We start from the raw sequence: 72,089 nt of genomic DNA on the forward strand, positions 1-72,089 counted from the left end.
TATACCACAATCTGTGTTAATTTAACTTACACGTATTGTACACTTCCTAACTGCTGCGTGCCATGAACTGCATCTTTCTAGTTTTTTGGTAACGATGTATGCTGTCAATTTATACTTGCTTATTTCTTGCTTATTTGTTACTCATGTCTCGAGCTTACGTTTTGGCACCTTTCGCCCTTTTACTTGTTGTACATGTCTTTGATAGCCCCCCTTACTCAATGCCCTAATAAAGGGCCTGTAAGGTACCTGTAAATAAATAAATACTCCTGATATTACGTAGCAAATCAACAAACTGCTGCTCCATATTGGCAGCAAGAAACTCTAATAGCATAGAAATTACTTTGCTCTACACTTTATTTTTTCAGCAGCCCAAGTGCTTAGTATAAAGAAAGCGGCATACAAAAACAGTCGGCACTGCCACCGCACGTTGATAAGTATCAATATAGGCTCCATGTCTGCATATTCTAATCCAGCTTAGCCTTGAACACGGCAGCTGCTACATGCAAACAGATTTTGCATAAGTGATGCATAGGTGATAATACATATAAAGTGAGTTTTCAATTTATTTGAACCACTGAAGTCAGACTCGCCTTTATTATTTCTCGTTCTTGTTTGTTCACGTGTACTTCGTGAAATAAACCCAATTACTAGGTCTAAAAAGTTTTTAAAATATATACTTTTGAGTTTTATATACGCCTGAGTGTCAGTGCTGCAGAGCAGGCAATAAAACACAAAACTAGAAACTGCACCCACTACAAGCCTTTGCCATCATTGAGCATCTCCCAGTGTGAAAAAAATGTCAGGTACTTCAAGATAAGTTTTCTTACATCTTAAATCTTTCGCTATCACACATAAGAAAATTGACCACAAGTGATCGGCATTTTATATTGTTGATTTAGCATATTAAATCTAGTTGAGTTTGTATTGGTGTACCATGCACTTTGTGGTAGTTATTCCAGCCCCTCAACTTTCAGAATCAATTGGAATTCTCCCGTTTTGATAATAAAGAGATTTTCGACAGACCTTTGTGCGAACAATTGTGCGTGTGTTGTTGGAAACACGCTTGCGAACATGACAAAAGTGGGTGCCCCTCGGAAATATGCTACGGTAACATCAAAGTTATGTAATGAAAAGAACCTTTGCAACTCAAATGTTCAATTGAAGTGCCAGCTTCGCAAGTTCACAATGTTGAGCAGTAATAATTGCCAGAAATTTATGCCAGCTATTTATAAAGAGTGGTCGCTAGGAGTCAGAGAAAGTTTATTCTAAAAAAATATGTCCGAAGGTAGGCCGCTTACGGAATGTGTGGAGATGGCCTTCTCATTCAGTTTCCGGCATCTTTGGTTTTGCTTGTACTGCTATATCAGACACAGGGTCGCATCTCCCGTGCAATTAGCCGTTCCTATGACGTCGTCGGCACACGCGGATATGTGTGCATTAGCGCTGCAAAACACACGCACCGCTCCAAACTTCCTCGCAACCACTCCTGAATTGGGTGAAGATGAGCTTACAGCTCCAGACTGACAGCTCAGCATCAAGTTTAATGGCGATAATGTTTTGCGCCACCTTGAGACATCCGCCGCTGTTCGTTGGTTTTTTTTACGGCCTCAGGGTGTCTCAACACCCCAAGTGCGTAGCTGCCAACCTTCGTGCACAATCTCATAGCTACTCTGGTTACTTAGGAAGTCCACACTTTTTCTAGAGAGCGGTGTTGCCGGTGCCGGCTGCAGAGCTTCTTCTAACGCCTGAAAGGCCACCGGAGCACATGTTGGCCCTGAATACGGAGCAGTGAGAACCGTTTTAGAACTGTGTGCGATACTGTTCTTTTTCGTATACTATGTACAAACCACGAAGAAATATGCTTTGATGCATATTCGTATGGGTGTATATGGATGCATATGCCAACCTATGAGGAGTGAGCTGTCTTAGGGAAAGAGGTTACGTCAGACGCAATAGCAAAGTTCGTTTGAGAAAGAGAAAAAAGTTTTATTTGAGCAAACTCGTTGCGTGCACAAGGTGGGCGACCTGCCTACTCCAGGTTACGCGCGCCTCCGCCATCTCCCGCGCCCATTGAACCATGCTGCCCTGATTTTTTAGGGCCCCGTTTTGATAACTTGGCCATGCCGTTTATAGGGGGATTATTCACATCAGAGGCATCCTTCTATATTAAAAGGCTGGAAACTTTTAGTGCGAAAAGAATTTCACTGAGTAAAGTGTACGAGTTCACTTGTGTCTCACTAAATCCAAGCAATGCTTCATCACATGCCGTGAGCAACGACGCAGCACCTATATTTCGACTTCGCTTGTCTGTTAAAACATTTTGTACCTTTATTATTTTTATATTCTTCCAGAGTCACTCACCTTACCCTGGACCCAAGCTAATGTGGGGAGGGTTTCGAACTGCTCCCATGCCAAGCGCTGCGTGGTTACGCCGTGTCCGGGGAAAAGGAGATCCTGGGAGTTGAGCAAAAGCCCGGGTGATTTGACCTTGTAGGACCCCCAGCAAAGGCAACACACACCTTTCGACCTGGATTCACTTAACGGCGCCCTTGGGCTCACCCACACAGGGGAAATCGGCAGTTCTTTTTTTCTCTATCTCTCCACATCCTCGTCTTGCCTTTTTTATTTTTCCTGACAACTTCTCCCTTCTGTTCAGTTCCAATTTTGCGGCGGCAAGAGTTAACCCAGAGCAAATAGCCTATTTTGGTATGGGCGCATTGGGTTCTAGCAGTGTTGTATGGCTGATGCCTGCAAGCTTTGCGCATCCGCAAACTTGGAGCGTCCCCTCGTCGGCCTCCCTGCTTGGTAGCCGCCAACGCTGCAGAACAACATACAATTAGCATGCAAAAACATTCCCTTCACTTAGTGATCGTGCCTCCTCAAAGCGGGCACGCACCGAAGACATCAATTTTTCCAACCGGCCAAGACAAATCTTCCCTCACTTTCACGTTACACTCGGCGAGAAAAGAAACAAGCATGCCAGAACTATATCCCCCTTCGTTGTTGCTAGGTGCTTAACCGAAACTCTAGGTGCCGGGTACAAGGTTGCCAGAATAGCCAGCGAAGACCTAATCCTTGAGGTATGACAGAAAGACTATTCGAAAAGCTGAACTCTCTCACAACTTTTGGCGATACACCAATCGGCATTGCACCGCACAGGTCTACCAACTCGGCTCGCGGGAAGTGTCGTGCGCAGATTTGCTTGACCTGACCGAAGCTGAACTTCTGGAAGGATGAAGAGCCAGAACTTTACCAACGTACAGCGTATTAAGATCAGAAGAGAAAAAAAACAAACACCAACTAAAAACCTAATATTGACCTTTGCCTCGAGCGATCTGCCGGAAGCCACTCAAACCGGGCATACAAAGACATCCGTGAGGTAATACTTTTTTAACTCCCGCTGTTGCTTCCAATGTCGGAGATATGCCCATGGCTCGATAAGCTGTCGGGGCCAGCAAACTTTTGCTCTGTGTGGAGCCGTGGGCCACGCGTCCGACAACTGCAAAGAACCGGCACACTGTGTGAACTGTGATGGGTTTCATGCCGTATACTCACGATCCTGTTCATTTTCGAAAAACAGAAAAATAAATGTAAAAAAAACATCACATTTAAAGAAGTAAGAAGAAGAGGTTCGCCATTTTGTGCCCCGAAATATGCTGATGCGGCGCGTCAGGGGGCACCACCGGACCAGCCCTCGCCACTCCTCCGGCCTGCGCTTAGCGAGCCATTGGCTGTAGCGCCTGCACCCAAGGCGGCAGTAGTTGAGTCTACTCCACCTACTATTGAAGACGGTAGTTTTTTTGGGGAACCTTTGACGCAAAAATTTTGGTGTCTGTCTGTCTGTCTGTACATTTGTCTGTTTGTCCACTTTTAGCGGCACAATAGGTATTTGAAACGGCCGACCTCATCCGTAGCGCCAGCAGTGTTGCTCAGGATTTAGCGTTCATACTTGTGCAATTGTCGATTATAAAGCAATTATTGCGCATGTCTGGGGCGCCACAAGAACACGTATATATTCTGCATGTGCGTCTTTGATAAAAAAGGCATTAATAAGTAATTTTAGGGACCGTAACGCTTATCACGCTGTGCTGACCAGGCAACGCTTGCACGAAAAGGCGTTTCTAATGCTTTGCCAGCACAAGATGGTGGTGGCACCCACCCGTCACCTTACATTATACACCTTATCACCTCTGACACCTCCGAGATGGCCCCGCCGCGGTGGTCAATTGGCTAAGGTGCTCGGCTGCTGACCCGCCGTTTGCGGGATCAAATCCCGGCTGTGGCGGATGCATTTTCGATGGAGGCGGAAATGTTGTAGGCCCGTGTGCTCAGACTTGGGTGCACGTTAAAAAACCCCAGGTGGTCAAACTTTTCCGAGCCTTCAACTACGGCGTCTCCCATAACCATATGGTTGTTTTGAGACGTTAAACTCCACATATCAATCAACCTCTGAGACAGACGCGCACAACCGTCTTACAGCCACGCGCTTCGATTTCCAAGAAAACTGCCAGATGGCGCTCAAGTCTCACGTGTGAAATGACTTGATGTGCTCGTTCATCTCCGCTGCGCAATCGAGGCACTCTAACGCAGCGCCTCCAGAATACTATTCACCGATTTTCTTGCGCACAACATCAAATAAATGTTTTGTTCACTCTCTTCACACGCAAGACTACCGTCTTTCGAAGAAATTTGCAGATTAACGCGCAGATACGACGCTAAATTTTGAAAGGTGACCAGAGACTCCAAGGTACTCAGGTCTCAAGGCCTCACCTCACTAGGCGAGGCCCAAACTTCAAACAACCAGCTCCCATGTACGGGCAACCAGTGCCTCCGCGGAGGCAATCGATACGGCAGTACCCGTAGTCCCGAAAGAGCAGCGCAGCTATCTGGAGCACGCCAAAAGAACTAAAACGCTGATAACACAGCCTGGTGGCAGCCCTGTTACTTCAGCTCAAACTTTCACCTTAAACAAATCACTCCCTTAATGTACACGCCGCACTACTTCACTTTTGAGTATGGAAACAAAAATTATACACTGTAAACCAAATTTTACCCATATAGGTGTTTTATAGTGTCTATAACTCACACCCCTACACCCCACGAAATGGGTGTATCAAGCAGGACTACACCTATTATCGTGGGCGGATTTTCGAATTTACACCCTATGGCACAAACATTTTTTAGGGTGTAAAAGCGAATGTACACCCAAGTGGCCTTAAGGGAGTGAGGGTGTAAAAGCAAAGGTACACCCAAATATTCTTAAGGGCGTAAGGGTGTAATAATGCTGACACTCTAACACCCTTAAAAACAAAAGTAGTGTAAGGGTGTAATTCTCCCAAACAGCAAAAAGGGTGTGGGGTGTTCATGCTGAATAATGCCCCAACACCCATGCGAAAAATACCATGATTCGAGTGTTACCCCTTTCCAGTAGACCCCTGTGGAAGCACGTAAAAGCTTACCCTTTACCATTCATGTGCAGATGTCCTATTGTAGTGGCTCCTGTCACAGTGTTGTAATCCTGGCCCTAGCACAGCTTTTATGGTGCATATATGAAGCACGGCATATAAGGCTCTCACATATAACATGTAATCCTAGCTGATTGTGAAGGCATCACTCAAAATGAGCTGTCACACTTATATAACAGAACGTTCACAAAGTCATGCCATAGTACAAAATGAAATCAAGCTTTATTTTATTAGACACAGAGCACATACAGGCTTCAGAGACAAATTGTACCTTAATCAAAAGCCTTTTTCAATTGTGCAGAACAGAATGCCATTCGCTACAAAAGACCGAAAATAAGACATCAATGGTACGGCATGGAGCTCTAACTACCGATGCATGCATATCAAAGTACAACAGAAGAGCCTTTATTTGCACTTAAAAAAGAAGAACTAATTTTAACACGCTTCAATGCAGCACAAAAGCACAGTGCAGTGAAGCATACAAACAGCAAGAAGAGTAGTGCAATGCAGCATGCCTTATTCCTCCAATATAGTGAAATAATATATCAATGCACACTAATATTGCCTCATTGATATGCCACAGTTTGCATGTGTTGTGGCATGCCTTATGTATGTTATGCAAAGCTAGTGATATTCTAATGAATGTAATGACAAAACAGTCTTAAAATGGCATTTTCATTTCACAATAACCCTTGTGTGTTCAGACATTCATAATATTGGAGAAACAATAATACAGGAGTGAAAACAATAGGCGAAGTTACAATAGCTTAACAGTGTCCTTAGGTAATAACCTTGCAGAAGAATTGATTTAAAGATGTAAAATATCAAGTGCATCACATATGTCTCCCTGAAACAATGTAACATCAAAGAACATAAAATGGACACACAAAAGCAGGGTGAAAGAGTAACCACTTACAGCTAGCAGAGGTGGAGCAGCCAAGCTATCATCTGGAGCAATATTTTGGAGCATCATATCTTGCTTTTCGAGGGAGAAAATTTAAATTTGGAGCAAGTTTCAGGAAAAACAAACGCAGCATTTTTGAGCCTGATATTCAATATTTACAGCATTGATTGATATGTGCAGTTTAGCGTCGCAAAACCACCATATGGTTACGAGAAACGTCGTAGTGAAGGGCTCCGGAAATTTCTACCACCTGGGGTTCTTTAACATGCACCCAAATTTGAGCACACGGGCCTACAGCGTTTCTGCCTCCATCGGAAGTGCAGCCACCGCAGCCGTGATTCGATCCCGCGACCTGGGGGTCAGCAGCCTAGTACCATAGCCCCTAGACCACCGCGGTGGGGCTCTTAATTTACAGTAGTACAACAAATTAGACAGAATCACACAAAAGGAAAAATATATGTAGAACTTATTTGAAATCCGCTAATTCATTCGAAATATACGACAGCGCAGCTATTTCAATAAAAGCACTCTTGAACTGTCCCAAAGTGCAAACAATGCTAAACTCCCTATTTACGAACGCTCCTCGACTCAAATCTCGTCCTTATTTGAACAAGCTGAGCACAGCACCACTGCTTGTCTAAAAATGATGCTGCGTTTCTCGAGAATCGCTGCAGATTATCACTGATATTGGGTGACTTACTCTGCCTAGAGACTGCGCTGGAATCAATTTTCTCAAGTCAATGCGAAGCATTTAGTGAAGGGACGTTCTAAAATACGGGGATAAAACTCACAGTAGTATTTGGCGAGCTTGTCAATCTGTTTGACAGGCGACCCAGAAATTCCAGATATTCGTAAAGGAGGAGCTCAAGGGGGTGGCGAAAAGAAAAAAGTCGCATACGATTTTCCTTATTGTCGCTTAAGGCTGCAAAAACCTCATAAATCACTCTGAAAGACGGCCAGCACTCATACTAGTACTCGTTATTGAATGGCATCTGCTTGGCAGAGTAATATAGGGAAAAAATATTTTGTGCCCTGTGACAGCGAGTATTAGTAGCCACTTCCAAATCATGAAACACTTTTCCGAAAGCGTACTCTGGCAAAAGCGACTTAAAAAGCGTTATGGACGTCATAGAAAAGGGGGGAGAACTTTCTTTTAAACCGTTCTACTCTTTTCTTTTGCTATGAGGTTAGAATATAGTCTATTAAAAGTTATAATTGCGGTTGGCGCATCTGTATTAGATTGATTGATCTGTGGGGTGTAACGTCCCAAAACCACCATATGATTATGAGAGACGCCGTAGTGGAGGGCTCCGGAAATTTCGACCACCTGGGGTTCTTTAACGTGCGCCCAAATCTGAGCACACGGGCCTAGAACATTATGTATTAGATTGGATTATGATGAACCCGCCTCGATGGTTTAGTCGCCAAGGTACTCAGCTGCAGTTTTCATGCAGGCGAAAATCCTGTAGGCCCATTTGCTTAGATTTGGGTGCACAAGAACCCAAGGCGGCCGAAATTTCTGGAGCCCTCCCCTAAGGAGTCCCATAATCAAATGGTGGCTTTAGGACATTAAACTACACACATCAATCAATTGGATGGTGATGCACAAACTTACGTTGAGTAATGGATTTTATGTTTCTTGATAAAATTAACAATACTGAGAAATAATTGAAGCTGGTTGGGCATTTCATGAAGGTTTTGCGCAAAATTAGGAAATTGTATCCAATTGACACAATTGGCGCGGCTGCTGTTCTTTTGAACATGCAAATAGAATACGAAAATAGCATGTAATATTGTGCTACAGGCATTAAACATGTGCTGTAAATAGACATGAATGCCTGAATTGAATAGTCAATTTCGCGAGGAAACAACGACCACACAAAGAAAACACATGGGCAGGACGGGTGCTCACTAGCAGCTGTTTGTAGCATATATTCATAATATAGCATATATTCATACACACAACCTTAAAAAGGTGGCGAGTCGGCATGAAGTACTGATGGAGTTTGTGCCCCTAACAAACTAGCAAAGTTGCACCGGTGCATTGCTGGAAATCATCCTGAGCAGCTGAAAGGCTGTAAAAAGAAGCACGCGTGGCCATTCAGGAAGTCTGCCAATGAAGTGGTTTACAAAATACCCCTATCGTGCAGATTGAGACATGTTAGCCAGACGACGAGGCGCTGCGTCAATGATCGAGTGAGCGAGGGAACATGCCCTTACGGCAAAGAATAACGACGGTGCCCGTTCAAGAGCGCATGTCACTTCATGTGGATTCACACCAAGAGCAATTTCGAAGGGCTTTCACAAAAGAAACGGGGTATCAATTGCGTTAGCAAAACTTCACTCATCATGTATGAGCTGGAAGCACGGTTTCTAGCGATCATGTGTCCTATAGCGTGATTAGGTAGGGGACGACCCAAGTAGGTTGCACATGCGTTGACGAAAAGTGGGTTTATATCAGCCTGTTTCCTCAAGAAATCAACAATTGCAAATTAGTGCCCATCCCGTTTATGTGTTTTCTTTGTTTGTGTGGTCGTCATTTTGGCGCAAAATTGACTAATGTTTAATGCAAACATGCACCAACTATCCCAACAGCGAGTTCTACTAGATATGGACGGCACTGCTGCACATGTAAACAACAATAGCACGTGCAATTGCCTTAGAACTGTGAAAAAAAGCAGCACTATACGGTGCCTTAGAGGAGGCACTTTCAGTATATTTTTTGGTAAATAAAGGCCTAATAAGCATAGGACCTTTTTCTGTGCTCATGACATGCTGTTAGGATGATTTCGTGCCAAACGCCCAGCCGTTTTGGCGACCATCTCAAATGCATTAGAAAAATATTGTGTTGATTAACTGTATTGAAAGCAGTGAAACGGTAGAATATTTCGGAGAGAAAAAATGTTCGGTCACGTGGTTGCCTTTGGAACTTTCAGGAATGTCGTTTGGGTGTTTGTGAAAAAGTTTATTTTAAAGGTACGTTCTATAGCAAACTTGGCCTACATGTTGAATTAAGGTTCTTGTGTAAGGTGTTTGAAGCTCAGTAATATTATTGCAATTATACTGGCACATATGCTTCCAAGAATTAATCCAAAATGTGTTACGTTTGCAATTTTTTTATTGCAATACTGCAGTTTGTATGAATCTCTGAGTAGTGAATATTTACTTCCGCAAGGTATATTTTGAGAAAAAAGATATTTGAGACCTCTCAAGCTGGTAAACATTATGAAAAAAAATCATAAATTTTACAAAATTGTAATTTTTGTCCATATTGAGATGCGATTACACCATGTGGTGGCTCAACTAAAAATTACCTTTAAACATAAATTGAAAGCGAATAAACAGTTATTCTCATATACCATCATTACAATTTTTGTTTTAAGGAAGAAAATATTTTTAGCATTCTCATTGGCGCCTATCTTCCCATTTGGTCATACGACAGCTGCCGCCCTGAAATTCCCTATTTTCATCAATGGGAAAGTTCAAAACTTATTTTCTTCCTTAAAACAAAAATATGTAATGAAAACAATTGGCATATGAAAATACCTTTTTTTCCTTTCGATTTAGGTTTGAAGGTCATATTCATTTGGACCACTTGACAGTGCAAATCGCGTCTCAATACAGACGAAAATGACAATTCTGCGAAATTTGTAATTTTTTGTCGTAATGTTTAGCAGCTTAAGAGGTCTCATAATATTATTTCCTCAAAATATACCTTTTGTGTAGTTAGTATTCATTACTCAGACATTCATAGAAAGTGCAGTATTAAAATAGCAAAAAATGCAAATATAACACATTTTGGCTAAGTTCTTGAAGGCGTGGTAGATGAAGAAAGTGTTTAACAGCGCAAAGAACAAGAAGGGAAAGAAGACACGAGAACAGAGCCCTGAACATACAACCAAAGTTTATTGCAAACCATCTGCAATAAATGGAAAACAGAATCTGCACATAACCACGCACCATAAGCAGAATTGCAGATACATGCACCATACAGCCTACGTTATCAACAACCGGTCATATAAGTGGACCCTAGATAACTAACTTTACAGCAGTTAAGAAAAATTGAGGGTGCGCTAACACAGGGAGCACCAAGTTATTGAATATAGAAGGCCTCACTAATCTCGCGCCCGCGCCGGTTTTTACATTCCGCGTGATCAAACACTTGTCAAGAATTGGCTGACAACAAGACTTATTACAATGGTCTGCCAAGTGACTGGGAAGGAAACCTTCTAAAGAGTTAGCGTGCTCCCTCAACCGATCATTCATGCATCGCCCTGTTCGGCCAATGTCCACAAGTAAATAATATCTTGTAGAAAATCGCTAGAACACATTCAACATGGCACATAGCGTGTTTCTTAGTGCCTGCTTCTTTCTTAGGTCCTTCACTGTTGACCCTGCGACATAGGCCAGCGAGCTTGTCGCGTGCGCAGAGCGCAACTCTTACACTATTTTGTAGCGTTAACTACACAGGCCTCGATGAGCCAATTTCGCGTGACACTGGTCTGCGCATGCGCAATGATACTCCGCCGTCGCCGTGCGCGCCTCGCCGCCGGTGTGTGCGCAATTCGATGCGCTGCGCAGACGATCAGTGGTGTCACACACTGGAGCCGGCACCTTTTTCAGTGACCTTCTTTAGCCTATGAGAAACTTCGTGTACGTAGGGAATAACAACATTGCTAGAATGAGGCTTGTTGAGTTAGCTGTTGCTTTGTGTCTTATCAGGCAATCTTAGTGACGTTAGGAGAGTCTCGGCAATAGAAGTTAGCAGGGGATTAGAAAAGCCTGCTTGTTGAAGGCGGTGAACGTAGAGCGAGAAACTGCACTCTATCTGTCGGTGACAAGAGCCAGTTAGAATTGCCTTTAGGCAGGAAAAAGCGATGCTTCACTTGACTAGCTCAGAATGGGTGGACGTAAAAAGAAGGCTTTTTCTTGAGCAAGGTTCGTAGCGCCAATATTCATGGTCAACCAAAAAAAGAATTTTCAAATCTAGACATTGTAACTTGTCGCCATGAATTGAACTCCGACTTTCGTTCCAGTTGCTTCATTTCACGCTGAAAATGTCAAATATCTCACCAGTGAAGATGTGTGCATTGGCTCAAGTTTAGCACCGGTTCTTTGTTACCTTTTACTCGCGCGGTATGAAAGAAGTCTCATGGCTAACTTCGATCACAAGAGTACAGTTAAAGTGTTCGGCTACGATGACGACTTTTTAGTGTTTTACCGCATCGATAAGTCTGACCCTCGGCGAACGACCGATGAGATATTTGACGTTTTCGGGCGTGAAATGAAGAAACTAGAAATAACGTCAGAGTTTATTTCTGATGACACCCTACAATGTCTACAATTAGAAATGCTTTTTTTGGTTGTTGATCATGTATATTGGCGGTACGAGCCATGCTCAAGAAATAACCTGCTTTTTAGGTCCGCCTATTCAAAGCTAGTCTAGTGAAGCATCGCTTTTTTCTGCCTAAAGGCAATTTTAACTGGCTCTTGTCACCGCCAGATAAAGTGCACTTTCTCGCTCCAAGTTCACAGCCTTCAACAAGCAGGCTTTTCTAATCCTGAGCTAACTTCCATTGCCGAGACTCTCCTAACGTCACTAAGAGTGCCTGATAAGAGGCAAAGCAACAGCTAACTTAACAAGCCTCATTCTAGCAAGACTGTTATTCCCTACGTACACGAAGTTTTCCAAAGGCTAAAGAAGGTCACTGGCAAAATAGGTGTAAGGGTTGTGTTCTGCGCACGCGATAAAATCGCTGGGCTATGTCGCTGGGTCAACAGCGAAGGACCTAAGAAAGAAGCATGCACTAAGAAACACGTTACGTGCCATGTTGAATGTGTTTTAGCGATACTCTACAAGATATTTTTTTTACTTTTGGGCACGGTTACATTGGCCACACAGGGCAATGCATAAATGATCAGTTGAGGGAGCACGCTAACTCTCTAAAATGTTCTCTTCCTAGCCACTTGGCAGACCATTGTAATAGGTCTTGTTGTCAGCCAATTTTGGAAAAGTGTTTGATCATGGGGGGAAATAAAAATCGGCGCGATCACGAGATTAGTGAAGCCTTCCACATTCAACAACTTGTGCTTACTGTGTTAGCGTACCCTCAAATTTTCTTAACTGCTGTGAAATTAGTTATCTGGGGTCCACTTATATTACCGGTTGTTGATAAGGTAGGCTGTATGGTGCATGTATTTGCGATTCTGCTTATGGTGCGTGGTTATGCGCAGATTATGTTTTCTATATATTGCAGTTGGTTTGCAATAAATTTTGGTTGTTTATTCAGGGCTCAGCTCGTCTCTTCTTTCCCTTCTTGTCGTTTGCGCTGTTAAGCACTTTCTTTGTCTACAATACAGCACCAACCAGCCGTATCAAGCACTTTGTTAGTCTTGGAGGCGTATGTGCCAGTTTTTTTTTCATTTGTGGGGTTTAACGTCCCAAAACTGCCATTTGATTATGAGAGACGCCGTAGTGGAGGGCTCCGGAAATTTTGACCATCTGGGGTTCTTTAACGTGCACACAAATCTGAGTACACGGGCCTACAACATTTCCGCCTCCATCGGAAATGCAGCCGCCGCAGCCGGGAATTGAACTCGCGACCTGCGGGTCAGTAGCCGAGTACCTTAGCCACTAGACCACCGCGGCGGGGCGGCGTATGTGCCAGTGAAACTGCACTATTATTACTGCGCTTCAAACACTTTACACATGAACTTGTACTTAACATGTAGACAATTTTTGGTATAGAAGCAAGGAGCAGTACTTTTAAAACAAAATTTTGCACAAAAAAGAATAAAACGACATTCCGGTAAGTTCATAAGGCAACTACGTCACCAGAAAATTTTTCTTTCAGAAATATTTTACTGTTTTACTGTTTTCGATGCAGTAAATCGTTACAATTTTTTCGAATACATTTGAGATGGTCGCTAAAATAGCTGGGATGTCTGGCGTGGAATGACCCATTAGTGAATCAACCTTTTAAGCTGGAGACATCTCGGCCGTCTCCAGTTTATCACACGACTAACATTATGCATTGTACACAGTTTTCTACATGCACTGCTGTTAATCTGATGGCAAACTGATACTCATAATGGAAAAATAAATAGGTATATAGAGCGCATAGCTTGATATGAAGCCTTCCCATCAGAGGAATGTTCTTAAAACGTACAAGATATTTGGTGCACCCTATGAGTAGCGTCCACCACTGCTGCAACCCTTTGAGTGAAGTTGTGAGCCCGGAACAGCTGCTTTCAGGTTGTGATGAAGAAAGAGTGCACTGCATCGTCAGCACCCAGTCCATCGTAGAAGACGTAGTGTGCTTTCCTTTCAACATTCTGCATGTAAGAGATGCACAACATTCAACTAAGCATTTAAAAAATACTGGGAACAATCAGAACCTCATTATGATGTGTCATATAATGAAAAGCTCCAGCTCCCCCACCTTCAGCTTTACCACTATTCACTTTTACATTTACAAGCATCTGTGCATATTACTGTACGAATGCAAGTGCCATGTTTGAGTCTACACCACGGTGGTGGTGAAAAAGTGCTACTCTCTTGAATCATGCACCTACCAAGAAGTTTGAAATATACTGGGATGCTCACATTTCAGCATTTTTACCAAGTTTCCTTGCTTAGCTAGAATACCCTAACCAAGAGGACACTACAATGGGTGATACAAAAAATTATATAAGCCCATTAAGACAGAAAAGTAGCAATATTTATCATTTACTTTGAAGGATCTTTTTGTAGACATGTACTCATCACAAATGTACAATCTACTGTGTGAAACTAGTGTAAAACATCGAGCAAGCCCCAATCTGAAAGGATCAACAGCACTTGTTAAGTGACAACTGCTGCTGGAAACACAGCACTGTGTATTTGTGGAAGCTCATCTCTAAATTTCTTCTCCAGTTACATAAATTTGGTGTACTGGATAATTTTATAATATGTCTTTCACAGGTTACTTATTGGTCAACAAAATGATTACTTTAGCCCTTGAGTAAAATTGACTACTTCAAAAAATCAATAAGACGTGCTAATGCTATTCTTCGAGTGCATGCGTAAGCAGCTAATTCGCAGTTGATTTTTTTTTAATTCATGAAAACAGCCATGCAACAGATAATGTATCACAAGTAAGTTAAATATATGCTCAATAAGCTCTGTGCTGGACTATAAATATGTGTAATTAAAAAAATGCACGACTTATTGGAGAAGTAGCTAACAGGAATATATGCATGGAGGGCTTATTAGTTGGGTCAGTGTGTTTGCATTCGTAAGGATGAAACCTGCATAGACAAAATGCATTAAACAGACAAGAACTGTTAGGTCTGCCTGCTTTCATTTACAGCCACCTGTGTCGCTATCCTCATTTCGTTTTTCGGGAGCGTGTTCCTTAGTGACTAACTATGCCTACACCTTTATCATCTGTGCTGTATCAGCTTAACTGAAAGTTTTTTGTCGGTGTTTGTTGGTACACTTTGGCTAAGCTTTCATATGTAACCACAGTGCCAAAACCCTACACCAAAATATACAGAAATATTCCACTCTACAATATTCTATGTGCCGCACTACAATGGGGCAAAAATGCAAAAAGATGTGTGCAAGTGAGTGTGGCTGTTCAATCCCTTATTAAAACAAATCAATATTTCTATATCCTGATTATCTACGATATACTAGTATAAATATAAACAAATTTAACAAGGCATAAAAAGCGCAAATCGCTGACCAAACAAGGTACATCTAAATTTTTTAGTTAGCTGCACGATTTGTAACAAAACACATGTCACGCCACTGCAAAGCGAAAGCATCAAAGGGGTACTGATACAAATTTTAAGTATTTTCGGATTCTTGCTTTAAATAGCGTATTTACTCGCATTAAAAACGCACCCCTGTCTTCAGTCACTGAAATGTGGATTTTTTTCTCCCGCGTAATAAACGCGCCCTATTCGTCGACTGTAGTCCCGCTAACTGACAACTGGCGCCTCCTTTACCGTTGATCTGCTTCGTTTTATTATTAATATTATTATTATTATGCCATTTCTTTCGCCCACCTCGGCTCGCTCAACCCCCCCCCCCCCATTTCTCACCCGCTGCCGCATGCCGTAAGGTCTATCTGCGCGCGGCACATCCCCCCGTTTTCTTTAACCATGCGCGACAGCAAGGTTCACGAACGCTGCGACTGTTGAGACATCGCAGCTGATAAGCACACAGCGAGCGAAAGTCACGAAGCTACCGGCGCCAAGTAGACGGTCGCTTCCTGCAATGACGAGTATCGTGGGCAAATCGGGAGTAGGCAGGCAGGCAGGCACGCATTTTTTGCACTTCGTTGTTCGCATGCACGAAAGCTTACCTTTTCAGCAATAGCACGAAATCCAAAAGCGTTCTCCATGTAGCTCCCAGCGTACACTCCGTTGATTGCTTGATCGGAAACACTCTGCTTGCGGCGTGCACAAGCTTCAACGAAAGCCGTTGACAGAGGAGACACACTCCGCCGCACCGAAGTTTTTTACTTGCCGACGCGCCACAGATTGCAGTGACTCGTACTGTACCTACTGTAAGCGCGAGTTGAACCGTGCAAGCCGTATAAGTATACATCCTGGACAAAGCAAGTGAATAGTAATACAATAAACCACCGTCAGCCTGCAGCAAACACGCATACGACATGTTACCACCCAATTCAAAGTCGGCCTGTTGACGATGGCGATGCGCAGTTACCCCGAGACCTCAAAACCGAAACCGAAATTCATAGCAGCACCGTTTTATGATATAATTTCCAAGCTATGTCAAGCTTCCAAGATATAGTGTAAATTTTATGCTTGACAACATATTTATTTGCTTGCAGAGCTTCGAAGTCGTTTTTTTTTGCCACTGACGTGTGCAGGTGGCATGGCGTAGCCTTCGTAATGCTCTTTTTTTTCCTAAGGGAGGCGTGATTGTGGCGTTGTTTCGACATTTTGGAGTCAAAATTTGTTATTTGTGCAGCATAGATATAAATGAATAGTTAGGGAAGGGCGGCGGGGAGGTTGTTCTATATTTGACACAACTCCACCCCTTTCTTATGTTCATTTGAGGAGCTTTTTTTATTCGAAATGGGGCAAATCTAGAACCGAAAAAAGCTGCCTTGGCATACACATGCTATCAACGTTTTTCTAGAACAGTGATAAGTATAAAGAATGTTTTAATTTTACTGTTTTAGAGGAAAGGTGAACGTATGTATGAGCCGATTGTGTGTCATTGGTGCTACTTTCGGGTCAGGATTTGACCCATTTCACACAAAAAAATGAAAGCTCCCGATTTGGTTTCTTAAGTATGCAACCACAGGCAAAAATGTACATGCAAATGGGTCAGGCCCCCTTTTTTTTCTCTTTCTATCCCCTTGCATGCATAAATCCTAGCAACACCCCCGCTGTGCTATTAGCTTCTTTTAAATAACACTCTGCCATTCAGCAAAAACCTGGGGACTAGGCTTTTTTTACCGGCAAAGTATGAATGACAATTGCTTTTATTGCTTTTATTTCAAGTCTTAATATGTGTTTGCGCATAGCAATGTGCAATTATCAGTGCATTGTAACGCCACAGTAACAGCTATCAATTACAATGCTGCAACTAGTCAACTATTCTCCATTCTTGTGGCACGAGTACATTGCGCTAGTGTTGTCTACGATCGTTCACGTGTATATTAAGTGACGCGCAAGCGTTGATATCAAGGATATAAAAAAGAACAGTAAGTGCCCACAGAGTGGTGCATACTATTGTAGGAGTTCACCCGTGCCTAGCGGATGTGCGCTAAACTTGTCCTGCGGCGCGGCATGCGTGCAGAACAGCTGCATTAGAGTAAGCTTAACCTGTTATTTGTAAACATGCCTAGTTCCACGGCAATGCGAGTGCTGCAAACATTCATTTCGAGCTCATCCATGTTCATGTATCTAAATATAACTCACTGAATAAATCAGGGACTTGTGTATTGATGCGAAATACTTCAGTGTGAGGAAATATGTGGACCCCCATTGAAAAATTGGCCCCGTGTCTGCATGTTTCTGCAAATGTCGTCGAAACACGATATTCTTGCGTGTGGAGAGAGTGAACAGGACATTTATTTGGTGTTCTGCGCAAGAAAATCGGTCAGTGGTATTCTGCAGGCACTGCGTTTGAGTGCCTCGAGCGTGCAGCGGAGGTGAACGAGCGCATCAAGTCACGTCACACATGAGACATGAGCGTCATCTGGCAGTTTTCTGAAAAAAAACAAAGCGCATGGCTCTGAGATGGGTGTGCGCGCCCATCTCAGAGGTGATAATGTGTAGAACGCAAGGCGACGGTAGGTGCCACCACCGTATCGGCTTAGAAAAGCGTTGGAAACACTCCCCGTTCCGTGCAATAATTGCATGGTCAGCGCAGCGTGATAAGCGCTACGGTCCTTAAAATTAGTATGTATGGTTTTTCTAGTAAAATATGCACATGCAGAATATATGCGTGTTGTTATTGCGCAGACATGCGCAATAATTGCTTTTTAATTGACGATTGCACAAGCATGAACGCCGCTCAATCTTGAGCAACATTGGTGGGCGCTGCGGATGGGGTCGGCCGTTTCAAGTACCAGATGCCGTATAGATTGGACAAACAGAAAAATGTGCAGGCGGACAGACAGACAGACCAAAATTATTGTGTCGAAGGTCCCCAAGAAAGAGTATCGTTTTTAATAAACCAGGAGCTCTGGTACGAAAAACTTAGTGTGATTTCAAATGAGAAAGCGCGCACGATAGCCTGTCGAAAACCATGTGTAATCGTTCCATGTTATGTTTAAGCGCAACCTAATCTCTTTTACCGATGTCCCTGTGAGAAGTAGAAAAGAAGGGACATGAGCGGCAGCAAAATATTTTTAGTAAGAATCCCAAAAACGTAACCCATGAATTAAGTCGTTGAACATGTGAGAAATGTTCTGAATAATGTAAATAGGGGCTGGTATAATAAATATAATACATAGCACAATATATGTTGGCGAATGATACGGGAAATGAAAACAAAGGCCGAAACATCGATATTTTTACCAGAACTTTGGCACGCGGATTGATTGCATCCGTTGAGATGTGATATGTATTGATGCTCTAAACTATATGCATATATGATAGGTATATATGATAGGTTTCCCTGAGTGTATATATACACTCAAGGAAACACCCTTGGGTGTAATTTGCGAACATACACCTATAGTACACCTAAAAATGACAAATGAGTTTACAAAAGGTGGAATTGCAGAAATTACACCCGTGCGGATAAGTTTGGCAGAAATAATAGGTGTAAAATGGGTGATTTATTGAAAAATCCACCCTTAAGGGTGTGAAATGATTTGCAGTGTACACTGGAACGTCAGAGGACTGCTTCAAAACCTCGACGATGTCCAAGAGCACTTACGGAAACACTCACCAAAAGTGCTGTGTGTACAGAAAACTCACTTAAAATTTTTCTATAAAAATTTTCTACAAGCTTACGTCATATTTCGAAAAGACCGAAATGATGCTGTGGCGTCACACGGTGGCGTGACCATTATGGTTAATCAAGAAGTATTGTGTACACATTTACCACTCCAGACATGCCTTCAGATGGTGCTTGTCCAAGCAGTTATTCTATACAAACTCGTCACCTTCTGCACTCTGTACATTCCTCTACACCACCGTCTTGAAAGACGTGAGTTTTAGCCTTTAAAAGACGAACTACTTGAACCAAATCTGCTCCATGGGGACCTGAATGCCCATAGCGGTCTGTGGTGCGATTCTTGCTACCATGCAGGAGGTCGTCTCCTTGAACAGTTTCTCTTTTCTTCCGGTGCCTGTCTGTTGAACAGAAAAGAGCCAACGTACAATAACGTCGTGAAGAGAACTTACTCGTCTAAAGACCTCAGTATTGTATCTCCTTCACTTCTACCCGTTTTAAAATGGAAAGTCATGAATAATCGATATGGAAGGCATCGTTTTCCTTTCGTTTTGAGTACACCAACATTATATGAATGTCCCCCACATGTTACCAAATGGTTGATAAACAAAGCGGACCGGGAACAGTTTCACAACACTATTTGTTTAAGTTTGAATGACATATGTAGGTTAAGCATAGATGAAGCTATGCAGTACTTCGCAGCATTTCTTAGTGACGAAGCATCTAAGTGCATGTCGCAAACATCTGCAATGCCTGGCAAGTGACCTGTCTTATGGTGGGACACCGAGGCCCGTATTCACAAATTAACCTCGGCCTTACCTCGAGTTTCGCTCAAGCTTCTGTATGCTTTACAAGCGTTATAGGAGTATAAAAATGGTAACTAGGTAATATATCACTACAAGTTTGGCCTACTTTGTACATAAAGCTCAAGGAAGGCTTGAAACTGATGAAAAAAAACTCGAGCTAAGGCTGAGGATGGTTTGCGAATACGGGCCTGAGTGTCGGAATGCGTGAAAGGAGCAAAACAGGGCTCAGATGTTGCTTCGGAACTCACTGACAGCCGACATTTTTGATAGCTTTAAGAAAATAGGTCTCAAGGCAGGAGAACCCGTCGGCAGGCCTTAAGAGAAAGCTGAAAAAAGTTTGTATCAGGGATATTCATGTTCACAGGAGGCTAAAATCTGGAACATGGTTGGTAGAATAGCAGGAAGTTAAGTACACTCACTTCATTTCGTAAACACACAGGGTGACAGCTTGGAATTTCAGGTGAACTTCCTCGGCGCACACTTCGAACAGGTGTCCAGCTCGTCACATTATTCCGACGCTTTCCAAAAATACAAAACAAGAAGCAAAAAGCAGATACTAGAACACAAATTTACAAAATACGAGGCATACAACCAAGCTTTCAGCTTGGCTTAGCTCCAAACCTCAATTAACTCCTGCATTAATTCCGCCCTAGGTTTCGACCGTGTACTCTATGAAATGCTGGAAAACCTCCCCACCGAAAAGCAAAAAAAAAACGTTACTTTGCATTTACAATGCTATCTTGTTTTCTGGCAGTATCCCTACTTCTTGGAAAGAGGCTTTCAATATTTTTATTTAGAAACAGGGCAAGGACCCTTCTTTTTTTTTCGAGATCTAGGCCTATGGCACTTACAAGCTGGATTTACAAACTCTTCTAAGCATAATAAGCTGCCGACTTGTACAATTCTTTGAATCAAACCATTAGCTCGACCCATTTCAGTGTGGATTTCGAGAGGGCAGACCAGCCACCAACCACCTTGTCATCATCTGAGTCACTTTTCTTTTTAATGCATATTCTGAATTTCCTTAGTTGCGGGTATTTTCGCATACATAGCGTTTTTGTTGTACTGTTAACCAGCTGGCAACAAAAACACACTTTTCCCTTTTTTATTTCTTCTAATCTAGAACATATATTTTTTTGAAGGAGCAATCATTGTGCGCAGTTTGGTGTGCCGCAATGCATGCTTTCATTTTTTTTTCAAACTGGCAAAAACGATTTCCCGGCGCACATTAAGAATTCACCATTTTCGCGTTGTACAAAGTAGTTGAAAGCCACCTGAACTATTTTTGGAAGCCTAATCTCATGAACACATGGAGTCGTTCACACACTTTAAATGCTTTTTGTCTTGTACCCGCTTCAGCACGGCACATTGCTTCGAAGTATCGTAAGCGTGTATATTTGCTTCAAGCACGCAAGATTCAGCGCAACAAATCTTTTCCGTTGCGATTTTCAAGCGCTAGTGTTGATATTGTTATTCTCCGCAGAATGTACAGAGTGAGGCACTGCTTGTGAAGCGGCGCATTATATTGATTATACGCACTTTGCTTATATCGGCTGTTAGCCAACAGTATAAATGTGATATATAAGCGCATACAATGGTGCCACGTCATCCCCAAAGAGTAAGAGCAGTCACTAGCGAGAGCACCTGAAATAAACTTTGGACTTCACTTCTATACGGTCATAGCCATGCGCCGCTTCAGAATTTATTTTCCCTGTTCGCAGCACTAATAATGGTTCTGAGGATGTGCAATTTTACTACGCCTTTGGGTTAGATTTTGTGATTTTGATATGTAATGAAAAATAAACAAGCGGGCAATTCAAACGCTTTTTTACACACGTGTTGTCAATAAAAGTTTATATTGAAGTCAGTGTTTACTGCTTATCTGGCAACCACACTGCTCACATCGTCGTACAAGGAATCGTCAAACGAATCTGCAGCATGTAGGGGTCCCCTGAGGTTTAAAACAGCCTATGAAGTAACATATACGCAAGCGTTCACACGAAATATGGTATAGTAAAGGTATTCAAAAAGTGAAACCGTAGTCTAATTATATGCAATTCGAGACAGTAAGAACATCCAAACAGCCCAAAAAACTTGCAATGCTAATTAGATGCATGGAAGTTTCAGTCAGTCCGTCGAGATATAACGTCACAAATTAATTATAAGAAACTAGTTTTACAGAAAAGCAGTACTCAGATAATGTTTATTGCCTTAGGGAAAGCTCCTTTCTCATACTTTGACATAAGAGTAAGTATTCTTAATAATAAGGCGCCATTCCCATCTGTCTTTTCTGACGTAAAGTGTAAAAAGCAGCCTTACAAGATTGAGAGCATCAACATATGATATTCAAATGCAAGTCAAGCAGTGGTATTTAAGACTCGCCTTGCTATTGGCTTGCATTCTGTGTGGAACGAAGTTGACACGTAAGGCATGGAGCGAAGCTTCACATACTTTTTTATTGCAATCGTTCTTTTGTTTCTGGCATTCTTGACATTCGGTGCTGAAAGCCAGATGATGGTTCCGCTTCCATCAGTAGTAAGTATACTGACACACTCGGCATCACATCTTCAAACATTGCACACATATAAACATATGTTCAGTCGCGCCATAACGTGTGGGACGTCAATTATTTATTTTCTTCAATTTTAACGTGGTGCTCTGTAATACGTTTTAGTCACTGTTCAGCCAGAATTTGCCTGTGGAGTAAAAAAATACAGAGCCCAGCTGCTTCAATGTAACTCTAAGGGGCTTTTGTGACACGCCTAAACTGGGTATATAGACGACCCTTATAAACAATTTACTAAACATACTGCTTGGTCATCCAACTTTTGTTTAAATATGCTAAGTATCGGGAAGGTAAGGTTATTTTATGCAGATGCAATGTTGCAACCTTAAGAAATGCATTCCTTTTGAAGCTCTTGCTTCCAGCCAGAAAAGAAATTGTGTCACACACAGTATTGCGCGAAAGTTCTCGGCTTGTTAGAACTTGTTAGAATGATGAATAGGAATAGTGTTGCACAATGTGCTGTCACGAAAGGCGCTTAAGGTATCGTACAAATTTGCGTACAAACAAATATGCTTGACCTATTGCAGTGCAGTCAGTCAAGCGCTACGGTCTGTGGGCTGCTTCAAGGCTGGAAGGTTGCACTAGGGCAGCATCAAACAGGCCTTCTGTCTCAATTCCGCGCGTGTTACTGGAGGTTACTTCTTATCGTAAACCTGCCTAGAATACTATCCACAAGTATTATTTATTCATGACACAACCCATATCGACGTAAGCGCGAGTGCTTGTGACACATTAACTCCGATGTGTAAAAGAAACCCAGCAGCTAGCGTGCACATGAGCAGGAAGCAGGACAAAAGACTTAAAGACCCTTCAGGTCATATTAAGTTCAGCTCCTGAGTCTATGTGGTACAAGATAGCACAGATGTTGACGGAAGTAAGATATGAGCGAAATAGTAAATCGGCCTGCATGTAAATTGGGCCCTAAAGATTTCATCCTGCCACGTCCAACTTTCTCACATGCCTCGCACGAATTCGCAGCTTTATAAGCCACCAGTCACCGTATATACAAAACGCCACCCAGAGAGAAAAAGTGATGGTTCCCAATGAGAAGAACCTCGAAACAAGTAACACTGGCACAGGATTTCGACCTCTAGGTGAGCGGTAAATAACAATACCCTCCGGTGGCGAAAGCACTAACTCAGTGTATTTAAACAAAGACAGTAGTGAGAGTGGGCAATAGACACGTGCATCGGTGAGGTGCGGTTGATCGTAAGGTTTCAAGCTCGCGACGCGAACGATGTCGGTGCAGAAAGGAATCGACGAGCTTGAAGACAGTGACTCGATCTCATACGTCTTGTCGGTCCTTTGAGGGCATACACGGTATATTCTGGTATACGAGAACAAAAGCTTTTCATAATGTCTAACATGACATGCTGAAGACCAAGTAAGTTCAAGTGATCCAGTAAGAAAGTGGGCGTTTCTATTGTGGCTGTTAAAAACGAGGACCCATGGTCGTAGAACTGGACGACAATCATTATTTCATCAGGGCCAGCTCCACTTTCTCACCTCGTTCTTCTCTTTTTCTACCTCTGCCACACCTCCCCTTACCGGTCCATGTGCCAATTCTTTATTTTTAACATCCTCCAAGAAGAAGAAAAAGCTTCACACTATTCATGCTGTCGCTTAAACTTGTATAAGGTTCATCCCAGCTAGTCCACCACGTAGTCAGTGGCCAAACGCATGGAGCAGGCTCCGACTACTTTGTTTCTTCCGTGATACAGTTACGTCGTTTGGACAGGTGTGCTTGTGCAGTCACCACGTCAATGACACCACTGTGAGATTAAGCGTTCTGATGCGACGCGCAAATGTAGTGCATGCTTTTATCTCCATCGTTTTCATCTCGGTGTGGCGTGGCTACTGTACTGCAGACTCGAGCTCCATGTAGACCAGCGTTTTCGAGAAAACTCCAGAAGTTCTTGGGTACCTGCAGCTTGGGTACCTGCAGTTTGTTGCTGCGGCTAGACCATGGCGCCTTGCTTTCTCATAGCTGTGCGAGATTATTCTTTATTAGACGCTTGCGTGGCTGGCTTGCCTGGTAGCGGTCTTGCTCCGGCTCCTTTTTCCAGCGTGTCTGCTTACGCAGACTTTTGGTGTGCAGCGACACCATGGACACGAGCTAATGGCGGGGGGGGGGGAAGATGTCGACTCCCTCCTACGCTTCGCTGTGCGTGGCTTTGCCGTGTTTAAGAAAAAGTAAATCATGAGGTTGAGCCGATGCTAGTTGATTGGACCTTTAAGGTCCCCCGGCAGAGGCAACAAACACTTTTTGCACCGGCTTCACGTAGACGGCGACCCTAGGCTGACTCACCCATGAGAAATCAGCACAACCCTTTGCCTGCCTCTTTCTCCCCTGATCTTCGTCTTTTTCTCTCTTGCAATATTTCCTGTCATCTCCTCATTTCTGTTTAATTCCATCTTCCAGGCTGCAAGGCTTAACCTTGTGTGTGTGCCCTCTCAAGGTCACATAGTATTGGGTTATAGGGGCTTTTTCAGCTGGCGCTGGCACGCCTTTTTGAATAGTGCTGCTGCGAACCCATGTTGCGCTCTGTGGTGGGCGACTGGCATAGCTGCTGAACTTAAATGTACTTTATGGTCGCTTTTATATTCCCCAATTTGCCTGATCAAGCTCCAAAAGGGGGCACACAGAAGGAACACTGAATGCCTTCCTAAAGCCGAAAGAAATGTTCCTGCGCTTTTATGTGATTCACTGTGAAACACAAGAGAACGCAAGAAAATTCTCTCCATTTTTCGTATCAAAATGCTTACCAATACGCTTAGTCCAGGTTAGCATGCCACAGGCATTGCTAGTGGTGACATTCTTCTCGAAAAAAAAAGCAAGGCCCAGTAAACAATTTTTAAAAAGTCACCTGTTTTGAAAGCACACCTTTATCTGTCACACTGCACCATGCCCTGATCATTTCCCGAGGCGTAGTGTCTGATAAAGACGTAATCAACCTGACAGAAAGTGAGCTTCTTGATGGCTGGAACAAACAGCTGAACGTATGTTCATAGAAATAAGATCAGGTGTGACAACAAAGAAACACCGACAACGCAGCTCAATCTTACATTTTGCATAAGCACACTCACAGAATAACTCGAAACAGGCTACTTGAAGGTAAGAGTCCGACCCTACATCCCCAACCCCTGAAGTTGTTTTAAGTGCCAACGTTTCGGCCACGGGTCTCAGAGCTGCCGTGGCCGTCAAACCTGTGCAAAGTTTTGTTCGTACAAACACCCTACAGACAAATGTGAAGAAAAGACTCCCCACTGTATAAACTGTGACGGTGGACATCCCGCTTACACTCGCACATGTCCTACATGGAAATATGAAAAAGAAGTACTCACACTGAAAGTAAACGAAAACATCTCGTCAAGGAAGGCGCGCAAGCGTCTTCTAAAGGAGGGCCTTTTGTTTGCGGAGGGGCAGTGGCACCGAAATCTGCGGCGCCCGCACGTACCACACAAAGTGTATGAGCGGCAGCGCCATCCACCACCTCAGCGGAAGAATCACAGGCTCTTCCGCCACCGAAAGGCTTGCAGGCCTCTGTACCTGAGGCCCCAGGGCCTTTTGTTTTGACAGAGAGCCCTAAGACTTCCGTGCCCGCACGCGTGAACCACGAGTGGGCATCCAGCACCTCGTCTGAGGTGATGGACACAACAGCAAGCCCAACTGTCTTTTCGGTGCCGAAGGACAGGCGCGGCTCTTTGTAGCGTGTCAGTAAGTCAAAAATCATCATCATGCGGCCTCACAAGCGCTCGTATCTTAACGCAACACTTCTTTTAGTACACAGAGCACTCATTCAAACTCATAATGGATGCATAAATTATACAATAACACGCCAGAGGACTGCTTAGAAACATCGACGGTATCCAGGAAGTCTTACACAAACATTCACCAAAAGTATCAAGTGTGTCCAGAGACACATTTAAATTCCAGGAACACCGATTCTCTACGTCTTTATGTAATATTCAGAAAGGACTGCAATGACGCTGTAGCATCATCTGGTGGTGCGGCCATGATAGTTGACAAGGGCATAGCAGGTACGCATCTACCACTACAAACATTCTTTGAAGCAATGGCTGTTCCAGTAGTTCTTTTGAACGAACTTGTCACCATGTGCTCTCTTTACACACCTCCACAGTACCGTCTCGAAAACACGAATTCTAGTCCGTGATGTATGACCTACCGGAAACTTACGTGGTTTTTTGGGACTTAAAAGCTCATAATGGTCTATGGGGCAACTCTCGCTGCGATGTACGAAGTAACCTAATCGAACAGTTCCTCTTTTCTTCGGGTGCGTGTCTCTTGAATAGCAAATAGCCAACATAATTTAGCCGTGCCAACAAACCCTACTCCTGAATAGATCTCTGCATTTTGTCCCCATCGCTGGTGCCCCTGCTTCAAAGGAAACTTATCAACAATCCTTTCGGAAGTGACCACTTTCCAATCATTATTAGCACATCGATAGACAAAGGTCCTCTACAGGTTCCCAGGTGACATACAGACAAAGGGGACTAGAAAAAAGATCAGAGAAGCTACTCGCTTGAGTTGGTCGCACATTTGTGAATTATGTATAGATGCAGCTGTAGACTTTTTGACAGCACTTCTTATTGATGCTGTAACAAAGTGTATCCCACAATCTCAGCTGTCCACCAAACCACGCGTTCCTTTTTTGAACAGTGATTGTCGGAATGCTCGAAAAAAGCAAAGTAAGGTATGGAGGCTGATTCCGAACTAACCGAAAGGCGAGAACTTTGAAAATTTTAAGAACGTAAAGTCTCAAGGCAGAAGGAAGCACAGACAGGCTAGAAGAGCGAGTTGGCATAACTTTTTTTCCAGAATCAATTTATATACACAGGAGGCGAAAGTATGGAGCGTGGTAGGCAAGGTAGTGGGACGGCAATCTCACCCACTTCCTCCTGTTAACACACAAGGCGATAGCTTGGAGGAACAGGCGAACTCTGTTGTGGTGCAGTTTGAACAGCTCCGCATCTCACCGTACTATACCAGATCGTCCCAGCTAATACAAAGCAATAATCTAAAGACTGAAACTAGAGCTCAAATCCACAAACCAAGAAGCATATAATAAACCTTTCGTGTTAGTGGGGCTACAGGCATCACTAACCTGCTGATATATTTCTACCTCAGGCTCCGACCGTGTAGTGTATGAATTGTTAAAGCACTTGCCCTCTCAAACTAAAGAAAATCACAGCATATCCACAGAGTGAATCATAATGAGTGGGGCTAAGCGTGCGTGCTTCCGTTCGTCTGCGTGACCATCCATGCGTCCATCCATGCGTCCATTCATCTGTTCATGTGTCCGCCCGCGAGTACGTCTATCCATCTGTCTGTCTGTCTATTTGTGCGTCTATCCGTCAGTACGTCCGCGCGTCTATCCATCCGTCCGTTCGTCTGTTAGTCTGACTGTCTGTCCGTCTATGCGTCCATCTAGTGAACACTGCAAGTACCAACATCTCCCATCTAGCGTCGCCTGTGGCAGAAACTTGCTCAAGAGCGGGTATGTGCAACTGGTGGCTACGTTTTATTACATACATACTTACAAGAGATGCGCTGACCCACGCCTTTAGGAGCTTAGCCACTAAAAGCACTTCTTCACTTTATAATGCCATTTGGCTTTCCGACGAGATCCTCTCTGTCTGGAAAGAAAGCATTGTAATGTCTATGCGAAAGCAAGAAAGAGGACCATATTCCGGTGCGATTTACAGGTTGATTGCATTGACAAGTACCGCCATCTCCCATCTCGCATGTGTTGTGGCACATACCTGCTCTAGTGTATGTAGGTATGTAGTGGTACGTAGCCTCCGGTGGCTACGTACAACTACGTGTGTGCCACTGGTGGCTGCATAGTACTACACACATACATACAAGGAATGAACAGACCTACATCTTAAGAAGTTTCGCCTGTAAAAGCCCTTCTCCGCCTTCATCAGGTCGTTTGGCTTTCCGGCGTAATCCTTTTTCTGAAGAAACTATCGTATTTCCAATTTAAAGCAAGAAAAAGACCAATATTCTGTTGCAAGTTACAGGCGGATTGCATAGACAAGTTGTCTATGTAAACGTTTTGAAAACATATTTAACCACCAATTCCTGCAATTTCTAGAAACAATTTACTGGACCCACACAAGTGCGAATTGTGTGAGGGTAGATCCACTACTGATCATTTGTTACAAATCGAAGCGAAGATCCATGATGCTTTTGTCCATAATCATTTTTTTCTTTCATAGTTTCCCGATATAAAAAGCTTACGACACCATCTAGCGTTTCGGCATAATGCAAGACCCCTCACAAGAAAATATGCGTGGTAACATGCTCACCTTAAAAGAAAGTTATTTGTTCAACTGCACTTTTCGTGCCCGGGTGGGGAATGTCTCGTCAGGAACTTTTGTCCAGGAGACTGTAGTGCCGAAATCTGGTGTCTTGAGCTGCACACTTTTTATTATAAAAATGATTACCCTCAATTCCTGCATTGTACACATTATGTTCTATCGCACATACGTGGACGATAGTGCAACTTCACAATGTGTGAATGGAAGCTTCAACTTGTTTGATTAAGGTTACGAAATGAGCAGATAGAAATGGGCCTATCCTTAACATGCAAAAAAGCACTCAGAGTTCGTCTGCAAGAAAGAGAGGTCTTCAAACCAATCTGATTAATAACCGCCACGGGCAGTGATGAGCTGAGACAAGTGAAAAAACATTTCTGGGCTTAGTTCTAGAAAAAAAATTAACATTTGTTCCTCCCCTGAAAAAACTCTAGAACAAGTGCCTGAAAGCTATAATTATACTCAAAGTTTTGTCACGGACATAATGGGGCAGCGATGAAGAATACCTCAGGAGCCTTCATAAAAGCCCAATACACACGAGCTCAGAATGCGGAGCGAATGTCTATGAGGCTGCCACACGAAGCTCTCTGAAATTGCTTGAACCGCTCCATTATTTGTGCATTCTTCCTTCTACAGGCGCTTTTCGCACTAGTCCCATAGAAAGGCTGTACGTCGAGTAAAACGTGTGTTCGTTGCAGCTGCAGGAGACTTTCATGTCTTTTGTGTATAACCTCAAAGCAAACGCCGACAATAAGCAACCCTCACACTTTGTAATCAATGACTTATTCAGTTTAGCGCTGTATGATAACTGTCCTTCGTTTTGATAGCCCTACTCGCTTCGAGTGAGAGACCTCGCTGAGAAAACGGGAGTGCCACTTCTTGATCAGTGCCTGATGGCTCCTGCCGCGCATCTGCCACCGTGGCAATGACACCTCATAGAATGTGACATATCCTTAGAGGAAGTTACGAAACACGCACCCCTGGCACAAATTAGCAAATACTACCTAGAGCTTCAACACAAATACAATTGTTCTGACTTCTTCACAGATGCATATAAGTCTCACACTTCTGTGTGGCACACAGCAGTTGCCCCATCTTTTTCGGAGGACGGCCTGCTGTATTCTGATAGGACCATCTTAAGTTCAGAAGCCTACGCGATACTTGCTGTCGTCAAACACATCAAACAATCCAAACTACACGAAACAGTACTCTGCACAGATTCCCTAAGCGTCATAAGTGCTTTGAGAACTCCTTAAAACACAAAAAACCGTCCTAGTCTCGCTTTATTCACTACTATTCACGGCGTAGAAGCCTAAACAGCATGTTTTAGTGTGCTGGGTACCAAGGCACGGCAAAATTTAAGGTCAGATGGTGACGGACAAGCTAGCGGCATCTGTCCACGGAAGTGCTGTTAAGACACCCGCATCTATCCCTGCTCCTGACCCAAAACCATATCTTAATCGAAAGCTCAGAGCTTATTGGCACAGCACAGTAGATAACCACGCAGAAAATAAATTACACGTGATCAAGCCGTTCCTTCGTCATTGGCTTCCGGTATGAAAATCACGCCACACAGAAGCTGCACTTACAAGGCTACGAACAGGACATACACAAAGCACACACTCATACCTTTTGTGCGGCGGGGATCCGCCTTTGTGTGATAGATGCGGTGAATCACTCACCGTCAACCACATCCTCATCCAATGCAGCAAATTAGCATTTATTAGAAATAAACCTTCTTCGTTAGCTTCCCGTGAACACATTTTGTTTCTTCCGGAATGGTCATTTGCGAACAACGGCTTTTTGATTATCAGTCAATATTTGCATTCTTAAACGAAATCCAGTGCTTCAACATCATATACAACATCATATCATATATATACAACATCATATAATCATATACAACATCATATCCGTAGCATTACCAAGAGGTAATGCTACGGATTTACCTTGTATATGATGCAGGTTTGTTCTGTGGTAGCTACTCTGAAAAGCACTTGTCTCTCACCCTTTGGTATTAAAGGGGTTGAGGGGGCATTTGTGGTATTTTACCATTAATCACTTGTAGATAGCAAGGTCACTTGCATTTCATTCCACACCCATGCATGAAGTCGCGTACCACTGTCATAAGTTTAGACTTTTTACGTACAATTTAGGCTTTTATACAGCACGCCATTTTAGGCTTTTATACTGCGTTATTACACCCTGTAATCGCAATCATTGGTCGTTGCTTACATCGCATAAAAAATGGAACACTTTGGCCACCCATGGCCCTTGCGCTACAAAACTCGAATAATTTTCATCGTCATCGACTTCTTTTTCAGAACCCTTAGCCTCACCTTCTAAGACACAAGGAGCATTGCTCACCTTCGCTTTTATGCGACCATCTTCTTGTTTGGTAACAGCGTCATTCAGTTCTTCGCAGCCGAGCAAAACCAATTCTGGAGGCCAAGGTTTTGCATCCGACGGTGAAGACACCATGGCAAACACACAACATTTAGCTTCATCATCAAAGAGATCGAATTAGTCACCGTTGCTAGTGAACAAGCTGTCCGCAGGCTTTTATTTAGCACGCTACATCAGTTGAATATTGACATAAACTTGTTGAGCCCCTTCTTTCTTGTCGAATGTGCCACTTCCTCGACCGTCTCTTCCACATCCTTCAACCTGTTCAAGATAGGCAATAATTTGATCTTCCTCTCTTTAGGTCCTTTTTCAACTTAGAAGAGCTGCGAGGACGCTTCATTGTCTGTTCCTCTCCTGTCCAATTTATGTCGTAAAACAATTGCTGATGAACATCTTCCATACACGCAATCTTCGTTTAATTTCGAATCCCGAATCATTGAATGCTGATGTGATATTTTAATACTTCTGCAATCTATTCCAACCAATTGGGTGCTATTTCCTTCAACCTCGGCAGAATTGTCTTGACTCACCAAGATTCCACTTTTCTAGTTGTAATATTTGCCGTCCAAACATCCAATGTCTCTTTACGTCCATATGTCATGGTTGTCGACGATTTACGAAAAATAATTCTGAAGTAGTTTTCATGGTGATGACTGGCTAAAAAAGCGGCCAGCAGTTTGTGTCACTTAGGTGAAGAGACTGCCCATGTTCAGAGAGGTAAGACTGTGCATCCAAAATTACACACGCTAGCTTCTTCGCGTAATCCGCAGCATCCTCGAATTCCTGGTTCACTGCCTGATCTTCAGTTACATCAAGGATCTGCTCGTTCAAAGGCGGACCACAGCTTCTCTAGTCATCAAAACGATAACTTGCCTGTTCACCTCCAGTGCCTCGGTGTGGGAGCCCGGCAGCAGTCCTGTGAGTAGCGTAATCTTTCGTGAGACGCTGACCCTCACAGTCCCACGCACCTTTCGGAAGACACTCGGCTGACGACATCGTATTCCCAGTACGACAACTCCCAGGTTTCATGGCACCAAATGTTAAAAACAAGAACCCGAGGTCGTATAACTGGACGTTGATGTTCATCAAGCCTAACTCGACCTTCCTACTTTGTTCTCTTTCTCTACCTCTCCCCCCCGGCCCATGCCCAACTTCTTTATTTTTAACAGCGGCTATCGTAACGAGATTGCTGGCCCAGTTGCGAGTCGTTTCATAAAACACGTGCACCTTGAACTGCATGATCAGCGTGGGTCATAGCTTTTTGAGCGTACTCATTAGGCAGGTGCGTGGAGGGAGGAAGCTTTGAGTTCATAGGGCGACGTAGAATTTTGGCCAAAGTAGAGAAAGATGGGCGAATAACCAACCATCTGGCGCCGGGACGTGTAAAAGGCAAACGCGACAAAAGGCAATGCGGATCTCAATCTTGGTGGTCGGCTGGCACGTACACTGCCAACAGGTCGGTAATCGGTCAGCTGATCCGCTCGGCCAAGCCTTTCGTCTGTGGACGGCAAGCCGTTGTTAGCTTATGTTTGGTCGAACAAGGCGTCAGGATGTCGATGATGACCCTGGAAAGAAACTGTCTGCCTCGGTCGGCTGAGAGCTGACAGGATGTTCCGTGCTGAAAGATGACGTTGGGATGAGAAAATTCCGCAACGTCGGTCGCGCAGCTCGTTGGAAGTGCACGAGTAATTGCGAAAACGCGTGACATAGTTGGTGGCAACAGCGATAAAACAATTTTTCGACCCAAAAGTAAGGAACGCAGCAAGCATGTCCAGGCTAACACTATGAAATACCTTAGAGGGGACATCGCGTTATTGAAGGCGGCCAGCAGGCTGTGGTGTTGACGTCTTCCGGTGATGACAAAGTCCACAGGAGGTCACGTTACAGCGGACTGACTGATAGATTCTTGGCCATTAAAACTGACTGCGTGCACGATCGTAGGTGCCGGAAACGCCAAAGTGCCCCGCTGTTGACACATCATGAAACTGTGCCGGGACAGTCAAACGAAAATGTGCCGGAATGGCGAGCAATTGGTGAGGGTCATCAGAAAGGAAACTATGACAAAACAGGGCGCCATCGTGTAGTACGAAGACACGAAGGGATTATTCGGGAGCCAGTGTGTTTAGGAAATGGATCACGTTGCACAGAGCTGAGTGACACTTGAAACCTCGAGTTGCTGCGCAAGCTGCAGAAAAACGTGAAGTAAAACAAAAAAGTATGAACCATCTATTCTGCAAAGAAGTATTGCTTCAGCCGGATCACGGAGTCTCTCAGCAGAAATGTAGAACTGGTCAGTTATTGCAAGCTCCGTTAGAGTGGTATCCGTCCACAAAGGTTCTGTGGGTCTACGGGGTCATAGGATAGGCAGTCGGTCTCCTGGTGCATGCGGTCTTACTTGTAGACCACAGTCAACACGTACTTGTGAAATTGTAATGTCCAACGACCAAGGTGACCAGTGGCTTATACTAGAGCTAGGTGCTCTCCTTCTGTAACCAAATAATTTTTCAAGCGGAGGAATAAAGATGGCTAGCACAATAAATACCACAATCCTGACCACGTTTGCATTGGCTGAGAACAACATCGATGCTGTTAACACTGGCATCATTTCGTACATTGGTGGGTGCAAAGTCATAGAATGATGCCAACAAAGGAGGCTATTCTAGTAAGTTGACGATGTGAGATTTGCAAACACGGCCGACGCTTTGCCAGGGTTCCAGAATTAGGGCGGGTAATTTTGTAAAAAGGCATGTGAGGAGCTGTGCGATCGCTGCAAAATCTTTCACAAAGCGGCAAAAATATGAGCATAAACGAAAGAAAGAGCTAACGTCCTTGGAATATTGTGGAGTAGGGAAGTTCGTAACGATGCGTATTATGGGTCCGGTCGTATACCCGCTGCGTCGACGAGATCTTGCGGTTAGCGAATTTCCCAAGCGGAGCACGCATCCCAAGAACGTAAGAAGTACTGCCGCCGGTGATACGAATAATAGGTGAAGAAGTGGGCGTAAGGACCTTGCGGAAGCGAGGATAAACGTGGCCGCTCATGAAGAATAATTGGGCTCTAGTGTCGATTCGCGTCCAAACAGGCACGGCTACTTCTTCCACGTCCACATTAGCTTGTCGGCTAGCCAGGGTCAACAGAAGTTTTCCGGGTCCGTAGGTGAATGCAGCATCACCTCCGGTATTTGCACTGGTTGGTTTTTTGAGGAAGGACGACTAGAATATGGCGAAGGTTAGCAACAAGACAGAGGAGACTGAAAACGTTGCTGATTTTGTGGCGACGGCAAGCGCTCATAACGTGAAGTGGATGTTAGAGAATTAAGATTCTCTGGACCTTGGCAGACGAGATAAGTTGAAGACTGAGTGTCTTCGGCAGGATACAGGAATTCTTGGCCGGCATATTACGCTGAAGATCGAGTGTCTTCGGCATGATATGACGCACCAGAAGACGATGGCCGACAGTAGCGGCCATAGCATCAAATGTGGCCTACTCCGTTGCAGTGGAAGCATATCGGCCTGTCATCCCGTGTACACCCTCACTTCGGATCACAGTGTCAAGAAGAGGTTGGGGGTGGGCTGTAGGATGAAGCAGGGATGACCGGGGTGTAAAAAAACCGATTGAAGATGAAGCTCGGAGGCGAGGAAAGAGAAGTGGCCAGGGGCACGCGCTGTATAGTTTTTATTCTTGTTCTGTCAACAATAAAACAAAGACGTATCAGTTCTGTAGTCTCTCTGGTACTTCTAAAACATGGTGCCGTGACCAGGATATCGGAGGGCAGACCCAAAGACTTCTACCCCATTCGCAACAACGGGTTGAAGAACGAAGCAGCGGCATCTGGCTGAAGGACGACCCGTCGAGAGAAGGACTACGACCGACGACTGTTGGCGACGCACATAAACAGGCAAGAGCTCTTTCAACACGTTTTAAGCATGAATAAAGAGGTCCTATTGAAGAAGCGGAAGACGCTTGGAGCAAATGTGACAACGCTTACGAGAGAAATTGATAAGAAGATGGAAGAAGACGCCAATCAAGCGCAACTTATGACGCTTCTAAGCCAGATGAAGAGCATGTCACAGACACTAAGACAAGTTAACGAACAGATTCAGCCGTTCGATGAAGAAGACGACGTGAAGGCAGAATTTAAAGCAGTTTTGCATTATGAGATGAAGATTGTCGCTGCAACAACAAAAATAAAAGAGCAATTACGCGAGTTAGAACAAGCGACGCAACTAACTACGAAAATAGTCGCAGAAAAGGTGAGCTCAGTGCAAGGTTCTAACCAAATCTCGGAGACACAAGAGCTTGTTAAGTTGCCACGTCTTGAGATAATCAAGTTTCATGGGAAAAGACGGCATGGCCAAGGTTTTGGCATCAATTCAAAGCTTCGGTGCATAACAGAGTGAACATGCCGAAGATTAAAAATCTTAATTAGCTTCTGGCGCCTGTCAGCGGGCTGCGTCCCTCATAGAATGTTTGCAGTTTTCTGATGAGATTTACGAGCATGCAGTTACTTTTTTGAAAGAAACATTCGGACGAGAAGATCATTTAGGAGAGACCTACATAAAAAAGCTAGCAAACGTGGAAACTGTGAAGAGTCCTAAAAATGTAGATGGTTTGAAGAAACTTTTTCAAAAGTTGCAAGGGAACATAAAAGCAATGCAGTCAATAAGAGTAGAAATGGATTGTTATGCCACAGTGATAGCTCCTGTTGTAAAATCTGCGCCACAGGTGGATATGAGAATTGAGATGAAGATGAAGGAGATAGAGAAAGGTGAACACAGACCAGTAACTGTGAAATCGAACTCAGCGTCAAGAGACAGAACGAGCAGTTTGAAAGAGATTATGGAGTTTTTAAACATATATATACGCAGCAGAGAAGAAATTTGAGAGGAAAAATACGTCGTGACCCGGTCACCGCACAGTATGAGGCGGACTAGAACATCCACGCTTCAAAGCACCTCGATTAAAAAGTGCATCTTTTGAGAGATGACTGGACATTACACGGAAGACTGCAGAAGAGGCATAACAAAGCAACAGAAGAAAGAAGCCTTGCAACGGGAGGGAAAATGCTTCAGATGCACCAGACCTCACAACACGGCGAAGATATGCCGCGCTAACGTACGCTGCCAAACATGCAAGGAAAGGCACACGACATCCATGTGTCGACCACTTACGCCTGCAGGAAACTCAACACAGCAGCAAAGCGATGATGGCATTGAGAAAGTGCGTAAAAGTGCACAACCTGACCAGTTAGGCCACAGCAAGTCCTGCAACATGCATGCACAGCAGTCTGGTGAACACAAGTGCATACTACTGCAGACAGCCTTCCCGTGGACGGAGGGAGACGACAGTGGATGCTGCGCACAGATTCTGCTGGACAATGGGAGCCAGAGGACATTGAACCTCAAAAGACTGTCAAGAAAACTAGCGTGCAAGGTAAAATGATCCCAAAAGATTACCGTAGGATCATTTGGAGAAGGAGAGATGGAACTTGACATGAAAGTCGTCGAGGTCAGCATGAGGAAGGACCCCACATCGGAGCCAGTCAGCATTGAGGCGCTGGAGATAGAAGTTATATCCTGTGACGTGCTACCATCGCCACCGCTCACAATACATGAAAGAGCAAAATAGATGGGACTTAGTTTGGCTAATGACAGTGAGAAGATGGACAAAGAAAGAAAACATATGGTATTTTCGATATTATTTGGAGCCGAATATTACTGGACCATAGTCACTGGTTGCATACACGAGATTCATTCAAAAGTAATGGCAATAGAAACGATGTTGGGATGGACGGCCCAAGGTCCTGTAGGACTTCATTGTGTGCCAATGAAATCATCGATGGTTATGGTACTCAAGGTCAGTGCCTAGTTGGACACGACTGCGGAAAATCTGAAGCGATTCTGGGACTTGGAAAACATGCGCATCAAGGAGAAACCAGCAAAATAGATGAGCGATGAAGATGTGCTAGAGTACCTCTGACAAACAATGGAGTTTAAGGCAGCAAGATACTAAGTGCGGCTACCATGAAAAGAAAACATAACATTCGGCGAGAACAACACTATTCAAGAGAAGATGCTTATCCAGGTGACAAAGCAATTATACAAAAATAAAAATAAGCTCCTAGTCTATGACAAAGCTATCCGACAGTACTTTGAGCAAGAAATAGCAGAAAACGTCGAAGAAGATGCTGGATCAGATATACAGAACAAATTTGTATACTACAAGCCGCATCAAGTGGTAATTAAAAAAGACCGAACAACGACAAAAAACGGATCGTCTTTGGCGCATCTTCAAGCTAGAATCCAAGCGACTCCTTGAATGACAACTTGGAAAATGGACCAAACCTAAACCTCGACATCACAAGCTTGCTGATGAGCTTTCGACATCGCAAGATCGCTATGTTAGCTGACGTGGAAAAATCATTTTTGCAGATCAAGATACATAAAAATGACCGAGTTGCACTGCGATTTATGTGGTGGGAAAGAATACCCAGGGAAGAAATGCCAAGCCTGACGATAAAAACATGGAGGATGAAAAGGGTTACTTTCGGAACTACACTAAATACCTTTCTTCTAGTGGCCACAATTCATCGACATTTGGATAAATTCGAAGAAAAATATCCTGCAGTTGTGGCGCAACTCCGGAAAGGAATCTACGTCGATGACGTCTTACTAGGCACTGACGAATATTCGACATCGACAAAAATATATAAAGAAACATGAGACATTTTTTTAATGTTGGAATGAATTTAAGAAAATGGATTTCAAATGATGCCTAACTAAGAAAACTACTTGATTAAGGAGGAGATTATGTGGATCGAGGGACAAGAAAAGAGGGACAAATCAAGATTTTGGGACTGAAATAGAATTTCGCAAAAGACGTGTCGAGCTTTCCCGACACTACATGACGAACAAGGACATGAGACAACTCCTAAAAAGACAGGTTTTTCAAGCCATGGCCAGGCTATATCACCCTCTAGATTTCTTGACACCATTTTCGGTTAAAGTAAAAAAAGTCCTTCAAAAAATTTGGGTAGAAAAACTGAAATGAAATGACCTGTTACCAAGCCCGCATCGATCTGCTTAGAAGGACTGGTCGGAGGAGCTTCAGCACTTGATGACTTCTCCGTTAACAGATGCTATGACAACAGGTAAGCTGAAGTAAAAGTATCGACTCTACACGTGTTCTCCGGAGCAAGTCCAATTGCGCATGGACCAGCATCATACATTGTAACAGAATACTCCGAAGGAAGCAACGAAGCCAATTTAATCAATGCAAAAGGTAGAGTTGCTCCAATCAAAAAGATTACACTAGCAAGAATTTAGTAGTTAGCTGCCACCATATCAGTCAGTTTGGCCAGTCATATAACTGAGAATTTCGCCAGGAAACCAAGGAGTGTGAAATTCAGGACTGACTCTCAAACTCTATTCTGCAGTATTAAGTCAAACAAGGTGAAAGATCAGTTTGTTCGCAACCGCGCAGCAGAAATCAAGAGCAAGTCCAACGAGAGTCAATGGTGTTTTGTTAAAAGGGAGAAAAATCCTGTGGATTTGATGACAAGGGGGATAAAGATGAAACGTTCGCTGAACAGTGAATCATAGTGGGAAGGCCCCACGTGGATCAAGAACTGAAAACAAAGGCCTGATTGACTATGACATCATGCAAGAAGCGGACAGTGATGACAACAGAGACCACGAAAAGACAGTGGCACGCTTATCTACCACCACAAGTCAAGAAAAGATAACTGATGGGAACAGGTTTGGATCATACAAGAAAGCGTTACGAGTTACCGCGTGGGTGATGCGTTATATAGGACACCGACGAAAAGAAAGGATACACGTTCGCTCACAGGAAAACAAGTGGTCAATTCAGAGCTTGTGCTAATAAAGCAGGAGCAGAAAACGTTACAAAATGCAGGGCACGAATATATGACAACATGAATCTGTACGGCACGAACACCTTCGAAGATGATTAAGGTGTCCTAAGAGTAAAAGGGAGGCTTCAGTGGAGTGCTTGTGCTTTCGTGAGAAGCGTCCTATTGTTTTACCAAGAAAAAGTCGCTTTTCAGAACTCCTAGTTCTGAACGCGCATCAAGTGACTATGCACGGTGGCGTTGCAGCAACATTGACACATCTAAGAACAAAGTTTTGGATTGTACGTGCCCGGCAGATGGTGAAATATTTGATGAAGAAATGCATCACATGTAGGAAATTTAGTTCAAGACCAATGACAGAAGAAACTTCACCACTACCGATTGACACTACAACGCAAACGAGGCCATCCGACACAGTTGGTAAAGACTTTGCTGGGCCGCTAAATGCTCGAGAGAAGAAAGGCGACAAAATTACAAAGTTCAACATTGTGAAATTTACGTGCGCAGTAACAAGAGCCGTAACTGTAGTTGTTCAAGAGGATGTCATCAGAAGCGCATTTCAGTAACCTGAAAACAAAATGGAAGTTTTTTGTAGCGTTAGCTCCATGGTGGGGAGGATTTTATGAAAGATTGATAAGAAGCTTTTAGGCGTCGATGGCAAAAAACTATAGGTGCGCGACTTTTGTATGAAGATGAACTACGAACTGTGGTTCTTGAAGCAGAATGAGTAATTAACAACCGGCCTCTTATGCGTATGACGATCCGAATGAGCCACAGCCTATCACACCGGCGGATGTCATAGAAGGCAGGCAAGCAATGGACAAGCAGAAAGACAACAGACTCAGAGAATACAGTTTGCTGAATTACTTGTGTGCAAGACGACAGGCAATGATAACATGGTGGACCAGATGGGAAAAGGAGTACCTGAGCGAGCTTAAGTGTACCAGCAGAAAAATAGAGGGTTCTTCGCGCACAACTGTCTCAATAAAGGACACTGTGGGATGGGCATCCTCGTAGGAACGAGCCAAGGGAGCAGATGAAAATGCTACACCAGTCTCTTGCAAAACAAGGCGCAGGAAGTTTTTGGTACTGCGTGGCTAGAGCTGAACGTCTTCGCATGCGACGTTACGGGGAGAAGACAAAATACTCGTGTATTTATAGTATTTGGACGAACAAAGTGATCACGACTACAGAAGCCAAGACGGCGCAAACAGGAGACAACCCGCCCTTCTCTTCATCAACCTGTAGGTGAGCGGCACATAGCAATATTTTTGAGATTCGAACCTTCAGCAAGCATGTTTGTTTAACATCAGAGTCAAGTTTGGCGTTAAAAATAGAAAACGCATCCAGAGAATAGTTTTTTTGAAAAACCACTCTCGCAGAACATTCCTCAAAACACGGAAGGCTGTCTTGTTACCATAAAAAAAGTTTTTTAAAAGAAATTTGCAGTTATCGGTTCACTAAAAAAGCACAATTTTCTTTTAAGCACATCTAAAAAGCCCCCTAAAAATGTGGCAACTTGTGTGATATTGGCTTTATTCATGAGTTCGCAAAGAAAACCATAATAGGAGCCTTGAAAAACAGAAGTTTCTGAAAACACAGGCCGCAGCAGCACCCCATCTTAGTGAGTTTTAAAATCATTAGACAAATCGCTTTCTCAGTGAGCAGCAAGTAGGACAGACGGCAATTTTCTATACCACCGAAGGTGCGTAGCGATATACACTTCTATATATACTAGCATACTAAAACGTCGGAAAGTATGCGCAAAGTTTTTTAACGCTTGTAAAATGTATCGCTTGAAGAATTTTATTGCAACAAGAAATGTTCCTACATCTTCATTTCAGACAAGGTCATTAGGCATGCGATGCGATTTCACAAGTCACTGTGTAGAAGGCACGTGTTGCTTGCGAAAGACCATGGAGCTCCCCACTTGCCAGCTATTGGCCCGTGAGAACCAACCATGCAGCCTGCATGCTGTACAAGGAATATTCACACCACACTGCCCATGTGCACATGGTGAAGGTAATTGTGATGTCTCCACTTGTCATCCAGCATCGACTTCTATGAATGATATAAATTGAAGGATGGTTCAGCGTCCTCGAAATTCCAGAGGAAACTAAGAACGCTTCTCGAATGTTAATATCCTATATATATATATATACATATATATATATATATATATATATATGTATGTATGTATGTATGTATGTATGTATGTATGTATGTATGTATGTATGTATATTCAGCAGGAAGTTTGGGGGGGCCTGGTACGTATGAATAAACACAAGCGAGTAAACATAGCAGAGCAATATTTTTATGAGCATGATACGGTGATGGTGAGCGTAAAGGCCTTGCGGAGCCCTAAAAGTGTACAATCTTGTCCTAAAGGGTGTTTTTCGTTTGTTCGATGCATTGCGTGCCGCACACATTGTAGTCAAATATTATATATATATATATATATATATAAATATATATTCATGTAGGGAATCTAGTGTTTACTTAAGGGCTCGAGTTTTTGTGTTTAGACACAATCCTAATGAGTTATACTGACAATAACGCTAAGGAAAGTATAGGGGCACTTATTAGGCCAATGGTAATGTAAACGTTAAAACAGAAAAGTGGGTGAAGAGATAACTTGCTGTTGCCAGTACCCGTATTATATATATATATATATATATATATATATATATATATATATATATTAAGGTATGGGATATGGCAAAACGGGAGCGTTGTCAACAAGGATCAATATATTTATTTCCCAAGAGTTTCAGGAGGGGTCCTCCCTTACTCAGGGGATGTGTTATACTGACATGAACTTCCAAACTTCGTTGCTGCCGCGTCCCTCTCGCCTTGAAAGATGTTTGCGAGAGTGAGAGGGAACTATAAAAGGAAAGAAAGAAAAAAAAAGAAGAAAAAAGAAAAAGGGGAAAGAAAAAAAGAAAAGAAAGAAAAAAAGACAAAAAAAGACAATCTTGGGTGTCGCGCCACCCAAGATTGTCGCTGCGGTGCCGGGAGGGTCCGTAACGGTGTGCGTAAAGAAAGGGTTTCCCCATAATGGGTCGGTCGGCCTGCGGCGTGCGTAAAGGAAGGGTTTCCCGTTAATGGGTCGGTCGCCTCTTTACCTTTAATCTTCGTCCGTTCCCCTTCAATGGTCATGAAGTGGTAGGCGAAGGTAAGCACTTTGTATGTGCATGTGGAAAAAAAAACACACAAGAAAGGACAGTGTACACGTACGAGTCAGTCAGAAAAAAGCATGGTCTCCAGCTATCAGTCTTTGTCACCAATTTTCTCCTGGCTTACTTCTCGGAGGCAGTTGAGTTTTCTGGGGTCCTCGTTGATGCCGGCTACTAATGTTCCAAATTTGAAAATAAAATATGCCTCACGCTGTTCGCGCTCGCGTCTGTTTGAGAAGCCAGACTGCAAAAGAGTTACACTGATATTTTCAAAACTGTGGTTAGGCAGGCGCAGATGTCTAGAGAAAGGTAGCTTCGGCAGTGAAGTGGCGTGGTACCGGTGATTATTGAACCGCAGCCGAAATGGCGTGTCTGTTTGGCCGATATATTCTTGTCCGCAGATGTTGCAATGTAGCATGTATATTACGTTACTAGAGTCACAATTAAGGCTTTCAGTTATGCAGAATTTGAAATCCGAGAAGTTCGCTTTGGATTCACGTGTTGTGACCATCTGTGGGCATACCTTGCATCAAGCTTTTCCGCAGGGATGGCACCCTGATTGAAATTTGGGGGTGTTTGTTTTTGCTCTGACAAGAATGTTCTTCAGATATTTATCCCGGCGGTACACCCCGTGAGGTGGCTTCGCGAAAATAGAAGTTAGTCGTTTGCTTTGCCTGATTATGTTGAAATGGCGGGAAAGTATGTTGTTGATTCGTGGCGCTGATGAGGAGTAAGTTAGTACAAGGTTCGTTTGGGAAGTCGTTTTAGATACTTTGTTTGGTCCCTTAATTAAATCATTCCTGTTCGCGTTACGAGCACGTAGTATGGCATCGTCAATAATGTCTTTTGGATAATTTTGTTTCAATAAGAAATGCTTTAGGTGTTCCGTGTGTCTGTCGAATTCCCGCATATCGGGCATATTCTTTGGTACCGGTAGGCCTAAGAATATGGAATACCCGTTTTGCAATGCTTTGGGTGGCTGCTGTTGAAATGTAGGTACATTTGACGGTCTGTAGGCTTTTTGTAAAGGTTTGTAGACAAGTGGTCATTTTTGACCGTGACAGTGACGTCCAAAAAGGTAATGCTAGATTTGGAAATTTTGTGCGTAAATTTTATTGACGGGTGGCACTTGTTAAAATCCTCTATGAAGCGAAAAAGGCTTCCCTTATCATGGTTCAATATCATAAAAATATCGTCTAAGTATCTTCAGTAGTAGAAAGGTTTCAAGGTGCGTCCCTCAATGAATGGGATTTCAAGTGAAGCCATAAAGGTGCTCGCGAAGTTTGGGGCCATTTTCGTGCCCATTGCAATGCCACTGACCTGAAGGAAATGCTTGCCATTGAACTCAAAATGGTTATAATTTAGTACAAGTTCAAGAAGTGTAAACAGTACCTATTCACTTACACTAGTTGATGAGTCAGATTTTACATATTCAGAAACTATAGCCGCTATTCCGTCATGGTGGGGTATGTTGGTGTACAGTGAGCAGACGTCCATGGTCACCGGAAAACTGCCGCCTTGGATGTCGAGACTGGAAGTTTCGCAGATGGAGTGGTTTGTGTCCTTTAGGTAATAGGGAAAATTTGGGGGATGTTTTTATTAAGAAATTGATGAATTCTGATATATTTTCTGTGGATGTGCTGTTACTGGATACTATCGGACGTCCCGGATTACCTGCCTTGTGTATTTTGGGGAGCAAATAGAATCGACCGGGAAGAGAATGGGCTGGTAACTTTGGTTTTAACATTTTGCCGGTAATTTTCTCGTCCCAGCGGAGATTGTTTAGGGTTACTTTCATCTCCCTTTCAAATTCGGGAGTCGGGTCTGTTGGAGGTTCTTTGTAGAATATTGTGTCTGATAGCTGTCGTTCCCCTTCCTTTAAGTAGTCCGACGTGTTTAGAATTACTATGCAGCCCCGTTTATCAGCCGGTTTGATAGTAATTCCACTATTTTTTCGTAGTTCATCGAGTGCCCTTCGTTCTGACTTTGATATGTTGTTTCGAAATGGCCGATTTTTTTCATACGCTCTGATGATATCTTTTTGAACAGCTGATATATACGTATCGAGGTGTTTGTCCCTCTGCTCACCCGGACACCCTGATCTGTCACCACCAATCAATCTATTCTCGTCCGTACAGTCCTTGCGATCACGAAAGTATTCACGTAGGCGGAGATTACGCGCAATGTTATCGAGGTCTTGGTACAGTTCAAATTCATTGAATCTACCGGATGATGGACAAAAGGTCAAGCCTCTCGACAAAAGTTGAAGCTGAGCGGGTGTGAGTGTTGTGTTTGACAGAATAAGGACATTTTTCTCATAAGTTTTCGGCTGCTCTTGGCTATCACGTGGCACGGGAGTGTCAGCGTGATATTCGAGAGTAAGGATGTTTTGATTAGGATTGCACTGTAGTTTAGAGTTACCATTTTTCTCCTCAAAGTTAGGTTGTGGTACGGGTGGTCCCTGGCGTTCATGTACGGCCTCATTCCTATTTTCCTGTTGCAGAGCAGTGGAGCTACTGCAGTCCCGCTTGAATTTTCTATCTTTTACTACTGAAATTTCGCCTCTCTTCTTTAGTTCATATCTTTCCATTTCTCTTGCCACATGCTCTTCGAGATTAGAGACCAATTTCTGCGCGGCCTCCATGACACTGTATTCGGCGGACTTACGCTCACTATGGTCCGCCATGACCCGAGTCAGTTGCAAGGACGGTTCTAGTAATATTTTTTCTCACTTCCCCTTTCTGCTTCACTTAGTGTAGACATTGAGGGGTTGCAGGCTAAGCGGAGGCCGTAGGTGCAATTTCGTGAGATAGATATTTGGATAGTTGTTCCGCGTGTTTTTCGTATTGCACCCGCTTTTCAATGATTTTCCTAATCGATAGAAATGAGTGGGACCATGCGTGTTTAAGACTGCCCGTACCTTTTGTTTCCCCGTGTCATTTGGAAGCCGCCGCCTTGGTCTTCGCCGCATTCGTCCGCCTAGTGTTGTAAGGCCTCGCTGGTGGGAGTGGCGACGTTGTCACTGCTGGGACCGTGGACGGCTCTTTGTGTCCCTCGGCTCCCTGTTGTTGAGTGGGTTTGGCACTGGAGTTTGCCGTGCAAGCCGTTGCCGCCGATCTCTGACTCACTGGTGGGACTCGCTGGCTCCCCTGATAAAGGGAGGACTCCTCCCGAAACTGTTGGGAAATAAATATATTTATCCTTGTTGACAACGCTCCCTTTGTGCCATATTCCATATATATATATATATATATATATATATATATATATATATATATATATATATATATATATATATATATATATATATATATATATACGCAGGCATGGTGGCTGAGTGGCCGTAGCGTTGCATATAGTCAAGTAGATCTCCTGTGAGCGGTCACAACGTGGTTTATTTCAACGTTTCGGCCTAGAGTGTGGCTTTCATCTTGGCCGACAAGATGAAGGCCAGACTCTACGCCGAAACGTCGAAATAAACCACGTTGTGACCGCTCACAGAGGATCTTTTTGACTCTATATATCAATATATATATATATATATATTGATCACACGGGGGAGTTTACGTTAACTCACTGGCGAATGCCAACGGATTTTAACTTTACTCCCCCTCATGACCCGCTCTCGACGGGAGGTTGGGAGAGAAGGCGGGCGCGCGAGAGAGAGGGGTGCGCGCGCAGCTGCAGCGAGCGAGGAGAGCGGAGGAGCGAGCGAAGGGGGAGGGGGTATAAGGCGCGTTACTGACACCGATATCAGCGTCGCGTCCGTGGCTTATTCGATAAAGCGTCGCGCTGCGGCCCGCCAAGTCCTCTTTCTTTTAAAGATAGAGAGAAGACTGCGGACGCTGCCGACAGCGGTGGATGGTTTGGGGTCGCTTATAGAGTGTATTCACACCTAAAAGCACAACTGTTCTGTCAGATAATATGCGAGATGACTCATGCAGCTGAAAACATGTATGAAACGATCGGTTGACATTTCGACATGAGCGACGTCGTTAGGCCAGCCCAAGTTATTTCGGACGTCTACTCCCAGACACATGCAAAGACTATTACTACACGTGATTTATACGTTTACATCACACATAAGAGTTTCGCGTTGCAGTTTACTTATTTTATTTGCCCCGCCACGGTGGTCTATAGTGCCTAAGGTACTGGGCTTGTGACTTGCAGGTCGCGGGATCAAATCCCGGATGTGGTGGCTGCACTTCCGATGTAGGCGGAAATGTTGTAGGCCGGTGTGCTAAAATTTATATGCAGGTTAAAGAACCCCAGATGGTCGAAATTTCTGGAGCCCTCTACTACGACGTCCCTCGTATATATATGGTGGTTTTGGAACGTCAAACCCCACATATCATTGCGTCAATTAATCAATCAATTACCTATTTTTATTTTTAGCTTGGACACACAGGGACACACCAAATACTGTGACACTACGAGTTTTCGTAAAAAATCTTGGCGTACTTATTTTCTGCAAAGGCCCAAAATTCACAGATCCGAAGCGGTAGATTGGAGGCAATTACATACCCAGACCTTCTCAAGCCCGTTCACTTTAAGAGGATATATCCAGACGTATATTCAGCAGATACCTGCAAAACGTGAGGCTGAACTCACGCATCAACAAGGATCATTTTCTGGAACTGTGCAATTATTGCAGAAGAAAGAGCACCCTCCTCAGATGAAACTGCGCTGCATTGGACGGCCGCACTGCGCAGCTCCAACCTCCAGGACCAACTATGGGTTATATACAACTCTGTGAGGCGGTGACGAGTGAGGGTCTCTGGTCCTCCTAGGAGTGGGGCCTAGGCCCAGACAACGAATTCGCATTAGTAATTAATGAAGTTGTTATACAATTGTTTCACAGATGTTTACAACTGGTAACTGGTGCAGTTGTGCAAGTTGTTTTACAGCACAACCTAATTTGGGCATACTGTAGAGTAGTGTGAAGCGTTTACTTAAACGCGGCTGCCACGGCCGAGCTCGCTCTCGCGACATTCAAGTCGGCCGTTAAAGACCGTAACAAATTAATCACCTGGCGGGTGCCTAGCTTTAGACCCATCATTTCGCTTTCTAACTTATGTTAACTTTATATATATGCCCGACGAAGGTGCACAGCTCCTTTCCCGTCATAAAGCTGTCAGAGATAAAGGTTTTGAGTGACCTGCAACAAATTTCATTGTGATACGAGAATACCTGGTGTGACTGGATGCCATTCGTATAAACTCGACCATCGGTAGAAACTCGAGCAATCAAATTTTCATTTTAGACGAAATAAAAACTGCTCTGTTTTCGTGATTTTTATGTTGAAGCAGCACGAGCATTCATACGTACATTTCAACTTGTCGAACTATTTTAGAGTTATCAAAATAACAAATGATTTTATGTCTTTTTGTGGTAACATACTATTTATTATTATTATTATTATTGTACCTACAATTACATGATTTTTGAAGCAAAACGTGCATGGCTTTTTCGGATCAATGAAAATGCCAGGGTAATTGTGATATATGTTTTAACGATGTTTTTTGTGTGAATATAGAACATTTTTTTTTTCAGGGCAATGCGTGAACCACACTTGTATGAAAATGAAACGCAAGCGAAGCCCTTCACCAAATGCAGGCCCCTCGAAACGAAGACGTGTTGTGCCAACTAGGCACCCTTTAAACACGAAAAGCAAATCTTTCTTCCTTCCTTCCTCTATTGAAATAAGACACTAATAAATATTTTTGTATATTTTGCAGAGAGCAAAGCTGTACTATTGGTCGCTTGTTTGTGTTTAGTATACAGTATCGAACTGCATTTGCCACACTGTATACTAGAGTCACTTTTTACGCGATAACGTTGAAGAGCTTGTTTCGCGCAAATGCCAGCGTTGGCAGCAGCCTCCGCGATGTGAGTGAAAAATCATCTTCTCTGAGACCTAAAAATTTAAATTGTGCAAATTCAGTAAATAATGACAATTTCTGGGTCAGACTTATGATCAAACTCAGGCAATGCACGTCGCAAGAAGGTTGTGTACCTCTGAGTCCCGAATGTCTTTCGTAATGTTTCTTCTGAAGGGTATTGAAAATTATCACAAGTGTAGTTATTTATTTATTTGATTTGCCTACACAGATGCACAAGGAAAAAGAGGAAACACAGAGGGAGCACGCTGGCAACTGCTGTGCCCCAGCAGTGGCAGTTACCAGGTTGCTATGACTCAGTGATGCATTCACTAAGCGGAAAATAACACTCAAGCACTCTACAAGCAATCAAACGCTTACGTACCTCTATTCTGTGGATGTCCACAAAAACAGAAAATGTCCTTCGAAGCCTGTCACACAGGGATGCTGCTAAGAATGCACACCTCATTAAAATGGGTCGAAGTCTACCGTGCTGTCAAGTCCTTTATAAATGCGCTTTTAGTAGAGAGTCAGGCGCACAAAATGCATACTTGAAGAAATGATTAGTACATGGGCTCGTATGCGTGTTTTCCAGGCTTTGCAGGTCAAAAAAACAAAGCGAAAGCCACTTGACGAAGAGATGTTAGGAGAAGATTTTGTGATGAAGACTTTCAATCATTTCTACGCGCTCCTTGCTTCTTGTAGTAGTGGATCTTGAAGGAAAAACAGAAGGAACTAATTTCTGTCTTTCGAATATGACGACACGGCTGCGCTCATTATTGGGGAGGCGGGAAAGAGAAAAGAAGCAGAAAGATAACAAAGAGGGTGCACTCGCCACCAAACAACAACAGAAAGAAAGTAGAAGGAATGGAGAGATGCTATTAAAAAAATCACAAGGACGTTAAATTCTGCCTCCCACCGTGGGGGCTCCGCTAAGTGCCTTCAGGAATGAAAGGGGAATTTTGATGATAGAAAACAGAGAAGATATAAATAAAACGTGATAGGCATAGAAGAGAGAACCTTGTCAGTACATTCAGTATCATGAAGCGAGAGCTTTCATCGATAAGGTGGTGTGGTCGATTGAAGAACAGAACTCTAAGAACGCTCGGAGGGCGTGCGTCTGCGAGCGTGCGTCAAATCGCATGTCTTCCCCCACTGCCCCAGGTAGACCAAGCATGCAATAACAGCTCACCATCACGCACTATTTTGCAGTCAGGGCAAGGCAGGACAAAATATATTCTCCAGCGTTTCATCATTGCCGAACCTTCGGCACGCAGGCAGTCATCAGCGACCAGTGGGAGACATGCGTGTGGTAGGCCAGGCACTGCTGGTAGGCAGGCGATTCAGCAACAACCACTGACGCCTGTCCAGGCTGATCCCCAGAAGAGATGGTGGAGGCTTGCCACTTGCTACTGACGTGTCAGGGTGGGCCATTGGTAGCAGCAGTGGGGCTATTCGATTATCGGATTCCGGGTGTGGCTTTGGAGACCCATGGGCTGCCCGCGCGCTCCTCGAAAGCTACCGCTGCATCCGGTTGTGATAAGAAATGACGTAGGCTGGCTACGCGCACGCCCAGCGAGAGCACGAAGGTCGCAAAATTGAACGCAGGGCAGCCAGCTTAAAGGTTAAACAAACTCTACCGTCTTGGCAGGAAACAAAACAATGTGCCGCGTGTATGTTGGTTTGTTTTTTGCATTGTCCACTTGAAAATACGTAGCTAAGCTCGCCAAAAAGCTAAAATATTATCCTCGAGCGAACGCATTTGGGGTACGACTTCGTACCCTCGCACGATTACTCGCCGCGTCCACAAACGAAACAGCCAGCTGACGCACGCTGCTTTGAAAAGGAAGACAGGTGAGCTGCCATGACGGTGACGGCTTGACAAGCTCACGTCTCTTTAGTACATGTATCAGCCACTGCACAACACGATGCGAAGTCACACGAAAGTGATCGTGTCACCAAAAGAACTTGAAGATATATACCTTCTCAGCTATCGCGTATCATACGTCGCAAACACACGTTGACCAACTTACGTTTTTGTCTCGCAAACACACGTTGACCAACTTACGTTTTTGTCTAAAGTTTATGATATGCGCAGGTATCGGTACCACGAGTGCGCCTCCTATATATAAAATAATCATTTGCATGACACGTTCTTAACCCATTTTTAGAATTGTCTAGGCCTGTTTTCCAGTCTTAAGTGGCACTTAACTAATGTCAAGTATATCAGCTTTGATTCGACCTACTAGGTCATAGTACGTACGGCGCGGCATTATTACGAAGAGCTGAAAAAAGACAAAGCCAACAATGAAAAGGGCCACAAAAGGATGTACACATTTCTGAATCCATTCTCTGTTTTTTTTTCTCGCGGCATATTGTATAATATCATACCCCATATGCTGGCTTATAAATGTAAATGGGTTCGCACGCCGTTCGCGACCAGCGAGCATCACCAACAGTCGCAATATAGGGCCTTCTATCACAATCGAAGATCAATCTAGTAGTCAGGGCATAGGTTCTAAAAGGCTCACGTACGCAAACAAACGACGGAGCGAGCTAGTTTGATCAAAATCGTCTTCGCTAAGTGCACAGAAAGCAGGCACAGCTTCACAAACGACTACCACGAAAAAAATAACTCCAAAGTTGTTTCTATGCGTGCGTACCAACGTGTACTACGTACAAAACTTTTAAGGCATGTGCACGACACAGTCAAAAGGCAACAGTCCACCGCGTTGTTCACAGGAGGAAGATTCTCGGGAAACATAACAAATGCGATGAACAGCAGCTTCAAACATTCGCCGCCACTCGTAATCGCCTCATCTCGCAAGGCGGAACAGGCTTTAGAAGATAACGCCACACGTAATGGCAAGTGAAGGCGCAGTCCTCAAGCACCCACATTACAATCCATCGAGTCCTCAATAAGATAGCACCGAGCACGCATCGTACCTTTTTGGCGTCTGCTAGCCCAAAACCTACCCAAAACAATCCAAAAAGCTTCCACGACTAAATTGTCGTGGAAGCGTCTGGCGACCCTTGGGCCCCCAGTGGGTCACCAGAACGTCCAACCCGAGAAAAACGAACGCCAACCGGAAGTGTGAGGTGACGGGAACGAAGCAGCCCGAGAAAAACGAGCGTGCTTTGGCTAGCTCTGGCAGCCCGCGGGTAGCCAGAAGTTGAAAATCTAAGAGCCCCAGTCGAAGTAATTACCGGGAATAATACAACTGGGCTACCACCTGGTCGCTTACATATCGCAAATGGGTGCTGCCCCAGCGGTGCCATCAGCCTCCTCTTTGCCAGCTATCCAAATGCATGAAGAAAGCCAGTGGAGGGACAGGTGCACACCAATATTCTAGATAGAGGCCACTTTGGCGTCCAGAAACGCCACAGTGATGTCTGCTTAGTTTTGTTGGAGCAGTGCTTTTAGAGCAGTTCAGGCGTCCCTAAATATCGCTACAGGCTGCTGGGGTGTTGTTGCAGCGAAGTAAAAGGCTGCGAAGTGAAGGTCACCCAATTGAGGCCCAGTGGAGCTGGCGTAGTTAGAAGGACGGCACCTGATGGGTGCCTGAGTTGATGGTATGATGTGAGCAGCCACGGGTCAGCGGAGGCTACTCCGAACAGACCCACTCGTGAACACCAAGAGGCTCCCCGAAGCCTGTTATAGTGTTTTGCCACGGCTGCCTAGTGAAGCTAACACCCTAGTGTCCGCCTTTTGTTGAAGTTTTCCACCTCTTATTGTACGTCCAGAGGCTCCTGGTGGGATGGAGGGAGCCGGATAGAACAGGGGGCTTCGGGCACCAGTTCTTCATACTGAGCACAGATCTATGCCTTCCTTCACGTTGCTCGGCTCAGCAGCCTCCGAAGGAGGGCAGCTCCCCGAATGCCCTGAGAAGGTGATGCGCGTGATGCAGTGGCTGGCGCACTATTAAGAGTGACAGAAGCTAGGTCTGCGCTTCCGCCAGTTCTTCAGCCACCAGCGATTGGCGCGGAAGTCCCATGAACCGCCGAATCACCATAGAATGCTGGCGCTCCAGCGGCTCCTTGCTATTGACACCAGCTGCTCGGGGGGCAGTGCGTAGGTTTCTGGCGCCGGTGCAGACCCTTAAAGAGTCTGAGGGCCAGCCGAGAGGTGCACTATTGGTCCTGGCTGAGCAGCTAGCTTAGAGCAGTCTCGACACTGGTGTCTGTGAAGGTGGCTAGTTTGGTAGGAGATGGGGAAAATAGGCAATAGAGGGGACATTATCGAAGGAGTCCAAGAACGGGGCACCACTGGGAAAAGGCTACGCTGCACCAGGAAATCACGAACGGTAGGACGATTGGCGAGAGCTACGCTAGCACCCGATATTTTGGGTGACGCCTATTCACCTATTCACTTTTTTTCTCAGTCACCTATTCACTTCTTTCTAATGTCTCGAAGGCTCCTTCTTATTCACATGTGCTGTTAAATGCGAAACATTTCTTGGCGAACTTCGGCACCTTTGAGCATATCTATCTATCTATCTATCTATCTATCTATCTATCTATCTATCTATCTATCTATCTATCTATCTATCTATCTATCTATCTATCTATCTATCTATCTAGTCACCTACAAGGTTTAGCTCTCTTGGCCGTTTGGATAATGGGATCAATACCAATCTTCGTATGGCATAACATGACTGTATGGCGAGCATGAGTGAGTAGTCATAACAAGAAAATCATAGCATGTATTCTTAAAAGTTATGATTTACATTTTGTGGTCTTGCTGCTCTTGTGGTGTTTACGTTTACATGAGATGTTTCAAGACAGGTATGATATGACATTTCAGCATGGTGAACACAAGTGACAGATCGAAACATGATAATAATAACATGCGTGTCATGTAACAACATGACTACATACCACGCTCATTATACGCTCGCGGCCGTATCGATAGCTCCACCTATATGAAATTTGGTATTACGGAATGTGAACGGATGACGAATGTATGTGACGCATGATGCCCTCGCGGCTGTTTTGCTAGTTTCACATGTACCTAACTCGGTATTACGTGACGCGAATGAACGACATAGCTAAATGACACGTCCTAACATGATGATCATGACGTGCATGTCATGTAACAACATCGGACAACGTCCCACACTCAGTATGCGCTCGTGGCCGTTTGGCTACCTTCACATATGTCAAAAGTTTCTTTTACGTCCTCTTAACGGATGACGAAAGTATGCAACTGGTGCAAACATGATTATCATGCGATGCGTGTCATGTAAGAACATTATTACACGCCACACTCAAGGCGCCAATACACTTCGACGTTTCGTTTTATCTCGTCACGCTGGCGATGCCATCGCAGGGATCGATATTCCCCTATTAGAGATCAGTGGATCAGCCCACTGACCTTCATTTTGGATCTGCATGCCATATACACGCTGGCGCGCGCCGTGCTGCGTTGCTTTGACGCATGCGGGTTTGAGCGCACCCGGCGTCCCTCCATCAGGAAGAGAGGCAGAAACGATGTTGTCTAAGTAACATCGTCGGCGTGAAATGCAGCATGTCGCATTTTGCGCCGGTTGCCACCGGCCCGTGCAGACGGACACTGGTTGCACTGGTCGCACGTGGCCTCAATCTATAGAATGCTCGCGTTTCGCTAGTGTGGCGTCGCTACACCCAGCCTGCGCGTGCGTCAACGTTCCGTTTGAGTATATTGGGCTCATCAAGACGCGCTCACCGCCTCTGCGCTAGCTCCACTTGTAGCGAATTAGGTATCAAGGGAAGTGAGGAAACGACGAAGGTGAATGACACGTCTAAACCAGATAATCATAATGTGCGTTTTATGTGAAACATCCACATGCTACACTCATAGCGTTCTCGCGTTCGTTTCTCTAGTTTCACATATACCAAATTTGGTATTACTTGACGTGAATGGACGATGAATTTAAAATGACACGTCCAAGTGTGATAATCATGATATTATTTTCATGTAAAACATGACTACATGGTTACGCTCATAGCCCACTGGCGGCCATTTCGCTAGCTCCTAATATACCAAAGTGTGTGTAAGGTGACGTTAATAGATGACGAAGGTATCTGAAGCATTCAAACATGATAATCATAGCATTGAAGTGACAGACGGCATAATTTACCTCCGCCTCCGAATTTTGTATTGATTTTAAAGCGACAAATCACCCTTCCTCAATCGTGCTTCGCATATCGTCGATCCCCACTGTACGTGAGATCTGCAAATTTTTCTTTCGTTGGTTTCTCATCTTTTTCAGTTGATTGAATATATTTTGTTGGGGAGAATTCGTATGTCGGCCATTATTTTTTATGACGTTTTCATCATTTGTTTTCGCCAAAACTTACCCGAGAGCTTTATACTATGACACAGCCTCGTGGCACACATTTACACGAAGCTCATACAAATAAATATTGAGCAGTCAGTGTGGTATAAAAAAATTTCAAGATATTTGAAGATGTTTTTGAAGATATTTTGAAGATATTGAAGATTGAAGATAATAAAATATTGTAGATATTGAAGATATTGAAAATATTTTAGGGGAAGTTAGCGTGCCGACAGCTTGCGTTTGATTCTGAGCGAAAACTTCGTTGAAAATAAAGATGAATCACATGATCTCTACTTTTTTTCTGGAACTTTCAACTGCGTTATTGCTTAAAGCTGAAGGCCAGATATTTGTGTCTCCAGTGATAGTAAATATTAGCTTTCAAATTACTGCTACACTATTTCAAATTTCAGAAAGATACTTGACATATGCTGTATTTACTTCTTTGTTTTATAGTACCATTGGTGGTTCACCTAAGCACAATTACTGGCCTTGCAATATATGCTTAATAGTAGTAAACGAAATCATTTCATGTAAAGCGCAATATTGTCGCGCAGCAATATTGTAAAAATCTGTGATAAATCCTAGCTTTCAATATTCTGTAATTGACGGCAGCTTTCAAGTATCACTTTGAACGTCCCGAAACCAATATATCAATAACAAAAACGCCGTAGTAGAGGGCTTTGGAAATGGCTTCCACGTGCGGCTCTTTAACGTGCACCCAAGTCTGAGCTCATGGGGCTACAGTATTTTCACATGGTACAAAAGTGCAGTCACTGCAGCCGGCATCCGATCCCGCGATCTGCGGGTAAGCAGCCGAGTGTCTTAGCCACTGGGCCACCACGACGGATATGATATTCTTATCGCGGCATAGGGTGTGCAATGAATATTTCGAATTTTCGAGAAAAGCCGCAGCTTTGCTGCAAAAGCAAAACAACGAATGCGATAGCAACAAATTGAATAGTCGCCCAAAAATATCAAGAAGATTGAAACGTGCCCCACATTGCTAACGAAAAAATGTCACACGAAAGAACGCACAGGCACAAATGAACGCGAATAAGTGTCCAATTTTTTAATTCCTTGTCTCTGAAAAGCGTGCCCTTTTCGCTACCCCAGAGTGTGCAGCGAGTACAGTGATCTTCGTTCGCCAAGTAACTACAACAGAATCGTTCTGTGGAAAGCACAAGGCGTACGCTCCTCTCGACTACGAAATAAGCGCACGCAGTCGTGAGCGTCAACCTCTCCCCTCCCCCTTTTCGCAGGGCAAAGTACGCGTGAGAGATGAACGCATGAGCGCGCGTCGCCACGTCTTGATGATCTGGTAGTGCGCGCTCATTGCGCCATCTCACTGGTAATACAGAAAACTTGCTAGTTCCCTCAAGATCGGCATTTTCAGCTGTCAGTGGTAGATATAAATACCTTGCCGTTTAAACTCTCAAGCGTGTGCTCCTTCGTGGCTCAGTGTCTAACGCCACGCACTCAACTGGCGCACTCAACGCACTCAACTGGTATCAACTGGCGGATCGTGCGCAGACGTCGATGGAGTCGTACGTAGCGTACATTCGCGACGTGATCGCCTTATGCCGCAAGATTCACGAGCACATGAGTGAGCCTGAGAAAGTGGCCCATGTTCTGACAGGCATAGCCGACAACTCCTTTAATCTCCTAGTGTACAACAACGTGGCCACCACCTACACCATTATTGAAGAGTGCCGGTGGTTTGAAGAAGCGAAGAGTGGCCGTATTACTCAGCGATTCACCCGGCTGCCCAACGCAGCCGCAACCTGATCATGTGAAGCCGCCCGCCAGTCTCTCACGCATGACAACGTCACGCGCATTGTTCGTCGGGAAATCGAAGCAGCCTGTCTGGCTCCCCTTTAGCCACCCGTTTTCGCAACACTCGCCTCTGACCAACAACAGCCGTCAGTGGCGTTCATACAAGCTGTGGTGAGGCAGGAGTTTGGAAACCTCGGCCTTCCATCAGCGTGTCCCTAGAGTAGCCCTGAAGTCCCGTCTTACTACGCATGACACACTCACCGTTTACCTCCAACAATGCCGACCCGTAACCATTTGGAATGGGGACTACCCCACGACCAGCCAATTTGTTTTTTCTGCCACCAGCCTGGGCAGGTTTCTTGCTATTGCTGCCGCCGTTGGTCAAACCAACCATGTCAGGCTTTTTCTACCTCTGCGCACAAGGACCCTACGACCCCTCAACGTTCAGCCGCCAAAGCCTTCAATTTATATTCGTCGTCATCCTATGGGCCTTCCACTGACGTCCCCTTGCCCAGTCGCCGTTACACTGACGCCCCTTCATCCGGTCGCCGCACCTCCCAATCCCCGTCACTGCTACGTCGCCAATCTTCCTTTCACCCACCACGGCACTTTTTCTCACAGAACTTCTCTGAACGATCGCAGCAGGAAAACTAGATATGACAGCCTACAGAGGTGAAACTGCAATATAATGACGGCCGAAAAATCTCTACTTACGGTTCCCACGCACCACAGCCTGCTTGAAGTAGAAGTTGACCATAATCCTGTGACCACCTTCATTGACACAGGTGTGCACCTGTCTATTATGAGCGCTTCTCTACACCGCCACTTGCGAAAGATTATGACGCAGTCTACGACGCAGGCAATGCGTGTTGCCGATGGCAGTGCTATACCAGCATTCGAAATGTGCACGGCTCGTGTCAGCGTTGCCGGTCGTCACGCTGTGGTTTTTTTGCAGTGCTAGCCTTTCCCTCATGACCTTATACTTGGCCTCGATTTTCTTACGGCACATTCGGCCTTAATTGACTGTTGGTCTGGTACCCTCAGCCTCGATCTTCCCATCTTTGATGACTATTCTGCTAAGCCCACCAGCCGCTTGAGCCCAACCACTTTTGTTCGCCTGCCACCTCAAGCCCTCACGTACGTGTCTTTGTCATCAGCCCCTCCCGTTCCTGACGGTGATTATACCGTTACGCCGAGAACTAACGTTCGGCTGACGCGCAGTGTTACTGTGCCCCATACCGTCACGACCATAGTGGATAATGTGTGTTCCTTCCGTTTCAGCCATGAAGCGTTGCCCTGCCAGATCTCTCTAGCCCAGCTATCTGGCATAACAAACGACGATGTCAGTGTTGTCGCTGTATCAGGTACTGACCGAAGCGCAGTCTCATGGTCACCCAGCTCAGGCGATGCTATTTTTTGAAACAAGTTTGGATCGGAGCTGCCGTTTCACCAGACCGACGCTCTCTGCCAGGTTTGGAACAGTGACATTCGTGACACCTACGATCATCCCTTGGGCCAGACTAATATTTTCACTCACCGAATCAACACTGAAGACTCTGCGCCCATACACCGTCGGTCTTACCCTGGTCAGCGTTCAAGTGAGAAGTAATTTAAGAGGAAGCCGCCAAAATGCTTACTAAAACGTAATTGAACCATCATCGAGCCCTTGGGCGTTTCCCATGGTATTAGTAAAAAAGAAAAGCGGCTCATAGCGTTTCTGAATGATTATCTCCACCTAAACAAAATTGCCAAAAAAAGATGTCTACTCTCTACCACCCTTGACGATGCCCTCGATTGCCTCCATGGTGCCACACTCTTTTCATTTCTTGACTTCCGATCTGGCTACTGGCAAAGGGCCGTAGATTACAAGGACCGAAAAAAACCACCTTCGTTACCCCTGACGGTCTTTACCAATTCAAGGTTATGTGCTTCGGTCTCCGCAACGCTGCAGCGACCTTCGAGAGAATGATGGACATGCTCCTACAAGGATTGCAATGGTCGACATGTTTGTGTTACCCGGACGACGTGTTATTTTATCACCTACCCATGCAACCCACCTTGAACGCCATTCGACAATTCTATTCATATTTCTACGGCCAGCCCGCAGCTCAATTCCTCCAAGTGCCACTTTAGTCTTCCTCAGATTACAAAGTTGGGTCACCTTGTTGGCGCTGCCGGCGTACGACTAGATTCGGCGAATGTACGCGCTCTAGGAAGCTTCCCAGTCCCACGCTGTGTCCATGATGTTCGAAGTCTCGTGGGCCTCTTCTACTTCCACTGGTTCGTGAAAAACTTTGCCGCACTAGCACGGCCAATCAACGACCTTCTCAAACAAGACGTCCTACTTCGTTGGGGCCCTTTTCAAGCTGACGCCTTTTCCCAGCTAATAATTGCTCTAATCACACCTCCTATTCTTGCCCTTTTCGACGCCTATCCTCCAAGAGAAGTGCGTACACACGCGAGCGCTCAAAGAATCGCTGCAGTTTTGGCGCAAATTCAGCGGGGCAACGACCGTATAATCGCGTATGCGAGCCGTCTACTTTCAAAGTCTGAGCGTTGTTACTCTATGTTAGAACGGGAATTTCTCGCCCTTGTCTATGTGGTTTTGAAATTCCGTCCTTACTTGCATGGCCGGCCTTTCCGTGTCATCACAGATAATCACGCGCGGTGTTGGCTTTCTTCTTTGAAGGACCTCACCGGACGACTTGGCCGTTGGGCATTACGCCTACAAGAGTATTCCTACTCGGTTGCTTTCAAGTCTGCACGTCTTCATCTCGACGCCGATTGCTTATCTCGCTATCCTGTTGACGAATCAGACATGGAGCCTAGCCTCAGCGTGATGTCAATGTCCCAGTTTCTTCAGATTAGTGATGAACAACGTCGTGATGCTTCCCTGCGACAACCTATTGATTGTCTCGAATCTGCTCCGAACAACAAGTCACTTCGCATGTACGTCCTCTTGAACAGCACGCTGTACCGTCGAAGCCTACAGAAAAATGGCCCTGAGATCCTTCTTGTCATGCCGAAGCTTTCGCGTTTAACCATGCTGCACGAGCTTTACGATGAACCAACTGCTCGTCATCTGGTTGTATCTCGAACGTACGACCGTGTGCGTCGCCGCTTTTTTTTGGCGTGGTCTCGCCAGGTCCGTTCACCGTTACGTGTCCTCTTGCAATAAATGCCAACGTAAGAACCGACCTACTGCACCCCCGGCTTGACTTTTTCAACTGATCTCCATCCCAACAGAACCCCTCTTCCGTGTTGGTATACACTTTCTCGGTCTTTTTCCTGAGTCTAAATCGGGCAACACATGGATCACCGTTGCTATAGACAACGCGAAAAGGTATGCCATCACTCAAGCGCTCCCCACCAGCACCGCTACTGACGTTGCGGACTTTTTGCTCCATGATGTCATCCTAAACTAAGGCACTCCTCGTCAATTACTCTCGTATCGCGGCCGCGCATTTTCGTCCTGAGTAATCTACGATTTTCCGCGCTCTTTCTCGAGCCAGCTCAAGTTTACCACTTCCTACCATCCCCAAACAAATGGCCTTACCGAACGCCTAATTCACACCCTTACGGACATGCTCGCGATGTATGTGTCTTCCAACCACGATGACTGGGACTTGGCGCTACCCCACCAGACCTTCGCGTATAATTCTTCGCCCCACGACATCACTGGTTAGTCACCCTTTTATTTACTCTATGGCCGTGATCCGATGATACCACTCAATATTCTACTTACAACCAATACAACGCCGTCAACTGAATATGCACGCGACGCTATTGCTCGTGCGAACCACGCACATCAGATCACCCACTCTAGACTTTGGGCTTCGCAAGCCACCCAGAACAGCCCGCATGTTGACGTTCGCTTCTCACCCGGTTCTCTCGTTCTCCTGTGGTGCCCAGTTCGCCGAAACGGCTTATCAGAGAAGTTGTTGTCTCGCTACATGTGCGCTTAACGTATCACCCGCCAGGTAATCAACGTCACCTATGAGATCATCCCTGCATCTGAAACAACAAGCCTGCCTGCAACCAAACCCAGTGGTGTGCACGTAAGCAGGCTAAAACCTTTCCACCTTCTTTCTCAAGACCGTAGCCAATGTGCACTGAGACTGTGCTTTTACCACGAGGGGGTAATGCTACGTAGCTGACATTTCAGTGGTCAGAAGACCACAATGAGGAAGTGGTCTGTCACTTGTGCGTTCTGTCCTTCATCTTAGTCGATGCTATAAATGTCAGTGTCAAACTAATTTCTAAATAAACATGCCTCGTGTCATTTTTACGTAAAAACTTGTTTAAACGTGAAAGTAATAGAACGGTAACCAATAAATATGGCGTGATACTGTAAATGTAAATGTTTACATGTTGATGTTCTGAAAACAAAAGATAGCTCATTTCATTTATATGTACTAAAAAACAGCAGTGCACCATGGATACTTGGATGAACAGATTTAGGAAAACAGAGAGAGATAAAGGTAATAAAATGTATCCGTGAAAAAATAGCAATGATTATGTCTTAGTAAATGACGAATGTCATTGACGTCCACCTTAGAGGTAACATGCCTGTGTTCTTGCTATTTTAGTACCTCCCTGTAGGTGTGAGCTGTCAGCGGTATCAAAATGTGACAGCATTTTCTTATCTCAAAGTAAAACTGAGTTTAAGCACTGTCAAACAAAGCCTGTGTTAGGTGGGCTCAATTCAATTACGCAGAAGTTACGGATTCTTTTTAACAATGGATTCCTTGTTACGCAATGAAATTTGGCATGGCGTGCACCGTAGGCAATACCAATGTAAACAATTTTCAGCTTTTTAGAGAATTTTTGGCTCCTTTTCCAGCGTGCAGTTCCAAAGGTAATAATTGAAACGCCCTTTCCAATAAGCTTTTCACTAATACCCTTACTTTCGCGGTTTTTGTAAGGCCTATGGGGAATTTCATTGTCCATGTTTGTACACCAGCACTGCCAGGTACCTTTTAGTATTTTCGTAGAGATTCTGAGGATTTCTATTTCCTCGTTTGAGCACTTAAATCTATCACGCGAAATCCCTTCAAAAAAGGTTTCAGGGGTGTACGTAGAATAAGACATGGTGCCTACTTAGCTGAAAGCCATGTGAAAGCCTTTCACATCAAAGCTTTGTAACGATCAGCCTGCGTTTTTAAATTCATTCATTATTGCTCATATTGCATTTAGCATTGAGCAATTAAGCTTCGCTAACTGTGTATCCCCGGTAAATATGCTTTACTTTAGAGATAAACGGCCGATTTGTGTTCGCAGAAAGCTTAGCAAGGTTTGTTTACGAAGTAATAGTAGTCGAAAAAGAAAATCTAGGAGGACAAAATGTTGCTGTTTTCATTCAACGCAATTCTTGGGCTTGGATGGAGTGAAGCAGAATTGTTTTCTGCTTTTCTTGAGAGCACGAAAAAACCGCCTTTTATACGCGAAGAAGAATAAACAATTATTTCACGCGCGAAATTACTGTTTAGGAAGCATTCATTGCTATTGTTCTTCGCAGGGACACATTAGAAGATATAAATCCACGCATACATGCAAAAACACGACGTTTGCAAACAAGTACGGGCAATGCAGGTATCGAGCTCGGCACCACACGCGCGGAAAGCCAACACGATAACTATTGCACCACAGCGCCACCACTACCTTACCTGGTTTAGCACAGGGGTATATATGTACAAAGTGGTTACTAACCCGTTGGCAACGCATCAAGCTTTCGTTCTCGTAGTAGCGGCTAGTGTCAGCACTTGTGCAAGACCAATGCATAAAATGAACGTTGTCACGCAGGCAACAGTAAACACCTTCAGGTTCGAACTATTCAGCGCGTCGTGTCGGGCTGCTAGAAAAATGGTAAACGTGTGTCCACTTGAGCACTTCTTCATACATCGACAGTGCTTTACTCGCCCAAAATTTGACTGCAGCACATATGAGCGTGAAAAAGTTCTATCTAATGAAGAGCCTCCACAAAAATGGCAGCATATCCACGGAGTGAATGATGGAGAGTTGGGCGAAGCATCCGTCCGTCCATTCGTTCTTGCTTCCGTCCATCCATGCGTCCGTCTGTGTGACCGTCCATGCGTCCATCTGCCCGTCCGTGCGTGCGTCTCTTCGTGCGTCCATCCCTGCATTCGTCCATGCATCCGCCCCTGCGTCTGTTCATGCATCCATCCATGCATCTGTCTGTGTGTCCGTTCGTCCATCTATTCAGCACTCCAAATACCACCATCTCGCATCATTTCATCTTATATTCCCCATGCAGAAGCACCGCTATCCAGCGGACATTCCAAGGACTAAATGAGAGGTGGCACACGCACACTTTTTTACAGCTAGCGTTTCGGGTCTACTTCCCACCTTTAACAACTTTGAGTTCATGGTATATACTAGTTCACTGTATTCATGGTACTGCGGCCCAATGCTCGCTCAACCTTTTTAAAACCAAAGAGGTTACGCCCAATGAGTATAACGTAGCAACCCTGTCTTGTCAGATAGTGCTCAATGTACATGCCAATTGCTGCTAATGGGGAATGAGAGACAGGATCCTTCGGCTTTTACTTTCTTACGGCTTGCGCTTCGTACCTACTTCCCACCTTTAACCACCTCGAGTTCATGATATATACTAGTTCATTGTATTCATGGCACTGCGGCTTAACGCTCGCTAAACCTTTCTAACATTAGGGAGGTTACACCCAGTGAGTATAGCGTAGCAATCCTGTCTTGTCAGATAGTGCTCAATGTACATGCCAATTGCTTCTACTGGGGAATGAGAAACTGGAGCATTTGGCTTTTACTTAACGCGCACGCCGCGAACCTTTTATTGTTCAACAAAGCACAGGAGAAATCTTTTACTGGCACCACCTTGCAGGTCGAAATGCAACACTGCTTACACACTACGACTACGACTACGAGGGACGAGCGGGTGCCGCTTTATGGAGCTTCGCCCCAAAAAGCGGTTGAAACTGCACGTGCGTAGGACAGTAGAGCGAGCAGACGTGGCTCAGTCGGCACCGAGCGAAGAAGGTGACCAGGGCGCCAAGGTGGTGCCCGTTAGAGCATCTGCCTCAAGGTCGCTTCGGGCTCCTATGTAGACACAGAGACTATTTTTGTCGTGTGGCCTTAGCCAGACTGCTCTAAGTATGCTGGATTGTGTCTGAACTCCTGTTGCCGAACGCTGGAAGGCTGTTGACCTCGACTGACCCGACGCTTCGTTCCCTCTACATGTGTGAGCGTCTGTAGAACGCTACAGCCGGTAACGTGTGCGTGAGTCCATCAACGTCATGCCATCAAAGCCTTCATTTCAATCTCATGTACCTTATGCGGTGAAAACTTGCAGTCATTTCTACGCACGTGTCGTGTCTAGTATTGGTGCTAGTGGTTCGTGAAGTAAAAGAAGAACCACTTTCTGTCTTTTGATTTTGGCGACACGGCTATGCTTCTTATTAGGGAGGCGGGAAGGGAAGAAGTAGCAAAAGATAACAAAGAGGAAGCACTCACCGCCAAAAAGTGATAGAAAGAAATTAGATAGAATAGAAAGGTAATCACAGGAATCAATAAACTAACGCAATTTTTTCCTACCGCCGCAGTAACACGTCTAAGCGCCATTGGCATTGGTTTGCGATGAGGAGGGGGATGTAAAGATGGACGAAGAAGAGAAGATATAAAAAAATGTGATAGGCATCGCAACAGAGCCTTCCCGGTGCAACCAGTAGCGCGAAGCGAAAGCCTTCATGTATAAGGCGGTGAAGTCCGTAGAAGCACAAAACTCGCGGAACGCTCGTAAGGCGTGCTTCTTCGAGCCCGTTGGCAAAAGGGTGTCTTCCAGCGCTGCCGCAGGCAGACTGAGCAGGTGATGACGTCTCATCATCGCACAATGCTCTGCGGCCGGGACAGAGCAGGACCAAGTACTATCCTTCAGCGTTTCTTCATCGCTGCACCTTTGGCACGCAGGCATAAACAGTGACCCATGGAATCCAAGCGCGTGGAATTCCAGGCACTGCCTGTAGGCAGTCGAAACATCAACCGCCACTCGCATCTGTCTAGGCTGGTCTTCGAAAGGGTTAGTGGTGGGTCGTCATTTGCCACCCACATGTCAGGGAGGGCCGTTGGTAGGAGCAGCGGCAGTCATTGCCGATAGTAATCCAACTGGACTACCTCTTTGGTGACTTGCGTGTCGCAGTTGTAGGCTGCCTCAGTGGTACCGTCAGTGACTGATTATAAACTTTATTGAGGCCCTGAGAAGAAAGAAAATGGTGCCGAAAGCTCCGCTAATCAATCCGGTGTCTCCGCTTAGGTTGAGATCGGTGAACAGAGTCTTTCAGCGACAGCCCGTGTCCTCTGAACAGCTTTGAGCTGAAGGTTGAGCTCTGTTGTTCGAAGGGCAGAGTACCAAGCGGACTGGTCAGAAAATGCTGTACCCACGTCGGCAGGGCACAGCCAGAGCATGTGGTTGAAAGTGTTACATTTTATTTACAGTGTGAACATACAGTGTAAATGTCGGGATTGATCCTGCTTAATGGCATTGGCGTGATGTATATACGAGTCTGCAGCTGTCTTTAAGTGATTGCTTTTGCTCTGTTTAGATTTGTGTGAGGAGGAGGAACAGTTCAACTTTCTAATGTATAATGAGAGGTGAGTTCATTATATGATGCGGGTAGGTCTTGCGGTGGAGGTTCCCGCAGGCTGCAAATAAACGAGGGTATGGACCGTTGACACAGAATATAAGCTCTCGCGCTAGTTGGTGCGCGCGCTTGTTTGGGTTGTTAGGAAAGCCGGAAATGTTTCCCATGTGAGCCTGGAATAATGCGGTGTATGAGGACGAGGAATTTTTCTCCTTTGTCTCTTGGTTGAAGAGCCTGTTAGCGACCATAGCAGCCTTCGATGTAACTAGGGCCAGCGACATTGTTCTTATAGCTGTTCTAGTGGCAGAGAAAATGACGGAGGCTCCCGTGCAGCTTCGGAAGGCTAGCGCAACGGCCATTTCCTTTGCTTCGTGGAATAAGTTGGTAACAACCGTGGCTGCGTTGGCGAGTGAGCCATTGGAATCCAGCACGAAGACTGCGTAGGCACCTTGATTCTAATATTTGCAGCATCAACGAAGAACACTTTCGTATCATTGCACGTGATCTTGGCAAGTATGGCCTTGGCTCAATCTCGCTCTTCTTTGCGGCTTCGGTGTATGTTTCTGGGAACCGGGTCAACTGTTATCACTTTCACGGCGTGTGTGCAAAGTTGGGACTTCTCTGACGGCATGGAGAGGGGCTGAAGGCCGGCTTCTACGAAGATTTCGTTGCCCGCCCTTGAGAGTGCGAGCCGACTATACTGTGCATGCCGCTGTGCCTCAAAGAGTTCGCTAGCTGTATTGTGCAGGCCCAATTGGAGCAGTCGTTCCTTACTGCGAGGGAGGCTCAGAACTCTTTTCATTCCTGTTTTAATATCGTATCAACTTTTTTAGCTCTGTCTTCTTCCACATGAGGAAGGGGGCGGCGTACATCACGTGTCTGGTGAGAAAGGCGTGAAATGCTTTATTGCGGTTGTCTTGTTTAAGACCAGCCCTTCTACAGAGACCCTGATAAAACACTAGTGAAACTGAGGACACTCTTCTCCACACGGCTGAGGGCATCCACGTTGTCACAACTGTAAGCAGCGACGACCATGCCCAGGACCTTGATTGTGTTACATCTTAGGATGCTACCTCCATTCTTGGGGTGTAAGTTAACGGTGAGGGAGATAAAGAGCTTTCCCTTCGCGGGCCGTGTTTACATAGAAGGACCTCTGATTTGCTGGAAGATAGCTTTAGCCCAGTATTTTGAAAGAAAGGTTGTGTGGTGTATAGCGCAAGTTGTAGCTTCTGCTCTAGGGTGCATAGTGGGCCACTTGCAGACCAGATGGTAATGTCGTCCACCTGAATCAAGTGTCCTACCCCATTGACTTTCTAGAGTTTTTTCGAAAGATTGTGCATTGCGATGTTAAAAAGAAGCCGCGAAAGCACTGACCCTTGGGGGATGCCGCTGTCCCCAAGCTTGTGCGTTTGGCTTCTGATTTTTCCGGTGTTTACGGTGGCCGTCTAATCAGCCAAAAACGATCTGACATAGTTGAGAAATTTTACTCTGACATCAAAAGTGGAGATTTCATTGACGATGTGTTCCTGCCTGACCGTGTTGGAGGAATTGGTTAGTTCAAGCACCAGGATGCTTTTTACGTCCCTTGACAGCGCTCCTTAAGAGGAGCATGGCATCTTGTGTTGATAGTGATTTTCGGAAGCCTCTGAGACTGTGGCGAAAAAGGCTGTTTTCTTCGATGTGCTCTGCATTTCTATTGTATTTGACAAGTTCAGCGACCTTCGCGAGGCACGAAGTAAAGAAAATTGGTCTCAAGTTCTCGGCATTGAGTGGTGTCTCGGGTTTGGGGATGAGAAATATATTGGCAGTTCACTATTGATGCTGCACACGGCCCGCAGTCCATACATCATTTATTTTGTTCGTACTGATTTAGATGGCTTGCCCGTCTAGATTTCTGAACACTTAGTTAGTCCATCTGAACCAGGAGCCGAGCGACCGTTCAGGCCATGAAAGACGTGCACAATCTCGGAGACATCGAATGAATGATCCAGTGAGCGTTGAGTTGTCCTTTTGTACGTGCGTGTCGGGTCGTCCCAATGAACTGATTTGCTTTCTGTCGGCAGATATATGTCTGACAGGGTGTCAGCAAAGTCCTAGGGACTGGTGTCTTCATTCGCTTGCAGATGAACGAGCCTATCGAGCATTATCCGGCAAATTTTTTTCGGTCGGCTTGTTACTGTCGGCGAATAGGTTCTTGAGAAAGCTCCACTTGCTTCCCCATGTCATTTTGTTATCCGCCTCATTACAAACCTCGTCCCATTGTTGCGCACTCAGCTTTCTGCAATGTTCTTCAATCTTTTAGTTTACTTCGCTTACTTTAGATCGCAACCTACTGTTTATCGTCTGCTTTTTTTATTGTTCTTTCAGCACATTCTTCGCTTCCAGAATCTGTGCGAGTCTCGAGTTCATTGCTGGCACCTCTAGGTCCAAGGTTATTATTTAGTGGCTTTTGCCACCGTAATTTCCAGATTTTCCCGAAGATCTTCAAGGTTTTTCCTTGGCTGTCCTCGCTGCCCATAATTCAGCCGAAAAGGGCCCAGCCGATGTACTTGTACGTCTGAGGTGAAGCTGTGTGATACAGACATTGACTTCTAGAATCAGATGGTGACTGCCAAGGTCCTGTAGCAGTTCGTCTCACAGCCCCTCCGCGTTTCCAACGAACTTCAGTTCGAGGGCCGTGTCTCACTGAACAGAACCTCGCTCTGCGCGTCGGAACCTAGAGTGCGTGATTAACTTCAAGCTGAGGTTGTCCGCACACTCCGCAAGGTTGAGACCTTTCCCGTCATTGGTACCATAGCCCCAGAAATTCTTGTGTGCATTGAAGTCGCCGCAACGATCAACGGCCTGTCCTTCGCAAGCGACGCGGCCGATGTTTGAAGTTTTTTAATGTTCCGGAGTCGGTAGGTCGGAGAACTGTATGCGCTTAATATGTAAAGGTGGGTGTTAAGGGTTCGATACAGAATGATTTGTGTTAGCTTGGATTCCAGGCCTTTCTTGTATGTCGGGGTGTCTGTTTCCATAAAGCTGATGACCTTATGAATGAGTGTGGCAATGCCCCTGGCTTGTTAGAAGTCAGGGTCCAGGGTTGGCCTAGAAACACTGTACCCCTAGAAGAACATGTTTTAATGCTCTTTTCTGCCCCGCAAGGCTGTAAATTGTTGACATGTGACTTATTTTATTAGTTTCGTTAGGTTAGTTTTTTTATTGAATGAATTACAGTTATATTGCAGATCTTGAAAATTGTAGTGTGATGTTCATGGTGTTGACTTGGCATGTCTCCCTGTGTGTTCACTTTACTTATTGGACCTGGTGACATAGGGGGTGTCGGAGGCGGAGGTTGGGATCCCGGGGAATACATGGATCCGAGTTCAGAATAGGAACTGTTGTCGTGGCTCCGGGTTGAGCGATTGGTCTTTCCAGTCGATCAAGTCTACCGCAAATTTGTGTGAGTTCCTCTTTAACGTCAGCAACAGCTGGTTGAAACGTAGTGAATTTTACTCTTCGTGTTATGGTGCTTTTTGGCTTTGATGTCAACAGCTGATGCGTTAGAAGGAGCCTCGCTGACGTCAGACACATAATCGTCTACGTCGAGTGTGTCGTCATCTGTGTGGAGGTTGACAGCCCTGCGTTTGTTTTGGGCTACAGGACGTGACATTGGATCCTGATGATTGAGGGATATGAGCAGTGGGTCTTTTAGGATGTATCCTTCTATCCTGGCGAGAGTTGCCTTCAGTTCAGCTACTTCCTGTTTGAGTGGATTGTTTTCCCGTTCTAGTGTTGCTATACCTATATCTAGTGCTATGTCTTGCTATACCTTCCTTGCTTTGAATTCGTCACTGTTGTCATTTCCGATGGGGGCGGAATTGTTGTGAACCGTGTGCTCAGATTTGGGTGCACGTTGAAGAACCCCAGGTGGTCGAAATTTCCGGAGTCCTCCACTACGGCATCTCTTATAATCATATAGTGGTTTTGGGACGTTAAATTCTACATATGAATCAAATGAAGTTAGTGTTGTGCCCTATGGAATAGGAGCGCCGTCTGGAACGGGAGCGTCTTCTGGAAAGGGAGCGTCCTCTGGAACTGGAAGGCCCTCTGTAGCTGGAGCGCAGCTTGCGAATGGAACTATCTGCCATCTCCTGTTGCAAACCTGTGGGGTCGTTAACCTCATTATCATTGACTTCTTTCTCGGAGCGGTTGCGTCTTTGTTTTCTGCGTCGTCGCATGACTTATGGGATGCGGTATCTTTTTCTGCAGAAACGGTCACATTTGGGGTGATCAACCCCACAGAGCTTGCATTTCGGAGAGCAACAGTGGGCTTGTACAGTATCATTGGAGAGTGCTTCTCCGCAGTTGGGGAATTTACGTTTCTCTTCTCTTCTCTGGTGGCCTACGTCAGCCGGTTGCGCGACTCGGCCGCAGGCATGACAAAAATCAACTGGGTTTTTGTAAAGGGAACACAGCTCTAAACATGATGTTTTTGGAAACTCGGAGCCCATCAAAGAGTATCACAACAACATGCATGTTTTTTATTCTCTTGACTTCAATTGCGATCGTGTTTTGTTGGTTGACAAGCATGCCTCTGAGGGTGTGCTCTTATATCGAGGGGTCAACATTCCTAATGATGCTTTTTCAAGTAATTTCCAGGCCGGCAAAGTAGGCACAAACATCAAACGCTTCCACTTTCGTGTGCCCTCAGTCTTCTCGTTGCCAGCTATCTCTACGCACGAGCGAAGTCAGTGGAGGGACAGGCGCACACCACTGGCGTGTGCGCCTGTCGTTTGTCTGGCGTGCAGCAACGCCAAAGTGATGCTTGTTTTGTCTGGTTCGAGCAGTGCTTGTAGAGCTGGTTGGGCATCGCTAAGAATCACTGCGGGCTGCTGGTGTGATGTCACAGCGAGGTGGTCGGCTGCTAAGTGGAGGCTGGCCAATTCAGCTGCAGTGAAGCTGGTATGGATAGGAAGACGGCAATGGATGGTGGTTCCAGCCGATGGTATGACGCAGGCAGTCGCAGGCCAGTGGGCGCTGTCGCGAACGGACCCGTTCATGAACAACAAAGAGTCTCCGCAGCCTGTAGTGGTGTTGTCCATGGCTGGTGGAACTCGCACGCTGGTGTCCGCTTTTGGTTGAGGTTTTGCCGCCATAATTGAGTGGGCATGTGGCAGCAGCAGTGAAGATTGCGTTGCTTAAGCCCTTCCTGTTTTTCATACAGATACTGGCTGTCTCGTCTCCGGAATCAACGCCGCAGCCTGGCTGCTTTGTGCGTTCTTGGTCAACCCCGGTGACCAGCTGCTATCTTCAATGAGTCGACTATGCGCGGCGTTGCGTGGACGCGGCTGCACTGCGCACCTACACCGGAGGAACCACCGCATCACAGCCGCCAGGAGATTCGGACAGTATAAAGAGCCAGCGTGAACAAGCTGCCATTAGTGGGCATGTGGCAGCAGCAGTTGAGATGGCGTTGCTTAAGCCCTTCCTGTTTTTCATACAGGTTAGTTGTTCACCTTCCTTGCATTGTAAAAAAACGAGCAACCGTTGTCGGCTGTTTGTCCCATGCCCACTTGTGCTTTTGATGGTTTGCGCTGACTGTGTTCATGCTATGCAATGGCTTATTATGTCTGGGGATATAGAACTTAACCATGGGCCTCCTGAACCGGTAGCCGAGATTACCAATAATGAAGTACTGGAAGCTATAAAATCCCTCGCAGGTACAATGGAATCACGCCACGCCGAAGTAATTTCGTCGCTAAACGAAGTAAGAGCCAGCCAAAAATGGCTCGAAGATCGAGTAACAGATGTAACTGAGAGATTAGCAGTGGTTGAGAACAAGGTTTCCACCCTGGAACGCCTTACTGACGACGCTGACACTCGCCGCACAGTAGCTGAAATTGTCAACTGCAAAATTCGGCTGTGCTGTCTCGCCTCGATGATTTAGAAGATAGGGCTTGGCGGGACAACTTGCTTTTTTACGGCTTTGACGATAGTCATTCAGATACATGGACGTCAGCTGAAGAGAAAGTATGGAAGCTCTTGTCCACCACCTTTTCTGAACCAGTGCCCGCTGATGGCATTGCTCGGGCACACAGATTAGGCTCCTTTGTCCTGAACAAGTGCCGACCTATAATTGTCAAGTTTGCGTCTTCCAAAACAAAAGACCGAATTTTATCTCAAAGGGCTAAACTTAAGGGCACCGGTATCACAATTCAGGAAGACTTTTGTAAGGCCACTCGCTACTCGCGCAATAAACTTCACGATTTTGGCAAGGCTACAGGGAAACAGTACAGCTTGCGCTATAACAAGCTGTACGTCGGCAAACAATGTTATGCTCATTGCAGTGTAACCTATAGTGTCTGCGAAATCGGGACTTACAGTGCCCCTCTTTCCACTGGTGATACAGCCAACTCTCTGTTACCGCACCAAACCACTACCTAGCAACCCTCAGCCGTGCGGGCGAAATCCAAACGTGACTATTCTTTTCTGTTCACCAACATCAGAAGTTTGATTTCTAAACGTGATGAGTTATCGTCTGCGATTGACGCGTGCTCAGCTGACGTTGTTGTGCTCGCTGAAACTTGGCTGCATGAACATGTGGATAATAAAGAACTGCTGAATTGCAAAAAAGATTACACTATATACAGGCACGACAGAATTGAGCGGAAAGGAGGTGGAATTTTTATTGCGGTATTCGATCAGATTGCGTATTATGACATCAGCATTGCATCACATATAGAATTTCTTTGTGTTTGTATCTAGAGAAACTACGCAGATTTCTTGTTCTGTGCTTGCTACCGTCCGCCGAACAGTTCGTCTACTTTTTGCGATGAATTCCTCGATTGTCTCAACCAAATCGTCGATAAATTTCCTAAGCCCCCTTGTTTGTTTTGGGTGATCTTAACTTTCCGCAGTTTCGTGGAACGAGCCGTTTCCTGTAACAACCAGTCCTTTTAAAAAATGCTCAAGTTTTATTGACGTTTGCATTATATTTAACTTAAGTCAACTTGTTAAAGGACCTACTCGCATTACCCAGTCGTCTTCCAGCACCCTTGACCTTTTACTGACCACTGTTCTGAGTCTGTTTCATCTTTAACGCTTTTGCCTGCTTTGAGTGACCACATAGTTGCCCATTTCACTATACCGTCATCCTCTTCGCGCCCCGCCAAACAGTTTAAACAAATTAGAGACTATGTTAAAGCTGATTTCCAAGCCATAAATAGGGAACTGGAAGCTTTTATAGATTATTTCCTTCCTGAATTTTGGGAGCGTCCGCTCAATGGTAATTGGGCTTTATTTCGAAACAAGGTTCAATGGCTGACTGATAAGTACATACCGCTCAGACGAATACCCTGTCCTAAACGCCAACCGTTGTACAACGTCTCACTAAAACGATTGCTTAATAAAAAAAGCGCATTTTCGCCGCTGTAGACTATCAAGTTCTGCTGAAAAGTGGGCGGCTTATGCGCGCGTCGCATCAGAATATAAAAAAGCCCTTTCTCGTGCAAAAACCGAGTTTTATCAGCG

General features: G+C 44.9%; 2 long non-coding RNA genes across 2 annotated transcripts; one reads left to right on the forward strand and one right to left on the reverse strand.

Moving 5' to 3' along the window:
• Positions 1-22,014: 22,014 nt before the first annotated feature.
• Positions 22,015-47,709, forward strand: LOC142764866 (uncharacterized). The gene is made up of 3 exons (XR_012883933.1): positions 22,015-22,140; positions 40,641-40,818; positions 47,526-47,709. It is a non-coding gene; the product is annotated as an uncharacterized LOC142764866 (long non-coding RNA).
• On the reverse strand, positions 22,224-48,319 carry LOC142764867 (uncharacterized). The gene is made up of 3 exons (XR_012883934.1): positions 48,237-48,319; positions 25,039-25,165; positions 22,224-22,301 (listed from the first exon to the last, which is right to left on the reverse strand). It is a non-coding gene; the product is annotated as an uncharacterized LOC142764867 (long non-coding RNA).
• Between the last annotated feature and the right edge of the window lie 23,770 nt (positions 48,320-72,089).

The sequence above is a fragment of the Rhipicephalus microplus genome, chromosome 6 (assembly GCF_043290135.1).
Source record: "Rhipicephalus microplus isolate Deutch F79 chromosome 6, USDA_Rmic, whole genome shotgun sequence".
Classification (NCBI taxonomy): domain Eukaryota; kingdom Metazoa; phylum Arthropoda; class Arachnida; order Ixodida; family Ixodidae; genus Rhipicephalus; species Rhipicephalus microplus.